We start from the raw sequence: 72,089 nt of genomic DNA, 5'->3' as shown, positions 1-72,089 counted from the left end.
TCGGGTTTTGATGGTTCCAATAGATTCGTATGATAATTTTGGGACTTGTATGTATATTCGGATTTGGTTTTGGAGGTTCCTAAAAGAATTCGACAATATTTCTCGAAAGTTGGCAATTTGAAGAACTTAGGAGTTAATAAATTTGACCATAGTAAACTTTGATATTATTGGACTCCAATTGATATTTTGAGACTTTGGATAGGTCTATATAGTTAAATTAAACTTGTGTGCAATACTTGGATATAATTCTAAGTGTGTAAGTGTGATTCAGACACTCTCATGAAGGAACAAAGATCTAACAACTTAAGAGAAATTCTATTCAATTTGAGCCTCGATTCATTGTTCTGATGTTCCCGTGTGTGTTTTGAGCCTTTGATAAGTATGGATAATATATTTGTACTTGTTGTTATGATTGGATGGGGTCCCAAGGGGCTCGGGTGTGTTTTGGATCATTGGTTGAGAGACTAGTTAAGTTAAAAATTTGGAGTTTGACCATGGTCAATAGCGGTCAAGATGATATATTTTCGGTATTTTTGAGTGCGCGAGCAGGTTCGTAATGTGTTTATGATTGAAAACATATATGGTTTGTGTATGGGAGGTTCCGCATGAGTTTTTGGTACTAAAACAAAGATTTTGCGATTGCTAATTTTCTGGTGCAATAATTACGAAAATAACAGTTATGTCCCTGAAATTTTCATACTCCCTTTAAAAACTTCAAAACATCGTATCTACCTCATTTTAAGGCCAAATTGGGTGATTCAAAAGGCTATCTTGGGTGTAATCTTACAAGTATTATGTTGGACTTATGAAATATGAGTTTCAAGATCTTCTAAGATCTGATTCAAGTTGGGATAGCTATTGTATTGTTTTTACTTATTTCGAAATTTAGTTACTTTTTCTCACAAGGTTTTAGAGCTCGGGAAGAGGCGAGTTTTGAGAGAGTTTACATCTACTTTATTGGGGTAAGTAAACCTAACTCGAATTTATGATTATAACTTGAATCTCTCATTAATTTTGGCTCTAAATCAAGGAAAGTTAAAGAGAAAAAGAGAGTTTTGGTTTGAAAGTTAAGAAAGTGCATTTTTGGTGGTTTTGGCAAAATGTTTCTAAAGTGAAAGATGGAGATTTGAACACCGATTTGGAGTTGGATTTGGATAAAACTTGTATGGTTGTTCTTGTATTTGAATGGGTATTCGGGATTTGTAAGTTTTGTCGGTTTCCCGGGTGCGGACCCGGGTTGACTTTTTGGTTGACTTTGAGTATTTGATTAAGGATTTGACCTTTATCGTTTGTATTTAATTCATATGGCATTATTTGATATTATTGGGTTGCTTTTGGCTAGATTCGAGTCGTTCAAGGTACATTTTGCACGGGAAGGTATTTTTAGAGTATCGATTTGATTTGTTTGAGGTGAGAGTCTTGCCTAGCTTTGTTGAGATAATTTTTGCTAATAAAATTGTATTATTTGCTAAATGCGGGGGTGATGTATATGTGAGGTGACGAGCGTATATGCATGTGCCAGGGTTATCCATGCTCGGGGTAGATTATATGATTCTTTGTACCTTGATGGACTATTTGTGATATTGTTGGTATGCTAAATTCGGTTGTAACAATACCTATTTCATGAACATATGTTTATGTTCGTTATTCTTGAGATACTTGGGTTCCATATTTATGTTGAAGATCACATTTGAGATACCTGAACAATGGGATACTTGATGTTTATTCATTTATTTATTAGTGCAAAAGCTGTGGCAAATGTTCACATGGTGTATTATGCTTAATCACTCTTCTTGATATTATCTATGCTTCATACCTTGCTTGTGTTGATGTATAAATGCTTAGTCAGAAAGAGTAAATTGCATGAAGGGTATTTTCGTGCTTGTGAGGAAGAGTGATTGTGCACGAAGGGTGATTTCTTGCCTTATTTATATATTGATATTATTGCTTGAGTGAACGTAAGGATATGCACAAAGGGTGTTTCCGTGCTTGTTATTATTTTATAATGTGAGGATGAGAGTAAAAGCACGAAGGGTGATGCCGTGCCAATTTTTTTACATTATAATGTGATGATAAGAGTAAAAGCACGAAGGGTGATGTTGTGCCATTATTTTTACATCATGATGTGAAGATTAGAGTAAAAGCACGAAGGGTGATGCCGTACAAGTAAGGATGTGAGTTCATGGCATGAAGGGTATTTCCGTGCAGGACAGGACAAGAGACATGCATTATATTGTGTTATCATTTTCTTATATATACATTTATGCATTTATCTTGAGTCGTTATTGTTGCACATGTGCTTTCTTTATTTCTTGTGGTTGTTTCGCCTTTGCATTCTACCTTATTTGTTATTGTTCTATCCATGCTTTCTATTTGTTTATTACTGTTACATTCATGCTTTCCATCTTGTTTGTTATATTTACATCTATGCATTTTTCTCGTTTGTGGTGGATTCATTTAAACCTTCTACCTTGCTAGTTACTGAAATATATTTTCTCATATTTTATTTGCTATCCTTACATCTATGCCTCCTACCTTGTCTGTTACCGTTATCCATATGCTTCTGCCTTATTTGTTACTGCTTTCTATGCACTTTCTACTTTGCTGTTATTATTATTGGTATTCTTTCTACCTGGTTGGTACTATTATACATATGCTTGGTGAAGATGGGATAAATTTACGAAAGGTGTTGCCGTACCATTTGATTTGATTTGCTTTACATGCATATGTTTGGTGAGTAAGAGGTAAATGAACGAACGGTGTTGCTATGCCATGGTTTAATATCTTGAACACATTCCTCTTATTATGAAGATTCATGGTTTTACTACGTTGTTTTAGAGGTTATTGCTTTAAACTCGTGACTTGAGCTATTAAAAAAGGGTTGGTTGTGATATTGAGGAACCGGATCGTTATATCCATTAGTTAATCATTTACTACTTCTGATAATTGTTCTTGTTATCCACCTTGCTATTTCTAGTGTTGTTTCTATTGCAAAGTTAAATGCACAAGTTATATTAGTGATTATCTTTTGACTTAAAAATATCGTCACTACTTCACCGAGGTTAGTCAAGATACTTACTGAGTACATGGGGTTAGTTGTACTCATACTACATTTTTGTACCTCCATGCAGATATTCGGTGATGAGCAGCTGCGGAGTTCTAGGACCTAGCATTGTAGACGTACCAACGCTGTAGATATAAGCTACCATTTGTTCGTTGTATATTAGAATTTATATTTCTATTTATGTAAATTACAAACAGATGATGTATTTCCTCAAATTGGAGTTATATTAGTAGCTCTTGACTTGTACTACCAGTCTTTGGATTGTATAGAATTCAGTCATTTTATTCCTTATTATTAATAATTTTCAGTTTCATTACTTTATTCTATGTTTGGCTTACCTAGCACTGGGTTAGGTGCCACCATGACTAGGTGAATTGTGGCTCATGACATTTCTAGTTCAAAAACATCCACAAAATGGATCCCAAAACTGTCCATATGCCTACACTTCCACCTTCACTTTCAATTCATAGTTTTTACGTGCTTTCTTCTTCATTTCACTTAATTGATACATGAATAATTTTAACAACAACAGCCACAACATACTCATGATATATTCCATAATTTCCAGCCACAAATCATATAATCACCTCAAAATAGCCCAACAAAATAGTTGTCATATCTTAGGATGTTTCAATGATATCTTGTAGTATTTTGCTTCAAACAACATCATCAACCCTTGTAAAAGCTTAAGCGCAAGCAAGGAGATATAATACTTACCTTATACAGAAACTACAACTCGAAATCCAAGCTCCTCTTAGCTCACAACAACCCTTAATGTCATCACAACATCATAGAAGCGCTTTCCGCTACCTTTACGGGGTTCTTGATGTTAGATATAGGTGGTTTACCTTAGAAATCACCCTTAAACCTTTGAGAGCTCTTAGAGATACTTTGGAGAGATATGGGGTGTGCTCTGGTCGAAAAATGAGACAGATAAGGGCTTCCCCTATTTTTATAACAAAAGGATAAGCTTCCAATGCCTAGGTTGGTCCAATAGGGGTTGCATGTGCAGCCTCGCTAAAATATGAATATCTCTCTACTCCGATGTCGTATCTACAATTATATGTAACATCAAGAACCATGTAAAGATATCGGAAAGCGCTTTTATGATGTTGTGATGACATTAAGGGTTGTTGTGAGCTACGAGTAACTTAGATTTCGAGTTGTAGTTGTCGTATAAGGCAAGTATATTATCTCCCTACATATGCTTAAGATTTTACAAGTGTTGGTGAGGTTGTTTGAAGCAAAATACTACAAGATAGCATCTAAATAGCCTAAGATATGGCTACTATTTTGTTGGGCTATTTTGAGGTGATAAAAATAATTTGTGATGGCTCGACATTAAGGTATATAACATGATTATATTTGTTTCTGCTGTTCTTAAAATTATTCATGTATCCATTAAGTGAAATGAAGAAGAAGACATGTAAAAACTATGAATTGAAAGTGAAGGTGAAAGTGTAGGCATGTGGAGTGTTTTGCTTTTTGTGGATGTTTTTGAACTATGAATCATATAGTATATATAAGTATGATGTTCTGAAGGTTGTAAACTAATTTATGGAATAAGAGTTGGATATAGTAGTCTTTTATGGCTTTTTCGGCCTTCTTAGTGGACTCGTTGTGTTTATATTGGCCTTGTTGGCCTTGTTGTATATATACGTATGTTGGGACTTTTATGCGTGTAGGTGGTTGTGTCTTTTGATCAGGTAATCACTTGTTAGAGGCCTTGTTGGCCAACGTATGGTTGAGTATATTACAAGTATCAGGATTGGTACGATCGGGCCAGGCACTGGGTGCCGGCCAAACCCCCAAGGTAGGGTTGTGACAAACTTGGTATTAGAACATGCCTGTCATAGGAATGTCTACAAGTCGTGCCTAGTAGAGTCTTGTTTATGGGTGTTTTGTGCGCCACACTTATAAACAGGAGGCTACGAGGTATTTAGGATGGTTACTTTTTCTTCATGTTCTAGATCATGCGATAAAACCGAGTCATAAGGAATAAAAACTTTTACCCTAATCCTTGTTTGCCTTATAGTTTAGAGATGACTTCTACTAGAAGGACTACAGGTGATCCAAGGGCTGCGACGGAGAAGGAGGTGGGGAGTAAGTTACTCCATTGAGACAAACCCGTCTAAGGTTATGTCCTCTATTAAGATGGACCCATCACAAAATATGCCCTCTATCGAGATAGATCCTTCTGAGATACGAGATGAGTCACCACTACGGGAGTCTCCGACCCCGATGGTATTAGAGGAGTCAGGAAGAGCTCCAGTATCACCAGTTTTCCCTGTGGCCCCAATTGAGTGAGAAATAAGGAGGGCAGCACAATTGTTGACTAGATCAGTTGATCCCTAAACCCCATACTGTGATGGCTCACCAGAGAATGTGGGGTCTCCTAAGGAATTGAGAAGTCCATGGTCTTGGAAGTCAGTTAACCAGGACTCACCAGCATCCACATAACAATACCCAAATAAGGGTATTGGTTGCACCATGAGGGTCAGAATAGTTTGTACTTTCATAGGATTCCCAAGCGGCGACAAATAACAAGTAGAAGGACAATAGGTTGGAGGACTTTCCCCGCTTAGCAATACTTTTAACCAGGAGGTTGAGGGAGAAGTCACATGTTTTAATTTAGTTTAGGAGAATAACCTGCTTTAGTCTCTTCTTTTTTTGACTTTGCTCTATATTATTTTATGAAGTTCAAAATGAAAGAAAGTTCAATTTCTGAAGTCTTAGTTTCGATGAAGGTGGAAGATGATCGGGCTGAGGGGCACATTTAAGAGATTTAGGGGGGAAGTCATTTTGTTCTATCTAGTAATATAAGGATGTACCTTATGTTTGAACCATAGTTGAGGGATGTTTTTAGTCAAAAACTCTAAGCTGTTTCATACATCTCATTATTTATCTTGTACTACACGTGTACACAAATATAAGTATATCTTATTATTCGTTTTCCATAATTGATTGTCCTTCGGTTAATTTATTTTTCATAATCTTCCCTTATAATATTAAATCAACCCTCTTTTTACCTTATTTATTACATAAAAACTATCTAAAGATAATTCTTCACCTCTTATTGTATGTGTGTTAAATTAAGACTAATCTTGTAAGTAAATTGCTTGGCTTTAATTATAAGTCGAAGTTTCCTTCTATACCTTATTTCGTACCCAATTCTTTTAATCAAACTCCAGAAATGATTTTTGTTATTAATTTGCCTTGCATATCCTGTTGTATATATTTTGCTACAAATAAAATGGTCATGCTTTGAATATTTATTCGCTACATAGCAATTGCATTGGCTACTCTTTAATAGGAATTCTTTGTGAATTAGTTAATCATTCTTTTGAACCTTCCCTCATTTATTTGATTGAGTCCACTAGAACCATATTTTTGTGGATCTTGAGGGATGCCTAACACCTTTCCCTCGAGACAACTTGAACCCTTTCCTAGAATCTCAGCGGTTTCGTAGATCATAGTTAAAGTGTATATTACGTAGTATAGTATAGGTGTCCTAGTATACCTTAAATACTAGGTGGCGACTCTAAACTCCAATTAACCTTGCAGAGTACTATAAGTTGTACATTGTTCTGACTTGTGTAAAATAGGGTGCAACAAGGTATACTTACCATTTTTATAAAATATCTTTATACCCATGAGTGTGATCTTGAAATGTCATATGTTATACTATGATGATAATTCATAAAGTTTTGCTGGTAGGGCTAAAGAGGGAAAAGAGTAATATTAAAGGAAGAGACTTAGATGGGATTTTCGGTTGAATGATAGTTAAGACAATGCTTATATTGCGATTGAAGGGTAAAGTAGGAGTGCTTGACTAGTAAGGTAAACGGTATATTTAGATAAAGGTTATGTTTTCCTTATAAAGGGCTCACATAAAGGATATGTATATGTGGTATATTGATAGTAAAAGTTCATCTACGCAAATGTAAATAACGATAGAAGTAGTAAAGGTGAACAACAAGGGCATGATTTGAGAGTATCTCAGAAAACCCTACAGTTAGAGGGTTAAGCGGCATAGATATATGAGACGACCACGAATAACATTACCTAAGGCATGAGGAATTAGAAATGGAAGAATACCACGAGAAGCTTTAGAACAAACATGACCCAAAATGTTAATGAAGGACTAGTGAAAAGCCAAATGGAACATGGCAAGTAAAGACAAGGAAAATATGAAGAGAAATGGTGACGACAAAACTCGAAGGAAAATTTGAATCGTAATTCTAAGAACTTACCTCGCTAGCCGACTGGACTAGTAAATCACTTAAAGGACAAGTTCTTGAGAGCTTGAATTAATGTGGGAATCACCTTAAATCACTGGTAAGAAAGTGAAATGACTATTTAAATGGAACTTATCAGAGGTGGATATTTCAAAGACATAATGGTACCAACGTTAGCAAGTACCTTAAGCAATGTTCTAGACTTGGAGAGTTACGACAGAACTTAGTAGTGTTATAATCTGTAATGACCCAAACTGATGGGCCGCGAGGGGCACCCAGTACCTTACTCAACCGAGTACCAACGTAACGTATCTTTCTTATTACATCATCATGGGTAAGTGGGCCAGAAGGGGCGTCATGAAATAACTAGAGTAAACATGAGGGAATGCCCGACATAGAACAACCCAACCTGATATACTGACTTATACATATGATGTACGGGCCTATAATGCCAAAATAATCACTCATACACTGAACACAGGCCGACAAGGCTATATAATCTTTCATATACATGACATATGTCTACAAGCCTCTAAGAGTACATAAACGTCATAAGGCCGGGACAGGGCCCCGACATACCAATCAATATATGCCTAATCATACTGACTAATAGCAACTCCGAAGCAAATGAAGCGCACCAACATCTTTCGCTGAGCTGATAGCCTACTTGGAGGACTCTCGACCTGTCTATTGGGACCTGCGGGCATTAAATGCAGCGTCCCCAGGAAAAAGGGATGTTAGTACAAATAATGTACCGAGTATGTAAGGAATGAAAATCTAGTAAACAATAGACATGAGAGAAACATGGAGTAAAATTCTCGACATGTATATCTGAATAACTCTGTGAATCACTTCATATTTATAATGTCATGCATATGCATATAAATGACATACCATGCATAGGTATATGCGTTCATAACATCATCAAACCTCTGAGGGCATCCCATCATATCATCTCGTCCATTGTGGGCAATTCATCATCGTATACTAGTTGATCAGGTGGTGGTGCGTATATAACGTCGTAACCTTTTTCCATATCCCATATACATATAATATACATATATACGCGTATATAACGCCATCTGGTCATGGGTCAATGTAAATGAATGCAATGCATGAGAAGTACGTCAATAAAATCTTTTGGAGTGTCATAAGACCATTATTCCTTTGAGTAATATCATGAAACAAACTTTATCAACTTACGTATTTTCTGAGACCCACGAACAGATGATAGAATGATATGACATATGGGGAATCAAGAACATAAGCATCTCTAGTATTTCTATGAATAGAGTCATTTATGGAAATTTTGTATTTGCTCGTTTCGTTTGTATCATATTGATCATGCCAAAAAGAAAGAAGGGATAGCCTTAACATACCTGGACCGATTCCCTTGACAATTCCTCTAACACACGTCTTTTGCGAAGAACACATAACGGCAGATCGAAGTAGGGGAAAATCTGTATGATATTCCTGAGAAAGACTGTACCGTGCTCTCTCCGAATTGCGTCTCACACTGTTGTAGCGTTATGAAATTCATATGAATTCATTTTTAAGAATTCCTCCGTTAGTAACACATACATCTCCACAACAATGATATATGAAATAATAATGTAGGGAGATGTCTTTAAGACTCTTGGTTGTGGGATCCACTTTAGGGGATGACTAAGCCACTAAAAATCTTCCAAAATGTGCCACCTTACCATATACTTAAGTGTCACAAATTGATTCTTTATCCAATCTCATGGGCTGCCACGTTGGAGCCTCTTTATGCTCATCCAAAGACCTTAATTAATTATCCACAATTCCTTAATCAACTTGTTAATCTCCCATTAACCAATAATCAACCAATTACCCACGTAATTAAGAATTATCTCAAATTACTTAAAATACTACTCACTTTTAACACACTCTATGTATCCTACTATCATGGTCATGTGGTACCTTATATGGTACTAGTCCATAAATACCGGGTATTATAGCTCGGACCGTATTTTATCCCAAATTGACAAACTTTGATGAAACTCACTTTCTTCGATTCGCTTACCCTCTCTCCTTCACGAATTTACTTATCACTTGTTTGAAATAGCATAATAATTATAACCTCAAAAATAATCTCATTCCCGAGCTTACGTCGATTAACTTACGACGAAACTTTAGCGTCCGAAAATGTGGGATGTAACATCTCATTGCCGAGCTTATATCAATTTACTTATGGCGTATTTCCACGTACGAAAATATGGGGTGTAACATCATTCCCCCCTTTGGAACATTCGTCCTCGAATGTTGACTGACGCACTTATCATTCTCATAACCCATAGCTCTTGTGAATACCTTAGTATTCTCCTTGCCATTTAGGCAACTGTTCTTTGAATATACTCAAAGGCTGGGGCATTCTCCCCTTTAGGCCTCTTTCTCACATTACGACTTGTGGTCAGAATTCTTCCAATCTCGTAACTATTGCTACCTTCTATCATGTAGCCTGTACGATTCTGACCTTGCAAATTTGCCTTTGCGACTCTTCTCTCCTTTTTCCTCTAGCTTTTAGCCAATCTCTAGGCCTCACTTTGTAAACATATATAGAGCTTGATAAGATGTCTCTCTGGGCATCTATAGGTATACTGAAGTTCTTTGCTCGATACTTTGTTGAACTTACGAATATTGCTATATCTTATTTCATAGACTCGGTTATCCATTCGTATGACTTTACTGTATCTAGGTAGGTCATACTATAACATAACTCTTACTTCGATTTATCGTTGCTAAGGTATGCTACTAAATTCCAGCTTACTCCTGTTGCTTATCCCATATGTATAAATCTAAGTCCTTTAATGCTTCCTCATTATTGTTCATCGTAAGAATGACGACCTAATCTCATCTTATACTTTGTGACTTTTGTCCATCCATTATTGATTCGCCTCAATATTGATCTACAATATACCACTGATAACTTGAAACTTCTTACGTAATACCTTTCCACTAGGGCATACGTTGCATCGAGGAATATTTGAAGTGACTTTCCGGATCCACCTTGGGGCGATACGATACTATACTTCCATAAACGTAATTCATAGCATCCCAATGTGATTCTCCTTACGTGGGTATTTTAATCCTGTACAATTCATCAAATCATTACTCAATCAAAGGCCCAAACATCATCCTTTATTTATCACGATTATACCCTCATTCTACTATCAGGGCAGCATTCTATCTCTCCTAAATGCTATTAGTCTTAGACTCCTTTGAGTTCGTTCAGGCTATACTGAGCTTTCTTAACTTAGAGAAACCATTAGCTCTCTTTTTTTCATGGGCTTAATCCTGAGGACTCATCCATTTCTCGTCACCTTCTCACTCGCCCTTTATTATCATTATTCCTGTCATAAAACCTTGTCACTTTACTATACTTTATCTTGTGACCTATACGTATCCATTTATGCTGCTCACAACCTTCCTTCAACTTGCTTGCACGATAGATTTCCTTATGTTATTCTGGAATATCAAGCGAGACATCACATCGTCTCTAACTCTTCTTTGCTCTCTTAATCAGGCTTCTCGATACCTAGAAACCATAGGCTCGAACACATGCCACTGACGACGCTGCTATCATTCCTGGATATTGAATCCCCACGCTTCTAGACTTTTATCCGAAGTATGAACTCTTTACAACCTTCTGCATTTGAGTATCTCGTACGTTGTTTACCTTTGCCTTAAAATCTCGCATCATATCTTCTATCTCTTTCATGACCTCCCTTCCACATAGGTACAATTCACATCCACAACTTGAACAAGAACAACAACAACAACCCAGTATAATACATAATTCGGTGGGAGCTTCATGCCGACTTCTTATGAGGTTGGTACTCTTCTAACTGGCTTTATCGTAGAGTCGTTATAGAATATGGATCTTGTACTATCTCTCTTGTACCTCTTATATTAAGAGTGATTCTGCAAGGTTCTCAATCATGATGTCTATAATTTTCTGGGTCCAATAATCAGACTCATGATTTACTTGGTTGATGTAACTCTTTAGTTTTCTCTTCCTTCTTATCAGCCTTTATGTAGGCTTAAGCTATCTTCCGATCTGTGGCTCCTGGTATTAGTTATTACTTTAGCCTCTCATGGGCGCTATGGAATATCCATGATATAATCTTTTAATAATTCAATCCTTTATCTATAACCTGGGCTCAATTCTTTCTTTTAACTTATTACGGCTATATGATTGCCAACATATATGCTGCATTGATAATACTCTGAAATCTTGAGTGCATTCATAACGTAACTAACTCTGGATCATTGATCAAATAATTCCTTCCATTCCTTCCCAACTTTCTTTAAATGTAAGCAATTATTTTCCCTGGTCGTTCTGCCACTTGTTGCATGAATACTTGGCTTATCTTAGTGCCTACACATATTGAAATTTCATACAACCCATATGATCTTGAATATCACCCTTTTGAATTTTTTTTTTCTTCTTTCCGTTCATTAACCACGATAGGTGCCACTTTCTTATGGAGTGCATACAATGTTGTTGTGAGACTATTGTTATAAGACAATTTCCTCTTTAGGTCACTGTGCTTAGGTTGAAGCCTTCTTCCTTATTTCCTTAGCTAGTCTTTCAATTTAGTACTTAGGGAAGACCTTCTGACTCTTGTAAAGCTTCGAGCTTATTACATCGTATACTTGACAGAATTTTTGTTGTTCTTCCTTGCCTATAATCATCCGTAGGTACTTATTTCCACGCCCGTGTGCTTATAGGGTTTCTCCTGAACTGAAGTTTTGACTGTCTTCCCAGTGGCATTCTCTTTTATTTACCTTTAACTACCCCAACTCCTATCTGAATATATCTCAAGGATCATGATGTCATATCTGCGAGACTGAATTCCCATGTTGGGGTTCACTATGTTTATCTTGCACGATCTATTGATTTGTATGTAACCTTTTATATAACCATAACTAGACTCTTCCTGAATCAACTACTAACTGCTCGTTGGTCCATTTTCATATTTGTATTTCCGCGTAATCCCTCTTAGGTTATTCCCTTTGTCTTAACTTACCTTTCGCACTGGCTCCTTATTTATCAATAACATCCCGAGCAGGAACCCTTACTTCCTTTCCTTGACGTCATGTTTGCATAATGTTCTGGAATCATAGCATATCTATAGGATTTGAATAAGTGCAATCTTATCCCTTTCTCATTTTTATCGCATCCTTACTTTACCATTCCATAATTAATAGAACCACTTAATTATGACTTAATGCCACATCACTCCATATTTCCCCCTTTAGGGGAGTACTAAGAGTTAGTGCTACGATGATCTACGTATAGATGTTTTTACCTCTTCATCTTTGGCGTCTTTCCACATCATCGATGATCCTTACTCGCCTCGCGGTAATCTTTCTGTACCAAGGATAACAAATTTCCCTACTCGCGAGGGTGACACTTAGTATAACTGGTGCATACAGTCCCTTAAGCTTAACTTTTCTCACCTTGCTTGCTTTAGGGAAGCGTCTTCCTGAATGGCCTTTAAAGGGTATTCTTCTGTCGCCCATTCTATCATCGCCGGGACGCAATCTCTGAAATTCTCATGATGCCGACTATTACTCAGTCCCTAGTCCATATTTAGTTTACCTTGTTCATCAGTCCATACTGATTTCTATTACTCTGGGGTCTAACTTTTCCTTCTGGTAGTCGCATTGGAGTCACAAACTTATTTCTCGAAATGAGGATATGACTTTATGGCCTATACTTTATTGTTGTCTCAAGGCCTGTCACCTCTCCTCTTTTCCTTCACTTGACTATAGACTCTGTAATACTGTTATCTTTTGATCTACCGTTGTCATCCATGTATCATATCTTACTCAAAATACATCATTAACTCTCTTCTTATTTTCCGCTAACATTTATGTCTATCACTTTATTCTGAAAACTCGAACAAGACATTCTTTTGTTCTTAGCTCCCCTTTGCTCCATCTACTGGCTCTTTGGGTTGCCTAACATTCTTTCTCCACTAGGGATAAGAGCCACACTAAGATAATATTTATCCCTTCAAGGCTTCCAGTGCCTATCTTTGTAGTACTCATATCTAGTTGTAATATTTTAGAGTAAACCATTTGGGCGTCTCACAAGGAGATCTATTAGCACATTTGCAATATCCTTCGGAAATGTTAGCTAATGCTAACAATCCATCCACCATTTTGGGTTACCCTAACCCCAGCTAGATCCTGATATCCTGGCTTCTCTTATACTACTTATGTTAGCCCCCATAGGGAAAAACTGAGATGGGCGTGGCCAATTGTACATACCCCTTTTATTGTTGAAGGTAACTCAAAAGGCTTATATTCCTCTGCGATAATCTTCATTAGCTGGGTAGCTCGTACCTTTTTCATCTTGCTTCTTTTACTTGCTGGAACTTGTGTCTACCTTCCAATTCTCTTATTCCTTTTTATCGCAAGAGTGGATAGACATTCTTGCCTTAGGGATCCTTATCAAGAAGTTTACATATCTTAGTACACACATGATCTGCTGAATACCTCATATTTATCCATCATAAGCATGACGCAAAAATTGAGTTCCTCTGACTCAACTCTTCCATAGCCACATCTCTTACCAACCGTCTTTCTAGATATAGGCATCGTCGTATTATGAATAAAATATAGTTTAGGAAATTGAGTTCTTACAACTGAGCTCTACCACACGATCTATAGTGATAAGAAAGAGTGACAGACCTAAATGCCCTGTAGCCTCCTGCTTATAAGTGTGGTGCACAACACACCCATAAATAAGACTGTACTAGACACTGCTTGTAGGATCCCTAGGACAGAACTGCTCTGATACCACTTTTGTAACGACCCAAACCGATGAGCCGCGATGGGCACCTGATACCTTACTCAACTGAGTACCAACGTAACGTATCTTTCTTATTACATCATCATGGGTAAGTGGGCCAGAAGGGGCGTCATGTAATAACTAGAGTAAACATGAGGGAATGCCCGACATAGAACAACCCAACCTGATATACTGACTTATACATATGATGTACGGACCTATAAGGCCAAGATAATCCCTCATACACTGAACACAGGCAGACAAGGCCATACAATCTTTCATATACATGACATATGTCTACAAGACTCTAAGAGTACATAAACGTCATAAGGCCGGGACAGGGCCCCGACATACCAATCAATACATGCCTGATCATACTGACCAATAGCAACTTCGGAGCAAATGGAGCGCACCAACATCTTTTGCTGAGCTGATAGCCTACTTGGAGGACTCTCGACCTGTCTATCAGGACCTGCGGGCATGAAACGCAGCATCCCTAGGCAAAAGGGACGTCAGTACAAATAATGTACCGAGTATGTAAGGAATGTAAATCAGTAAACAATAGACATGAGAGAAACATGGAGTAAAAGACTCGACATGTATTTTTGAATAACTCTGTGAATCACTTCATATTTATAATGTCATGCATATGCGTATAAATGTCATACCATGCATAGTTATATGCGTTCATAACATCATCAAGCCTCTGAGGGCATCCCATCATATCATCTCCTCCACTGTGGGCAATTCATCATCGTATACCAGTTGATCAGGTGGTGGTGCGTATATAACGCCGTAAACCTTTTTTCCATATCCCATATACATATAATATACATATATACGCGTATATAACGCCATCTGGTCATGGGTCAATGTAAATGAATGCAATGCATGAGAAGTACGTCAATAAAACCTTTTGGAGTGTCATAAGACCATTATGCCTTTGAGTAATATCATGAAACAAACTTTATCAACTTATGTATTTTCTGAGACCCATGAACAGATGATAGAATAATATGACATATGGAGAATCAAGAACATAAGCATCTCTACTATTTCTATGAATAGAGTCATTTATGGAAATTTTGTATTTACTCGTTTCGTTTGTATCATATTGATCATGCCAAAAAGAAAGAAGGGATAGCCTTAACATACCTGGACCGATTCCCTTGACAATTCCTCTAACACACGTCTTTTGCGAAGAACACATAACGGCGGATCAAAGTAGGGGAAAATCCGTATGATATTCCTGAGAAAGACTGTACCGTGCTCTCTCCGAATTGCATCTCACACTATTGTAGAGTTATGAAATTCATATGAATTCATTTTTAAGAATTCCTCCGTTAGTAACACATACATCTCCACAACAATGATATATGAAATAATAATGTAGGGAGATGTCTTTAAGACTCTTGGTTGTGGGATCCACTTTAGGGGATGACTAAGCCACTAAAAATCTTCCAAAATGTGCCACCTTACCATATACTTAAGAGTCACAAATTGATTCTTTATCCAATCTCATGGGCTGCCACGTTGGAGCCTCTTTATGCTCATCCAAAGACCTTAGTTAATTATCCACAATTCCTTAATTAACTTGTTAATCTTTCATTAACCAATAATTAACTAATTACCCACATAATTAAGAATTATCTCAAATTACTTAAAATACTACTCACTTGTAACACACTTTATGTATCCTACTATCATGGTCAAGTGGTACTTTGTATGGTACTAGTCCATAAATACCGGGTATTATAGCTCGAACCGTATTTTATCCCAAATTGACAAACTTCGACGAAACTCACTTTCTTCGATTCGCTTACCCTCTCTCCTTCACGCATTTACTTATCACTTGTTTGAAATAGCATAATACTTATAACCTCAAAAATAATCTCATTCCCGAGCTTACGTCGATTAACTTACGATGAAACTTTAAGGTCCGAAAATGTGGGATGTAACATCTCATTTCCGAGCTTAAATCAATTTACTTATGGCGTACTTCCACGTACGAAAATATGGGGTGTAACATAATCATAAAAGTTAGCTATTTCTTACGGATAGAACAAGCAACAGGGTAGGGAGCGACCGTGGTGAGTTAATCAAAGTTAGAGTTTTCACAAGGATGTCGCATACTACAAGATATATAAGTCTAGGTTATCAATAAGACGTATGTCATCCCATACATCCGGACAATACGGGAATTGCCTTAACAGAAGGTGCATATTTTGGAAAGTATTAAGTCGCTAAGAAAGAAGAACCATAATAGGATGTGAGGGTAGAAATTAGACATATAAAAGAGCAGAATCCTAAAACGCTAGTGTTAAGTTATGCTCCTAAGGGAGGAGATCGACGTAGTAGAACGTCTAAGAAGAAGCGTGACCCGCTTGATTCGCACAATAAGGAATAAGATTGCGAGCAAACAAGCAAGGCAAGGCAAGGATGCGTAAGACTGCAAGAAAGCAAGGCAAGGATGCGTGACGATCTAGGAGGGGCACGTAAATACGGATAATGAATTATTTAAAAGGAAACTGAGGACGGAAATACAACTGAAAACTCTATGGAGTAAATTCGTCAGATAAAGCTAAAAACTAAAGAGTGAAGTGGGCTCTAAGACTGTACAACTCATGATACGGAGAGGAATACAAGTGGCGTTCCCAGTAAGGACATGAGGAATAACCATGAAAGGTGGACTATATAGGTCAACGAGGATACAACAAAGAGTTGAATTGTTAGTTATCACCCATCGGGCATGTTAGTCGAAGATTGGAAACCAAGGATAATGTTGTAGATTATACATGCAAGGAAACCCTAAGAAATAAGAGCTCAAGCAGATGGAGTATACTACGAGTAGTCGAAAAAAGTGACTGCTTGACCAAATGGACGGAGGAAAACTAGAGGAATTATAACCCTTCATGAATATTACCACCATAACGTGAGCACCTCGACATAGAGAACAATCATATAGCTAATACATCAGGATATTTAAAACAGGGGAAACTTTACTATTTAAATGGAGAAAGACACCATAGTGATGAGAACAGTGACGTTAACCGCTCAAAATTTATAAGCAAGTACCCTTCAGCATAAGAATAACAATAGAATCATGAGCGATACCTACAAATTGCAACAAAACATAGAAGAGACCAAGTTAAATTAAGTTGATGAGTAAATTATGGAACACTGAGAGCGATATAAGCAATGTTAAAATGATACCAAGAATTGGACTTATGAAATTCTTGTGGGCAGCTGTTCTGGTGTAACCGCACATATGAGGTTTTGGCCGCAGGTGCGGAGCCGCAAAGGTGGCCTTGGAGGCACAGATGCGAGTATTGGAGAGGAGGCCTGGGAGCTCAGGTGCAGGAGGAAGTCTGCAGAAGTGGATGCGCTTCTGCACAAGAAGGCCCGCAGAAGCAGAAACGGGCAGGAGGCAGTGGAGTCGCAGAAGCAAAAGTACTCCGTAGGTGCGAGGGTGAGCCCGCAGAAGCGATCTCGCAGGTGCGAGGATGGGACCGCAGGTGCGATAGGTTGGGGTCTAGTGTTTATTCACAGATGCGGACTTTTAACCGCAAAAGGGGTACCGCAGAAGCAGATAAGTGGACCGCAGAAGCAGAACCACTGGCAGAATGCATAAAGTCAAGGGTTAGAGTAATTTCTTCTTTTTTGGACTTTGGGAGCTCGGATTTAGGCGATTGTTTAAGGGGTTTTCTCTATTAAAATTGAATACTCATTGAATTTCCCCCATAGATTTGGTGTTTTTGAGGTGACATTTGGGGTGTTTTGACCCATGTATTGGAGAGTAAGATTTGGAGATTTGAGTGGCGATTTGAGGTCGGAATTGGATGAATTTGGTATGGTTGGAATCATTATTAAATGGGTGTTCGGATTTTGTAAATTTGTTTGAATTCCTATACGTAAGCCCGGGGTTGACTTTTTGACTTTGATTAAAGAACTTAGCTTTATCGTATGGAATCAATTCCTATAGCTTGTATTGATTGTATTAAGTTGTTTGTGGCTAGATTGGAGTCGTTCGGAGGCTGATTCGCGAGGCAAGGGCTTGTTGGAATAGGCATTTGTGCTGTTTGAGTTAAGTAATACTTCTAAACTTAATACTGAGGGTATGAATCCCTTACCTACATGTTATGTGATTGGTGTTGAGGTGACGCACATGCTAGGTGACGGGCATGTCGGAGTGCACCGTAGTAATTGTGACTCGGTTGATTCTGTGGAACTGCGTAGTTACCCAATCTTGTTGTTATTCATGTAATCTCAATGTGTTAGAGAAATTGAGTTGTGATCCATATTAGAAATCATGTTTAGGCTATATGCTGGTACTGCTGGGACCCACCGAGGTCATTTCTGCTGTTGATTTATTTTCTTAAATTGCAGTTATGTACTCAATCGCATTCATCATTTGCATATCATATCCCAATCTCTGTTATCAATTATTATTATCATGTATCATTGTTTGGGCTTATTGGCATGATATTTGTGAGCCCGAGAGACTGGAGAGATTGATGACTGAGTGAGGCCGAGGGCCTGATTGTGAGTGATATTTATGGCATCTTGTTGTACACTGCAGTAGGCTTTATTGATTTATGATTGGATCAGGCTGCACGCCGCAGCATGCCAAGTTGGCTTATATTAGCGCTTGGGCAGGATCCACCCCTCCGGAGTGTGACATACCAGCAGTGAGCGCAGGTACCATTGAGTGTTGAGTGAGAGTGCCGAGTGCGAGTGCTGAGTGATTGATAGTGTTGAGTGATTGGGAGTGCTGAGTGATTGAGCATGCTGAGCGAGATTGAATACTTTGAGAGCATGAGTATATGAGTTTATCACTATGTTGCATTACAGGTGACATACATATTTGACATGTAGACATAGAGATGTAATATTCCTCATGTTACCTATACTTGGCATAATTTACCAGTATTGGGCCTAAACTGTTGAACTTGAAGGCATGTCTACCTTTCTGTACTATGTACGACTGATTATGAGATTTCTCTGAGTTATACTATCATTTTATCTGTCATATCTGTACTGTTATTATCTGGATTTGGACTGTACCTATCTGAGCTCGTCACTGCTTTCAACCCAAGGTTAATCCTGTTACATATTGAGTACATTGGGTTGGTTGTACTCATACTACACTCTACACTTCGTGTACATATCCAGGTACATCTAGACCCAGTGGTTGCTAGACTTGTAGCATCACCTTCTTGGAGACTTTTGAGGTAGCTGCTTTGGCATTCGCAGACCTCGACTCTACTTCTTTTCAGTTTATTTAGCATTGTTAAATCTTTCCAGACAGTTGTATTAGAAGTGTTGATTGTGTTGTCATTTAGTAACTTATGTACTCATTAACACACAAATTTCAGGGATTTTGTATTGAGTCGCGATATTTCTTATCGGTTATTTATGAGATTTTTCACTGTTAAACTTATTTCATCATGTTTTCAATTTAAGAGCCTAGGTCGTGACAAGTTGGTATCAGAGCTGGTATCAAAGCCTAAGTTACATAGGTCTCACGTGTCATGAGCAGGTTTAGGAGAGTCTTGCAGATCGGTATGGAGACATCTGTACTTATCTTCGAGAGGCTAGCGAACCATTAGGAAAGCATCACTTTCTTATATTCTTGTCATGCGAATTTGTTGATTCTAGAAACTAAATTTTTATTATTAATTCTCTCACATATGGTGAGGAAACGTGTTATCGGATCATTCGGACGGCAACCAGTACAACCATCTAGGGTCGCGAGAGGCCGGGGCTGTGGTAGAGGCTGAGGTGCAGCTCGTACAGCAGCTAGAACAACACCTGTGGAGCCACCAGTTGCTCCAGCTCAGGAGTAGATTCTAGATGTGGTTGAGCCGGTGGGACCAGCTCAAACACCAGCTGTGCCCATTGTGATTCCGGGGCTTTAGGAGGTTTTGGCCCTAATATTGACTATATGCACTAGCCTTGCTCAGGCAGTTTCGGTTCAGGCTGCACCAGCCATTTCTCAGGCTGGGGGAGGTGCTCAGACTCCCACTGCACGTACTCTAGAGCAGTTGGTTCAGGGACTTCACACACCGGGGGTACTACCAGCCCAGTCAATTATAGTTGCTTAGGCCTATGTGGGTCCACTTATGAGTGACGAGGAGCAGAAGAGGCTAGAGCGGTTTGGGAGGCTCAGGCCTCCAACATTCAGTAGGGATGAGTCAGAGGATGCTCATGACTTCTTAGACAGATGCCAGCTGATTCTTTACACGGCGGGTATTTTGGAGACTAGTGGAGTCTCATTGCTACTTTTTAGTTGTCAGGGGCAGCCTTCAGATGGTGGGAGGCCTATGAGTTGAGCAGGCCAGCCGGCGCTGCACCACTTACGTGGCATGAGTTCTCGGTTCTCTTCTTCGAGAAGTTTGTTCCACAGACCCGTGGGGAGGAGTTACATAGGAAGTTTGAGCAGCTTTGCTAGGAGGGTATGTTTGTGACCCAGTGTGAGAAGAGATTTTCAGAGTTGGCTCGTCACGCGATCTGGTTGGTTCCCACAGATAGGCAGGGGATTAGGAGATTCATTGATGGCCTCAACTATTGGCTGCGCTTTGTCATAACTCGGGAGATTGCATCAGGTGCTAGGTTCAACGAGGTGGTTGATATTGCTAGGCAGCTAGAGCAGGTCCATAGTCGGGAGAGTGAGGAGAGGGAGGCCAAGAGGCCTCGTGGTTCGGGTGATTTCAGTGGTGTTTCTTCTGGAGGACAATCCTACCACAGTAGGGGTCGTCCTTATAGGTTTGCTCAGATGGAAAGTCTGATTCATCATGGTGCATCAGCTAGCCATGGTTCATATAGTACTCGTCCAGGTCAATCATCTCTCAGTGCCCTCCCAGCTCAAAGTATATCTCATGCTCCATCAGTTCAGGGTTCATCTATACCAGGTTCTTCTAGTAGTTATTCTGGTTCTCAGGGTCCGATTAAGTCTCCACCACCATTGGCAGATCGCAGTTGCTTCGAGTGCGGGGAGTTTGGACATGTGTGAAGGCAGTGTCCCCGTCGCTTTGGAGGTCTAGTTCAGTAGAGGTGTCAGGTTATGTGTTCTACACCAGTTACTTCAACACCTCCTCAGCCAGCTCGGGGTGGGGCTTAGGAAGCTAGAGGTCGCCCTAGAGGGGTGGCCAATCCACCAACAATAAAAAATAAGCATCAATAATAGCATGTAACCAAACTTTACGATTTTAATCCAGAGATTGTGTCGCATGTTTGTTGTGGATTTTACAATCTGAGTCTAGAGCTTGTGTAATGTGTTTAGGATCCGAAAATTGTGTTGTATGTTTGATTTTGAAGAAAAATGTATATATGAGTTCGGAGACTTGTTGTAGTAAAAGAAAACGAGAGAAGGTTTTTGAATTTGATACTCGCTTCATTCTGTGCAGGGGAAACGGCTCTAGTTATACATAAACCTTTGCGAGTTTCCTTGGCATAGGTTGTGAACTTTTACAAAGTATGGTAAAACAGAAACATTCCCCGCAGCGGATCCCGTTTGGGCATTCTTTGTCTTTCATAGCAGTTCCGATATGGGCAGTCCTGATATCTACTTCCCCATCGTGTTTAAGTATGAAGGATAAATACTTAGGCACTAGAGTCTTTTTGTTGGTCCTGCATTCCGAAGTCACAGTACATTCTCGTGGTAATATTTGTTTCTTCCTTAAAAACCTTGCCGGTAAAATCCATTCTCGGATAAAAACTATAGCTAAGGAAAAGAGTACAACATGTATTTTTAGATTTCTTGTTTGCTGTGTCACCGGACATGCATCTATGCTTGTGGTCCTAATCTTGTGGATGCATTATTTCTTCGACCAAAAGTTAGTAAAAATAGCCAAGACAAAGAATGTGAAGCATACTTGTGTTCTAGCAATAATATCGCTTCAAATGGCTGATGTTCCAATTACTTGTAATTCCTCCCTGGACTTTTTTGCAAGTCGGTATGCACCTTTGCTGGAAATCCCGTTAAATCAATATGGTTCTTCCCAATTTTTGCTTAATTTTCTAGAATTAAATGTTTTTGTTCCGGCTATTACTTTATAAAGGACATAGTCCCCGACTTTGAAGTGTTGCAAGTTGGATTTCTGATTGAAGTATCTTTCAAATCTTTGTTTTTGTGTCATAGTGCGACCAGAGTGATATCTCGCTGCTCCTCTAGTAAGTTCAGCCCGATAGACATGGGCTCGGAATTGGATTCCTCTGTGGACTCGGTGAAACTTATGCTAGGTTCTCCTACCTCAACTTGTATCAATGCTTCTGCAACATAGAGGAGGGAGAAGGATGTCTCCCTGGTGCTGTCTTTAGGTGTTGTCTAGTAATCCTGCAATACTCTTGGTATCTCCTCCGACTATTTTCCATAGCCTGCTATAGATTCTTCTTGATATTGTGTATCAAAGTTTTATTCGATGATTCATCTTGGCCATTTTCACTAGGATGATAGGGAGTTGGCGTGATTCTTTAGATCTTCAAGCCTTCGGAGAATCGGGTTACCTTGGACCCAATGAATTTGGGTCCATTATCATAAGTTATCTCCTTTGGGGCCTCGAATCTACATATGATATGGTCCCAAATGACCTCTTATTCTTGAATTTGCTAGTAAGCTCTTGCTTCGACCCATTTTTGAGAAACAGTCAGTCAACACTAACAGAAATTTTATCTGACGAGGTGCTAGAGGAAATGGGCCTACTATGTCCATTCCCCATTTCATGAATGGCCATGGTGAGATAACTGAGTGAAGGTGTTTTGTCGGCTGATGGAACATCTAGGCATGCCGCTGGTACTTGCCACACCTTTTGCGCAAAAGCCTTAGTGTCTTGTTCCATACGAAGCCAATAGTGCCCAAGCCCTCATCAATTTTTGAACCAACAAATCATATTCGGAGTGGTTTCCAAAACTGCCTTTGTGTACTTCCCTCATCACGGCCTCATACTCGGCCTCATTGTTAGTCAAAGGAATATATTTTATTGCTTGCCTGATGGTTTCCCTGGACGGTGTGGTCAGGACTATGTGAAGACCGGTTCCCTTCATACTGGAAGCACTATCTGTGTAGGTTCCATATCCCATGGACAATCCGTGAAGTCAAACATTGCCTCCTTTGCCGCGTCAGGCATCATGAGTCAGCTACAAAGTCTGCAAAGAACTGTGACTTAATATCACTTCGGGGTCGATGTGTTATGTCATACTCGCTTATTTCGACCGACCATGTTTCTCGTTGACCTGGGAGCTCTAGCTTATGCAGGATACTCTGTAGCGGGAAAGTTGATACTACACAAATCGGGTGATACTAAAAATAAAGGCCTAAGCTTATGAGCAGTTGTCAAAAGTGCCAAGGCTAGTTACTCCAAATATGGATACCTAGTCTCAATGTCCAGTAATGTTTTACTGATATAATAGATGGTAGATTGCATACCTTTCTCTTTCCAGACCAAGACTGCATTTTCCGCTACATCGGACACGATCAGCAATTCTCTAACCTTAGCTTCGCCATCAAGGGTGCACTTGATAGTGTCTTTTAAGATCCCTCGGGGCCTATTGGCAATATGAATTCCATTAACACTCTTTCTTTTTATTCAACAGTTTGAAGAACTTGTGACACTGCTCCGGTGACCTCGAGATAAATCTTCCCAGTGCGACCAGCCTCCTAGGAAACATTTGCACATCCTTTGCATTTGCGATTATGTCCTGTATCTCCTCAATGGCCTTGATTTTTTCTGGATTTACTTCAATCCCTCGGTTGGACACGAGGAATCTGAGAAATTTTCCGAAGCTAATCCCAAAAGCGCATTTCTTTGGATTCAGCTCATGTTATACTTTCGGAGGATGTCGATGGTTTCCTTAATGGTCCTTTATTTTGAGAGACTTAACAAGAATATCATCAATATAAACTTCCATTGTCTTACCTACATTTTCTAAAAACATTTTATTTACCTTTGGTTAGTGGCCCCGCATTTTTGAGGCCGAAAGGCATGACAATATAACAATAAGTTATATACTTCATGATGAACGAAGTTTTTTCCTGATCCTCGGGGTGACACCTGATTTGGTTGTACCCTGAGTAGGCATCTAAAAATCTAAGTAACTCATGCACGGCTATCGCGCCATTGGATTGATTGATTTGGGGCAAGGGGAACGATTCTATGGGACATGCAGTATTTAGATCTTTCAAATCTACGCACATCCTAAACTTGGTGAGATTTTTAGGAACTAAGACTACATTAGTTAACCAATCTAGGAACCTCACTTTACAGATTTAACCTATTTTAGGAAATTTAGATACCTCCTCCTTAACGAATTGGTTGCGAATGAATGGAAGTGGTCATTTTTCTATTTCATTGGAGGGTGATCCGGATCAGCGTTGAGGTTGTGAGTAAACACATCCAGCAAAAAGCCAATAATGTCTAAGTGGGACCAGACAAAGCAATTTATGTTAGCTTTTAAAAATTATATTAATTTAATTCTGATTTCGAGACTAAGTTCGGAACCATGGAGTACCTTTCTTTCCTGTTGATTAGCAAAAAGGGAGACTACCTCAAGCTCTTCTGTTGTTGATATCACAAAATTGATGTCCTTCATATCTTTGAAGGCTCTCGGGACATTGGGTTATTCCAATTCTTCGCTCTCAGAATCGCAATAGTCTCACTGATACGTCTCTGACCTAGTGTTGGTCGACAGCTCTGTTGTAGTAATTGCTATTTGGTATCCGCCCATGCTCTTCTTTGCCCGATTGCTACGACCAGTGAATTTATTTCTTGGGTTTTCGGTTGCTCTCCTCATATTTTCTTTATCCCTTATAGGGTAGGAAATTTCACGACTTGGTGGAAGGTTGAGGGGACCGCCTACATGAAGTGGAGTCAGGGCCTTCCCAGGATGATGTTGTAAGACATGTCACTTGTCATTTCGCTAGCCATGTTGAACCCGACAAGCAACTTTGTGGTCGGAATTATCTTATCGACCAGTCGCATCGCTTATAGAACCAAGAGTTGGATAATATTAGTAGAACTACTTAGATCAATCAGCACCCGCTTATCGGAAATAGTCTCTCTACCTCCACAAGGTAAGGGTAAGGTCTGCATACACACTACCTTTCCCTTGTGTAGACACAAGAGCCTGTTGCAGTCATCATTGATAAAAGTGATTGAATCATGCTCTCAGTAATATTGATCTCTCTTTCTAGAGGAGATGGAGACCTTAGTCTTTTTGGAGGCCGAATAGGTGACACCACTGACCGCCTCCCCACCGAAAATTGTCACGCCCCGGCCTTGGGGAGCGCAACCGACGCTCAACCAAGATATCACGGCCAAGAAAGCCTACTTGATTCCTTCTACACAACCTTACCCAAGAATTATTTGAGAGGTGTGAAGAGGATAAAGTGTGCAACATCATCTTTCATTACTTAAAAGGGGCTTCATTTACAATTTCCAAAAGATTACACGTTCATATTAAAAAGTGGAACATCCAACAACTACAACATTTATAGTCTATCTCCCAAATCAAAACACAACTCACACTATGTTTACAGAGCCTCTAAATGGAACAGGAGAATAGTATGAAAGTGTGGGTGGCTATACCTCAAAATATAATGTACAAGGATCAAAAGACACAAGGCCCTGAGAGGAAGTGGGCTCACCAAGTTAGCTGAGAAGAGGGTGTACTGCTACCAGTGATCGATGTCGCCTGCTATAGAACCACTTGCATCCATTAAAGATGCAGCGTCCCTGAAAAATGGTATGTTAGTACATATGGAATAGTACTAGTATGTAAAGCTAAATACCCTCTCATGGAATAGAATTCCAATATGAGGAGAGAAACATGGAAACAATGAGCATAACAATCATATTTAAATGTCAAGTTAAAACAAAGTAAAACTTCAAGTAAACATTTTCACTTTTGGTTGGGAGATCCTTAGTACTGACACACCACCATTCCCATGGCATAGAGTCTGATCACTTCCCGACCGGCTAAGCTATCTCACCCCAAAGTATGAGGATCGGCATAGAAACACAACACCACTATGTGCGCGGCATTGAGTCCAATCTCTGCCCGATCGGCTAAGCCGTCTCACCAAAATGTCGTGTGGATGGACATGGTCCTTTCTAGCCATCAACTCATCACAATCAAGGGTAATAATCTCAATATAATATAATGGGAACTTGTCCCTCAAACAATCCCTACACCAGCATGTGTAGTTTCAGTCTTGGGCATTTATAACACAGCCTTCCTCGGTGACCTAATGATATTCCCAAAAGCATTTATCTTAAAAGGGATCATTTACTTTTAATAGCCTTTCATACTTTCTTTCATTTTCACTACACTATTGGCCTCACATGTAAATCATCATTCTTGGCACGATGGCCGCATTTCACATTTCATACTTTCATTCTTTCATTTGTCATGGATCATGAAGCATTTAAAAACACATATATAGCATCCGGAAACTGAAGCTTCAACTCAATGAATACATAGGGGCTTAGAACACATTGGAAACATTTACAAAAGGAGCATAGTAATTTCAATGGAGCCATGGATTGAGTTCATACCCATTTTGATAAATTGATCGTCTTTGGACTATTTCCCCAAGGGAGGGCATAACACATATATAAGAGCAATTAAGACATGATTTGAGAAATTAGACATGTGATGTATCCAAACATTTGTGACGATTTAGCACAATAAGGGTGGAAGCTTGATCAAATCGTACTAGAATTCCTAAAGAGCTATTGGAACCCGATTTTATAAGAATAGTTTAGCCAACATACCTCATTTGATCTTTTCTTAGAACTACTATAATGTTTAAAGACTCATATACATTTCAATCTATAGGAAGATGATAAAATTGAATCATAATTATAAGGATTCTCATGATATAAGTCTCTTGGGAATTTCGTTAATACCTACTATGCAAGATCAATTACAAGGCTCTACAATGGTAATCCCTTCTTTCCTCACCCAACCTCCACAAGAATCTACCCGTAATAGTTCAAAACCATACATACCACCTCTCATTAGCACATGCATGGCCTCACTCCTTCTCCATAGCTTACTTATATCCATAACAACTTGCATGAAAGCATAGGACAAGAACTTACCAGGATAGTTGATGGCCTAGTAAGTGGCTTCATTGATTCTTCAAGATTGAGCAAGAATGGATGAGTAGGGTGGTTGGAGCTTCTTATTCTCTCTCTAAAACTGCTATAGTCGGAGGCTGACTCCTCTGCTGAGATAGACCTCCATGACGACGAGGACACTGCCTCCACATATGCCCAATCTCCCCACACTAAAAACAACTCCCTGGTGCTAGTGGCGGAAACTGAAGGGAACCCCTAGCACCGGGATGACTGGTAGAAGAACCTGGCATGGAAGAGCCCTGAACAGGTGGAGCACAAGACGAACTCTGAACTGGAAGGGCACTAAGTGATGAGTGGCCCTGATGAGAACTGTGAGAACCATGGCCAGATGATGCACCCCGATGAAATGGCCGAGCTGACTGAGCCTGTCTGAAATGACGACCTCTACCGTGCTGGAACTGACCCTTAAAAGGAGCACCGCTGGATCCACCCTGACCACGAGGCCTCTTGGCCTCCCGCTCAACCCTCTCTTGATCGCGAACCATCTCAATCTGCCGAGCAATGTCGACAACCTCATCAAAGGTAGCACCCAAAACCGGCTCCCTGGTCATGAGCAACTGTAGCTGATAAGTGAGGCCATCAATAAACCTCATGATCCTCTCTCTATCCGTGGGAACCAACCATATAGCATGACGGTCCAACTCAGAGAATCGCATCTCATACTGTATCATAGACATATCTCCCTGGCGAAGCCACTCAAACTGTCTGCGCAGCTCCTCTCTGCGAGATCGAGGCACGAACTTCTCCAAAAAGACCATAGAGAACTGCTTCCAAGTAAGGGGTGCTGCGCCATAGGCCTACGCCTCTCGTAAGTCTCCCACCATCTGAGTGCAGCCCCAGAAAACTGAAAGGTAGTGAATGAGACCCCACAAGTCTCCAAAATACCAGCAGTATGGAGTATCCTCTGACACCTGTCCAAAAGGTCCTGAGCATCCTCTCTCTCTGTGCCACTGAAAGGTGGTGGCTGAAGTTTCCCAAACCTCTCCAACCTACGCTGATCATCCTCAGGCATAGCAGGAACCACATAATCCTGAGCAACAGCAACCGACTAGGCTGGTGGTAGCTCCAATGTCTGAAGTCCCTGAATAACCTGCTCGGGTGTGCGAGCGATGGGAATCTGAGTGCCTCCCTTGGCCTGAGAAGTGGCTGCGGCCATCGAAATAGAGACCGCCTGAGCAAGGCCAGTACACGCTGTCAAAATCTGAGCTAGGACCTCCTGAAGGGCTAGAATCACAATAGGCACAAGTAGTGCCTGAGCTGGTGCATCAACAACTGGAACTTGGTCATGATCTAGGACAACCGGTGTATCTGCAGGTACTACCCCAGCTGCTGTACGGGCTGCACCTCTGCCCCTACTACGACCTCTACCACGGCCTCGGCCTCTCGCGGCCCTGAGTGGTGGTACTGGTAGCTGGCCCTCCTGACCGGTAGCATGAGTCCTCACCATCTGTGAGAGAATGAAACAACAGATGTTTAGTTACTAGAATCAACAGATTTGCACGACAAGAATTCAAGAATGTGGAGTTTCCTAAAGGTTCTGCATCCTCCTGAAGATAAGTGGAGACGTCTCCGCACCGATCCGCAAGACTCTACTAAACCCGCTCATGACTCGTGAGACCTATGTAACCTAGGCTCTGATACCAATCTGTCACGACCCAAACTAACCTCTGTCGTGATGGCGCCTTTCGTGGAACTAGGCAAGCTGACTCATTTTCAAAACATACCGATATTTTCATTTCAAAGAAAATTTCAAGGTTATTTAACATAAAACCTCCATTTAAAGAGTTCAAATCAAAGAAAAACAGAAGTGCGGAAAAGAAAAGCCCGACATCGGGGTGTCACTAGTCATGAGCATCTACTACAATCTGTCTAACAATATCAAGGCTAACTCAGCCTGGAAAATAGCTAAATACAACTAGAGGAAGATAAGAGAGAGAAGAGCACGGGCTGCGATCGCCAAACAGCTACCTTACTATCTCCAAGAAAACCTGCAACCAGAACACTCAATAACCACTACCGTGTCCAGCTACACCTGAATCTGCACACAAGGTGCAGGGAGTAATGTGAGTACGCCAACTCAGTAAGTAACAACAATAAATAAAGACTGAGCAGTAGTGACGAGCAATAAAGCATATAACGTTCATATCATGAAATCTCAGTAAAGTACAACATGCTTTAAAAATCAGTGTTTGAATCGAATCACCTCGTTTAAACCAGGTTCCAGTAAGAATCATTTAAAGATAATTTTTCCAATAGTTTTTCAAACAAAGGCTCAATGCAAAGGTGAGCAAAAATGATGAAATTATAAACAGCCCCTCGGGCAAAACATCATTCATATACAGCCCCTCGGGCAAACCTCACAGTCACTCGTGCCACTCGGGCATACCTCACAATCACTCGTGCCCCTCGGGCATACCTCACAATCACTCATGCCTCCAAGCCACTCAGCACTCGGCACTCGCACTCAGTAGGTACCTGCGCTCACTGGGGGTTTGTACAGACTCCGGAGGGGCTCCTTCAGCCCAAGCACTATAATCTGCACGGACAACTCACGTGCCAAAATAATAAAGTATGCTGCAGGCGGGCAGCCCCGATCCACACTCATCCTCACAAATCAGGCCCTTGGCCTCACTCAGTCATAAATATGTTGCAGGCGAGCAGCCCCGATCCACACTCATCCTCACAAATCAGGCCCTCGGCCTCTCTCAGTCATAAACCTCTCAAGCCACTCGGGCATTTCAGTAAAATAGGGCATTCGGCCCAAAACAACATTTATATGCATCAAAATAGAGTCATAAAACTGAGTTATGCAGTAAACAAGTATAAACATGACTGAGTATAGATTTTCAATCGAAAACAGCGAGAGGATGGTAAGAAACGACCCCTAAGGGTCCAAACAGCATTGGCGCAAGGCCCAAACATGGCATTCAGCCCAATTTACAGAAATTCTTTCCAAAACATATAAGTATCAAATGGTTTCAACAAAGTATGCAACTTTACAGTTGCTACGGGACAGACCAAGTCACAAATACCCAATAGTGCATGCCCACACACCTGTCACCTATCATGGGCGTCACTTCAAAATAGTAGAATGATACAAAATCTGGGGTTTCATACCCTCAGGACTAGATTTACAATCGTTACTTACCTCAAACCGCGAAATTCTTATTCTGCAATGTCCTTTCCTCATGAAATGGTCTCTAAATGCCTCGAATCTAGTCATAAATAATTCGTTTCAGTCAATAAAATTCATTGGAATTAATTCCACAAGATAAAAATGATTTTCCATAAAAATCTGAAAATTAGCTCAAAACTCGCCCTTGGGGCCCATGTCTTGGAACTCGACAAAAGTTACAAAATCCGGAAGCCCATTCAACCACGAGTCTAACCATACCAAATTTACCAAAATCCGACCCCAACTCGACCCTCAAATCTTCAATTTAAACTAAGAGGATTTTCAAATTTTCCCAACTCAATTCACCAATTAAATGATAAAAACAACCATGGATTCGGGTAATTTAACCAATATTGAGTTAAGAACTCTTACCCCGTTGTTTCCTATGAAAATCACCCAAAATAGCCTCACTTCCGAGCTCCAAATCGCCAAAAACTGATTTTCAGAACTTAAACTCACTGCCCAGACCTTTCTTCTTCGCGAACGCGGTCAGTGCCTCGCGTTCGCGAAGCACAAAATTCCTGTGCCTCAATGCCTTCTACACGAACGCGTTCAACCCATCGCGAATTTGATGCTTCGTTCCCTCTCACTACGCGAACGCGACACCCCCTTACGCGAACGCGTAGACCAATTGCCTGGGGTCTTCGGTTGCTTCCTCTCTTCTTCGCAAACGCGTAACACCTCTCGCGTTTGCGATGCACACCCAGTCCACCCTTCGCAAACGTGAAGAGCAAATATGCTAGCCTCTCAATTCCTCTTTGCGAACGCGAGGCTCTACTCGCGAACGTGATGAAGGAAACCAGATGGTGCATCAGAAAAATTCCAGCAGAGTTCCAAGTCCAAAATCCAACCCGTTAACCATCCGAAACTCACCCGATCCCCTCGGGACCTCAACCAAATATACCAACAAGTCCTAAAACATCATACAAACTTAGTCGAACCCTCAAATCACCTCAAACAACACTAAAACCATGAATTACACCCCAATTCAAGCCTAATGAACTTTGAAATTTCTAATTTCTACAAATAACTCCGGAACCTATCAAATCACATCCGATTGGCCTCAAATTTTGCACACAATTCATAAATGACATAATAGAGGTATTTCAATTTTCAGAATTGGATTCCGACCCCGATATCAAAAAGTCAACCCCCGATCAAACTTCTCAAAAATTAAACTTTCGGCATTTTAAGCCTAATTCCTCTACGGACTTCCAAATAATATTCTGGACACGCTCCTAAGCCCAAAATAACTATACGGAGCTATTGGAATTATCAGAATTCAAATCCGAGATCGTCTACACATAGGTCCATATCCGGTCCACTTTTCTAACTCAATTTTTCAATTATGAGACTAAGTGTCTCATTTCACTCCGAGTTCCTCCCGGACCCGAACCAACTAACCCGATATAACATAATATAGCTGAATAACATAAAAGAAGTAGAAATGGGAAAACGGGACTATAACTCCCAAAATGACCGGCCGAATCATTACACCCGACCTTTATGGTATTTATCTACTCTTATAGGCTTGTAGATAGATGTCATCTATATGGATACTTGTATGGCCTTGTCGGCCTATGTTTTGAGTATATAAAGGATCCTGCCGACCTTATAGGACCGTATGTCATATGTATAAGTCGGTACATCATGTTGGGTCATCCTATGTCGAGTATTTTCTCATGTTGTATTCTGGTTATCTCACGGCAGCCTTTCCGGCTCATTTACCTTTGATAGTATGATACGAAATATACGTTACGTGGTACTTGGTTGAGTAAGGTACCGGGTGCCCGTTGCGGCCCATCGGTTTGGGTCGTGATAGTTTGACTCCTAATTTATGGTCTACGAAAACAGAAGACTGAGGGTGTAAGGCATCTCTCGAGTCCCGTGGTTCTAACACGATCACTTCTACTGACTAATGTCCGGCTTAAACCAACTCTTGACTATTCTTGTATTTTATTGATTATGATTTGCCTATTACCACTTAATTAATTATTGTATTTTATTAATTGTGTTCACCAAGATGCGGTATGCACACAAGGTATTCTTCTTTGAAGTTGGATGTTAAACCAAGGTACGAAAATGTAGACATGGTTAAAACATAATTATTTTAAATTTTAAAGGAATCAAGATGCAAGAATGCGCACATGATCCTCCAATTTTAATCTTAAAAGGCCTAAACTCCAGTTACTATCATAACAACTTAATTACTCAAATGTTATTCTTGACTATATCCAAAGATCCACACAGAAACCCAATTATTTAGCAAATTTGGGTCTTGACCCGAACCACTGTAACATTTGTCCCGACCCAAACTCCCTTCGTATAACGTCGTGACGGCACCTAGTCTCTACGACTAGGTAAGCCTAACAAATTGCGAAAATATAACAAAAACAAAAGTAAAACTTGGTAACTAACAACAGTGGATAACTAAATAACTAGTAACAATGCCGCTCGACATGTACAATAACCAATACTCTATAATACACAGTCTTCCCAAAACCTGAAACATCGTAAGTCACAAGCTACAGAAGGAAACTAGTATCTCTATACACCAGAGTCTAACAAAAGAAATACGAAAAGTAAATGTCATGGGAGAGAATAGAGGGGGACTCCGAGGTCTACGGACGCGACATATGTACCTTGAAGTCTCCGTACAGCAACAATCACTCTTAGCTAGTAGCGGGGCTGATAAGAAGTACCTAGATCTACACACAAAACATGTGCAGAAGAGTAGCATGAGTACACCACAACGGTACCCAGCAAGTGCCAAGCCTAACCTCGGTCGAGTAGTGACGAGGTCAGGTCAGGCCCACTGGTATATAATAAATAAATAGGAGAATGTACTATATAGTAAGAGACTAGAATTTAAACAAAGAGAACATAGCAAAGAAGCAACGCAGAACACACAGGGGTAAACGGCAGGGGATCTCCCGAGATACCGTCTCATAGTTCCAAAATAAATATACAGGGAGAACTACCGAGGAACCGCCTCGTAGTCTCAAAAGTAAATGTGCAGGGAGAACTCCTGAGGAATCGCCTTGTAGTATCAAAAGTAAATATACAGGGAGAAATCCCGAGGAACCGCCTCGTAGTCTCAAAAGTAAATGTGCAGGGAGAACCCCTGAGGAATCGCCTCGTAGTCTCAAAAGGGAGAACTCCCGAGGAACCGCCTCATAGTCTCAAAGGTAAATGTGCAGGGTGAACTCCCGAGGAACCGCCTCATAGTCTCAAAAGTAAACACACAGCTCAACCGATAAATACCATAGTTAACAGCAAGAATTTTACAGTTAAGGCTGATAAAGAACAAGGAAAAATAGGAAATCAACTAGCCATGCTTCACAGAGTTCAAATAAGCAGTTAAAGTATGTAGACATGCGATATTAGACTAAATAGGATAACTACGCATATTGGGATAACTCAATTAAGAATGAAAAACAGACTAATACTTATTTAAACGGTATAACTCCAATTAAAGGAAACAAATCGCTACTCAGTAAAAAAAATCAGATTTGTCAACAAATAGCCTGTGTACGTACTCGTCACCTCACGTACACGGAGCTCACATATCACAACAGTACCAAAATCCTAAGGGGATCTCCCCCACACAAGGTTAAGCAAGCCACTTACCTCGAACCAAGCTCAATCAATCGGTAACAATGCCTTTTCCACGAATCTCCGACTCCGAATGGCCCAAATCTAGCCAAAATCAAATTCATACCATAAATACAACTATAAGAAATTAATCTAATTAATGAAATCAAAGCTAAAGCAAAAAAATTAGAAAATCACCCCAAAAAGCCTCCCCGGGCCAATGTCTCGGAATCGGGTAAAAGTCACAAAATACGAACATCCATTCGCTCACGAGTCTAACCATACAAGAATTACTCGAATCCGACCTCAAATCTCCTTCCAAAACTCGAAATTTTAGTCTATGAAGTTTCTACCATTTTTTTCCCAAATTTCCAACTCAAATCCCTAATTAGATGATGAAAATAGCAATAAATTCATGAAATATAGTCCAATCCGAGTTAGAACCACTTACCCCAACAATCTCCTTGAAGAAATCTCGAAACATCGCCTAACACCGAGCTCTCAAACTCCCAAAATAGAAATGGGTAATCAACCCTCGAATTCCTCTTTTCTGCCCAGTAAACTCGCTTCTGTGAGCCTTCAACCGCAGCTGCGGGAAATCCATCGCAGGTGCGAAAATCAGTAAAGGGGCTGGGACCGCATCTGCGGAAAGGGGGCCACACGTGCGTGTGCGCGCTGCGGAACACTGCCCGCTTCTGCGGTCATTCACCGCGCCTGCGGTTCCTATAACGCATCTGCAGGCATCGCAGATGCGGAAATTCCCTTGCACTTGCGATCCCTGGACACGCCTCCAATCTCCGCTTCTGCGCTTTGTGCACCGCACGTGCGATCTCGCACCTGCGGTCGAACATAGTCGAGCCCTCAAACCATATCAAACAACGTTAAAATTACGAATCATCCTCCGATTCAAACTAAAAGAACTTGAAACTTCCAAATCCGACAGCCGATGCCGAAACCAACCAAACCACGTCCGATTGACCCCAAATTTTGAGCACAGGTCATAATCAACCCTACGGACCTACTCCAACTTTCGGAATAGGAATCCGACCCTGATATCAAAAAGTCCACTACCGGTCAAAATCTCCAAAAATTTGACTTTCGCCATTTCAAGACTATATCAGCTACAGACCTCCAAAACACAATCCGGACATGCCCCTAAGTCCAAAATCACCCAACGGAGCTAACGGAACTGACTTAACTTCATTCCGGAGTCGTCTTCACACAGTTCTAACTACGGTCCATATCTTAAGGCTTAAACCTCCATTTAGGGACTAAGTGTCCCAAAACACTCAAAAACCAAAACGAGGCCTCCCGGCCAGTCACAATAGCAGAAATAGATACGGGAGAAGCAGTTAATAGGAGATCGGGGCTATAACTTTCAAAACGACCGGCCGGGTCATTACATCCTTCCCCTCTTAAAATAATCATTCGTCCTCGAACGAGCATAAAGACATACCTGAAGTGGTGAAAAGATGAGGATAACGGTTGCGCATACCATGCTCGGTCTCCCAAGTCGTCTCCTCGATCGGCTGACCCCTCCATTGAACCTTTACTGAAGCAATGTTCTTTGACCTTAGCTTTTTGACCTGCCTGTCCAAAATAGCCACTGGCTCCTCAACATAAGATAGATCCTTGTCCAACTGGACTGAGCTGAAATCCAAAACATGAGCTGGATCACCGTGATACTTTCGGAGCATAGAAACGTGGAATACCGTATGAACTCCTACTAGGCTGGGAGGTAAGGCAACCTCATAGGAACCTCCCCAACATGATGCAACACCTCAAAAGGACCAATGTACCTCGAGCTCAGCTTGCCCTTCTTTCTGAATATCTGAATAGTGTGCTCGGACTGTCCGTCCGTCTGAGGGTGAAATTATGTGCTCAGCTCCACTCTAATACCCCACTCATGTTGTACGGCTCTCCAGAACCGTGATGTAAACTGCATACCCCAATCAAAGATAATAGATACCAGTACGCCATGAAGCCTGACGATCTCACGGATGTAGATTCAAGCTAGCTGCTCGGAAGAATATGTAGTCATCACAGGAATGAAATGAGCTGACTTGGTCAGCCTATCCATAATCACCCAAACCGCATCAAAACTCTGCTGAGTCCATGGGAGTCCAATAACGAAATCCATAGTGATCCGCTCCTATTTCCACTCCGGAATCTCTAACTTCTGAAGCAACCCACCCGGTCGTTGATGCTCATACTTAACCTGCTGGAAATTTAGGCACCGAGCCACATACTCCACTATGTCCTTCTTCATCCTCCTCCACAAGTAATGCTACCTCAAGTCCTGATACATCTTCGCGGCACCCAGATGAATAGAGTACCGCGAGCTATGAGCCTCCTGGAGAATCAACTCACGTAAACCATCTACATTAGGCACACATAGCCTACCCTATATCCCCAATACGCCATCATCCCCAATAGTGACCTCCTTAGCATAATCGTGTTGAACTGTGTCCTTAAGGGAAAGCAGGTGGGGGTCATCATACTGATGCTCCCTGATACGATCATAAAGAGAAGACTGAGAGACCACACAAGCCAACACTCGACTCGACTCAAAAATATCCAATCTCACAAACTTGCTAGCTAAGGCCTGAACATCCAATGCTAAGGGTCTCTCTACTGCTGGAAGATATGCTAAACACCCCAAACTCTCCACCCGACAACTCAAAGCATCGGCCACCACATTGGCCTTTCCCGGGTGGTACAAAATTATGATATCATAGTCCTTAAGTAGCTCCAACCACCTCCGCTAAAGCAAGTTAAGATCCTTTTGCTTGAACAGATGCTGCAAACTCCGATGATTGGTGTAAATATCACAAGGAACACCGTACAAATAGTACCGCCAAATATTCAGGGCATGAACAATAGCTTCTAACTCACGATCGTGGACAGGATAGTTCTTCTCATGCACCTTCAGCTGTCTGGAAGCGTAGGCAATCACCCTACTACCCTGCATAAACACCGTACGAGACCAATCCGCGATGCATCACAATATACAGTATAAGACCCCAAACTTGTAGGTAATACCAATACTGGGGCTGTAGTCAAAGTTGTCTTGAGCTTCTGAAAGCTCTCCTCACACTCCTTTGTCCACCTGAACGGAGCACCCTTCTGGGTCATCCTAGTCATAGGTGCTGCAATAGATGAGAATCCCTCTACAAAACGATGGTAATACCCTGCCAAACCAAAATAATTCCGGATCTCCGTAACTGATGATGGTTTAGGCCAACTCTGCACTGCTTCCGCCTTCTTCGAATCCACCTGGATCCCATCACTCGATACTACATGACCCAAGAATGCCACTGAGTCTAGCTAGAACTCACACTTTGAGAATTTTGCATATAACCTCTTTTCTCTCAGGGTCTGAAGCACAGTTATCAGGTGCTGCTCATGATCCTCCCGAGTCAGGGAGTACACCAGAATGTCGTCAATAAACACAACGACGAATGAGTCAAGATAGGGTCATAGCACACTGTGCATCAAGTGCATAAAAGCTGATGGGGCATTGGTCAGCCCAAATGACATCACAAGGAACTCGTAGTGACCATACCGAGTCCTAAAAGCAGTCTTCGAGATATCTGGCTCCGAAATCTTCAGCTGATGATAGCCGGAACGTAAATCAATCTTGGAAAATACCCTGGCACCCTATAGCTGATCAAATAAATCATCAATACGAGGCAATGGATACTTGTTCTTCACTGTAACTTTGTTCAACTGGCAATAATCAATACACATCCGCATAGAACCATCCTTCTTCTTCACAAATAAGACATGAGCACCTCAAGGTGACACACTGGAGCGAATGAAGCCCTTTTATCAAGCAATTCTTGTAACTATTCCTTCAACTCCTTCAACTCAGGAGGAGCCATACAATACTAAAGGAATAGAGATAGGCTGAGTGCCCGGCAACAAATCAATATCTCTATCGGGCGGCATGCCCGGAAGATCAGCTGGAAAGTCCCTCACTACTGGGACAGACTCAACTGTAGGGGTATCAATACTGACATCTCTCACATAAGCTAGATACATCTCACACCCCTTCTCAACCATTCGTTGAGCTTTAAGAAATGAAATAACTCTGCTGGGAGTATACTCTAAGGTACCTCTCCACTCAAATCGCGGTAAACCTGGCATAGCCAGCGTCACAGTACTAGTGTAACAATCAAGAATAGCATAATGGGGCAACAACCAGTCCATGCCCAAGATAACATCAAAGTCTACCATGCTGAGTAATAATAAATCGGCTCTGGTCTCAAAACCACTAAGAGCAATCAAACACGACCGATACACGCTATCCATAATAAAAGAATCTCCCACAGGAGTAGACACATAAACAGGGGAACTCAAAGAATCCCGAGATATGCCCAAATATAGGGAAAAATAAGAGGACACATAGGAATATGTAGAGCCTGGGTCAAATAATACCGACGCATCTCTATGACAGATCAGAACAATATCTGTAATGGCAGAGTCAGAAGCAACTGCCTCTGTACAAGCCGGAAGAGCATAATATCTGGCCTGACCTCCAACTCTAGGGCGACCTCGAACTCCCCGACCTCCACCTCGAGCTGGCTGAGGAGGTGGGGCGGTAGCTAGTGCTGGAATCATAGCCTGAGGACCCGATGGAGCACGTGGTGGCTGAGAAGTCTGTGGAGTGCACCCCTGCTAAATCTGGGGCAATCCCTCACCATATGGCGAGTGTCGCCATACTCAAAATAAGCTCTTGGAGAGCATGACTGTTGTGACTGGCTCGGGCCAGGTCTGCTTGACTGGCTGCTAAAAGCACCTCGAGCAAGAGGCATATTAGATGCTGGCGGTACATAATAAGGCTCCTGGGGCCTAGAAGGGACCGGAATACAACTTACGGCTGGAAGAGCTGAATGAATGGGGCGACTCCCATAACCCCTACCATGGCGAGCTGCTGGGGCACGAACACCAGAATTAAAACCAGTCTCTCGAGACCTCTTGGCCTCTCTCTCCTCTCTATCCCGAGGGAGCATGCCCTCCAATCTCCTATCAATACTCATAACCTGTTAGTAAGAAATATCCATCTCCAGCTCCCTGACCATACTAATCCTGATACTGGGGTGGAGTCCCTCAATAAACCGACGAACCCTCTCTCGAACTGTGGAAACCAAGACCGGTTCATGTCGGGCCAAATCACTGAAGTGGACTGCAAACTCTGACACAGTCATAGTACCCTGGTGCAGCTACTCAAACTCCGCGTGCCATGAGTCCCTGAGGCTCTGAGGGACATACTCTATCAAAAACATGTCCGAAAACTGAGTCCATGTAAATGAAGCTGCCTCATCCGGACTACTCAACTCATAAGCACGCCACCACTGATAGGCTGCTCCTCTAAGCTGAAAGGTGGTAAAAGAAACCCCACTCGTCTCCGTTACGCCCATAGTACGTAGAATACGATGACACTCCTAAGAAAACCTAAGCATCATCAGTAGCCAATCCGCTGAAGGTAGGTGGGTGGTACTTTTTGTACCTCTCAAGTCTGAGCTGCTCCGCCTCAGAAGCGATTGTCCTAGTCTCATGCTGAACCGGAGCTACCGGCTGCATAGGGATGAACTCTGGGGCCTAGTCAACCTGGACCCTCTGCTCAGGAGTGCGGGATGCGGGAGTCTGTACCTCTCCCCCGGCCTGAGATGTGGCAGGAGCAAGTGGAATCAATCTATCCTGAGCTAAGGTGCTGAACATGCTCAGAAACTGGGCTAGAGTCTCCTAGAGGGATGGTGCAGCAACAGATATCTCATGTGTCTGCCATCCAGCTGGAGCTACTAGGGGCTCCTCTGTAGCAGCTCGTGCAGGTGCTCTAGCTACACCGCGTGGAAGTCCCCGACCTCTACCCCGACCCCGGCCTCTCGCGGCTGGTCATCAGATCCGCATGTACGTGTGAGAGAACAGAAAACAGAAGTTTAGAATTTTGATATCAACAAATTTCGCACGACAAGGAATTAAAGAAGTATAATTTTTCCTAACAGTTCCATAGCCTGCCGAAGATAAGTCTAGACGTCTTCGTACCGATCCGCGAGACTCTAATAAACCGGCTTGTGACTCACGACACCTATGAATCTAGAGCTATGATACCAACTTGTCACAACCCAAACTCCCTCTGTATAATGTCGTAACGGCACCTAGTCTCTACGACTAGGTAAGCCTAACAAATTGTGGAAATATAACAAAAATGAAAGTAAACCTTGGCAATTAACAACAGTGGATAACTAAATAACTAATAACAATGCCGCTCGCCATGTACATAACCAATACTCTATAATACACAGTCTTCCCAAAACCCGAAACATCGTAAGTTACAAGCTACAAAAGGAAACTAGTATCTCTATACACCAGAGTCTAACAAAATAAGTACGGAAGGTAAATGTCATAGGAGACAATAGAGGGGGACTCCGAGGTCTGCGGATACGGCAGATGTACCTTGATGTCTCCGTACACCAGCAAACACTCTCAGCTAATAGCGAGGCTGATAAGTAGTACCTAGATCTGCACACAAAAATATGTGCAGAAGACTAACATGAGTATACCACAACGGTACCCAGTAAGTGCCAAGCCTAACCTTGGTCGAGTAGTGACGAGGTCAAGTCAGGCCCACTGGTATATAATAAATAAATAGGAGAATGTACTATATAGTAAGAGACTAGAATTTAAACAAAGAGAACATAGCAAAGTAGCAACGCAGAACACACAAGGGTAAACGGCAGGGGATCTCCCGAGATACCGTCTCATAGTCCGAAAATAAATATACAGGGAGAACTCCCGAGAAACCGCCTCGTAGTCTCAAAAGTAAATATACAGGGAGAACTCCTGATGAACCACCTCGTAGTCTCAAAAGTAAATGTGCAGGGAGAACTCCTGAGGAACCGCCTCGTAGTCTCAAAAGTAAATATACAGGGAGAACTCCCGAGAAACCGCCTCGTAGTCTCAAAAGTAAATGTGCAGGGAAAACTCCCGAGGAACCGCCTCATAGTCTCAAAAGTAAACACACAGCTCAACCAATAAATACCATAGTTAACAACAAGAATTTTACAGTTAAGGCTGATAAAAAATAAGGAAAAATAGGAAATCAACTAGGCATGCTTCACAGAGTTCAAATAAGCAGTTAAAGCACGTAGACAGGCAATATTAGACTAAACAGGATGACTACACATATTGGGATAACTCAATTAAGAATGAAAACTAGACTACTACTACTACTTATTCAAACAGTATAACTCAAATTAAAGGAAACAAATTGCTACTCAGTAAAATAAATCAGATTTTTCAACAAATAGCACGTGTACATACTCGTCACCTCACGTAAACGGTGCTCACATATCACAACAGTACCAAAATCCTAAGGGGATCTCCACCACACAAGTTTAGGCAAGCCACTTACCTCGAACCAAGCTCAATCAATCGGTAACAATAACTTTTCCACGAATACCCGACTCTGAATGGCCCAAATCTAGCCAAAATCAAATGCATACCATAAATACAACTATAAGAAATTAATCTAATTCATGAAATTAAAGCTAAAGCAAGAAATTAGAAAATCGCCCCAAAACGTCTCCCCGGGCCCACATCTCGGAATCGGGTGAAAGTCACAAAATACGAACACCCATTCACTCATGAGTCTAACCATATAAGAATTACTACCTCAAATCACCTTCCAAAACACAAAATTTTAGTCTATCAAGTTTCTACCATTTTCCCACAAATTTCCAACTCAAATCCCTAATTAGATGATGAAAATAACAATAGATTCATGAAATATAGTCCAATCCGAGTTAGAACCACTTACCCCAACAATATCCATGAAGAAATCTCGAAAACTCGCCTCACATCGAGCTCTCAAACTCCCAAAATCGAAATGGGTCATCAACCCTCGAATTTCTCTTTTCTACCCAGTAAACTCGCTTCTGCGAGCCTTCAACCGCACCTGCGGTACCGCATCTGCATCTGCAGGTGCGAAAATCACTAAAGGGGGTTGGGACTGCATCTGCGGCAAGGGTGCCGCACCTACATGTGCGGAGCTCTGTCAGCTTCTGCGGTCATTCATCGTGCATGCGGTTCCTATAATGCATCTACGGGCATCATAGATGCGGAAATTCCCTCGCACCTGCGATCCCTGGCCACACCTCCAATCTCCGCTTCTGTGCTATGTGCGTCGCACGTGCGATCCCTCGGCTGCGGTCTCCCCATCGCAGGTGCGAAAACACCAGATGCCTGAAGACTTCAGCAATAACACCAACCCAACCTTTGATCCGTTAAGCACCCGAAACTTACCCGAGACTCCCGGGACCTCAACCAAACATACCAACCAATCCTAAAATACCATACGAACATAGTCGAGCCTTCAAACCACATTAAACAACGTTAAAATCATGAATCATCTTCCGATTCAAACTAAAAGAAATTAAAACTTCCAAATCCGACAACCGATGTCGAAACCAACCAAACCACGTCCGATTGACCCTAAATGTTGCACACAGGTCATAATCAACCCTGCGAAGTCGATCCTGAATCACCTTCACCATATCCAGGGCATCCTTAACCAATTCTATACCCAATAATCTAGCCTCGCCCAGCTCGAACCAACCCACTGTGGACCGACACCGCTTACCATACAGAGCCTCATACGGTGTCATCTGGATGCTCGACTGATAAATGTTGTTGTAGGAAAATTCTGCAAGTGGCAAGAACTGATCCCATGACCCTCCAAACTCTATCACACACGCACGAAGCATATCCTCTAATATCTGAATAGTGCGCTCGGAATGCCCATCCATCTGAGGGTGAAATGTTGTGTTCAGCTCCACTCTAGTACCCGAATCATGTTGTATGGCTCTCCAAAACCGTGATGTAAACTGCGTACCCCGGTCAGAGATAATAGATACCGGTACGCCATGAAGCCTGACGATCTCATGGATGTAGATTCGAGCCAGTTGCTCGGAAAAATACGTAGTCATCACGGGAATGAAATAAGCTGGCTTGGTCAGCCTATCCACAATCACCCAAACCGCATCAAACCTCTGCTGAGTCCGTGGGAGTACAATAACGAAATCCATAGTGACCTGCTCCCATTTCCACTCCGAAATCTCTAACTTCTGAAGCAATCCACTCGGTCGTTGATGCTCATACTTCACCTGCTAGCAATTTAGGCACTAAGCCACATACTCCACTATGTCTTTCTTCATCCTCCTATACCAGTAATGCTACCTCAAGTCCTGATATATCTTCTCGGCAGACGGATGAATAGAGTACCACGAGCTATGAACCTCCTAAAGAATCAACTCATGCAAACTATCTACATTAGGCACACATAGCCTGCCCTGCATCCTCAATATGCCATCATCCCTAATAGTGACCTTCTTAGCATCACCGTGTTGAACCGTGTCCTTAAGGATAAGCAGGTGGGGGTTATCATACTGACGCTCCCTGATACGATCATAAAGAGAAGACCGAGAGACCACACAAGCTAACACTTGACTCGGCTCAGAAATATCCTATCTCACAAACTGGTTGGCTAAGGCCTGAACATCCAATGCTAAGGGTCTCTCTACTGCAAGAAGATATGCTAAACTCCCCAAACTCTCCGCCCGGCGACTCAAAGCATCGGCCACCACATTGGCGCCTTTCCTGGGTGGTACAAAATGGTAATATCATAATCCTTAAGTAGCTCCAACCACCTCCGCTGACGCAAGTTAAGATCATATGTGCAGCCGACCACTCACGGCTCTAGCAGGGGGCACGGGTGCCTGTTCATCATATCTGCATGTACATGTCCTCTATGAGAGAATAGAATACAGAAGTTTAGAATTTTGATGTCAAAATATTTCACATGACAAGGAATCAAAAAATTATAAATTTTCCTAATAGTTCCATAGCCTCCCGAAGATAAGTACAAACATCTCTGTACCGATCCAAGAGACTCTAATAAACCGGCTTGTGACTCACGACACCTATGAACCTAAAGCTCTGATACCAACTTGTCACGACCCAAACTCCTTTCGTATAACGTCGTGACAGCACCTAGTCTCTATGACTAGCTAAGCCTAACAAATTGCGAAAATATAAAGAAAAACGAAAGTAAAACTTGGCAACTAACAACAGTGGATAATTGAATAACTAGTAACAATGCCGCTCGGCATGTACAATAACCAATACTCTATAATACACAGTCTTCCCAAAACCCGGAACATCGTAAGTCACAAGCTACAGAAGGAAACTAGTATCTCTATACACCAGAGTCTAACAAAATAAGTACGGAAGGTAAATGTCAAAGGGGAAAATAGAGGGGGACTTCGAGGTCTGCGGACGCGGCAGATGTACCTTGAAGTCTCCGTACAGCAGCAAGCACTCTCAGCTAATAGCGGGGTTGTTAAGTATTACTTGGATCTGCACACAAAATCATGTACAGAAGAGTAGCATGAGTATACCACAACGGTACCCAGTAAGTGCCAAGCCTAACATCGGTCGAGTAGTGACGAGGTCAGATCAGTCCCACTGGTATATAATAAATAAAGCAGGAGAATGTTCAATATAATAAGAGACTAGAATTTAGGCAAAAAGAACATAGCAAAGTAGCAACGAAGAACAGACAGGGGTAAATAGCAGGGGATCTCCCGATATACCGTCTCGTAGTCCCAACATAAATATACAGGGAGAACTCTCGAGGAACCGCCTCGTAGGCTCAAAAGTAAATGTGCAGGGAGAACTCCCGAGGAACCACCTCGTAGTCTCAAAAGTAAATATACAGGGAGAACTCCCGAGGAACCGCCTCGTAGTCTTAAAAGTAAATGTGCAAGGAGAACTTCCGAGAAACCGCCTCGTAATCTCAAAAGTAAATGTACAAAGAGAACTCCCGAGGAACCGCCTCGTAGTCTCAAAAGTAAACACACAGCTCAACCGATAAATACCATAGTTAACAGCAAGAATTTTACAGTTAAGGCTGATAAAGAACAAGGAAAAATAGGAAATTAACTAGGCATGCTTCACAGAGTTCAAATAAGCAGTTAAAGCACGAAGACATGTGATATTAGACTAAACGGGATAACTACGCATATTGGGATAACTCAATTAAGAATGAAAAATAGACTAATACATATTTAAATGGTATAACTCAAATTAAAGGAAACAAATTGCTACTCGGTAAAATAAATTGATTTTTCAACAAATAGCTCATATACGTACTCGTCACCTCACGTACACGGTGCTCACATATCACAACAGTACCAAAATCCTAGGGGGATCTCCCCCACACAAGGTTAGGAAAGCCACTTACCTCGAACTAAGCTTAATCAATCGGTAACAATGCCTTTTTCACGAATATCCGACTCCGAATGGCCCAAATCTAGCCAAAATCAAATTCATACCATAAAGGCATAAATAAAACTATAAGAAATTAATCTAATATTGTAAATCAAAGCTAAAGCAAGAAATTAGAAAATAGCCCCGAAAAGTCTCCCAGGGCCCACGTCTTGGAATCGGGTAAAAGTCACAAAATACGAACACCCATTCACTCACGAGTCTAACCATACAAGACTTACTCGTATACGACCTCAAATCACATTCCAAAACTCGAAATTTTAGTCTATAAAGTTTCTACCATTTTCCCCAAATTTCCAACTCAAATCCCTAATTAGATGATGAAAATAGCAATAGATTCATGAAATATAGTCCAATCCGAGTTAGAACCACCTACCCTAACAATCTCCTTGAAGAAATCTCAAAAAATCGCCTCACACGGAGCTCTCAAACTCCCAAAATCGAAATGGGTAATCAACCCTCGAATTTCTCTTTTCTGCCTAGTAAACTCGCTTCTGCGAGCCTTCAACCGCACCTGCGGGAAATCCATTGCAGGTGCGAAAATCACTAAAGGGGGTTGGGACCGCATCTGCAGCAAGGGGGCCGCACCTACGTGTACGCGCCTGCGGAGCACTGTCCGCTTCTGCGGTCATTCGCAGCGCCAGCTGTTCCTATAACTCATCTGCGGGCATCGGAGATGCGAAAATTCCCTCGCACCTGCGATCCCTGGCCACACCTCTAATCTCCGCTTCTGCACTTTGTGCGCCGCATGTGCAATCCCGCACCTGCGGTATCCCCGCCGCACATGCAAAAACACCAGATGCCTGAAGACTTCAGCAACAACACCAACCCAACTTTTGATCCGTTAAGCATCCAAAACTCACCCGAGGCCCCCGGGACCTTAATCAAACATACCAACCAATCCTAAAATACCATACGAACATAGTCGAGCCCTCAAACCATATCAAACAATGCTAAAATCACGAATCATCCTCCGATTCAAACCTAAAGAACTTGAAACTTCCAAATCCGACAACCGATGCCGAAACCAACCAAACCATGTCCGATTGACCCCAAATTTTGCACACATGTCATAATCAACCCTATGGACCTTCTCCAACTTTCGGAATTGGTATCCGACCCCGATATCAAAAAGTCCACTACCGGTCAAAATCTCCAAAATTTTGACTTTCGCCATTTCAAGCCTAAATCAGCTACAGACCTCCAAAACATAATTCGGATACGTCCCTAAGTCTAAAATTACCCAATGGAGCTAACGGAACTGATGGAACTCCATTCCGAAGTTTTCTTCACACAGTTCCGACTATGGACCATATCATAAGGCTTAAACCTCTATTTAGGGACTAAGTGTCCCAAAATACTCCAAAAACTAAAATGAAACCTCTCGGGAAGTCACAATAGCAGAAATAGATATGGGAGAAGCAGTTAACAGGGGATCGGGGCTATAACTCTCAAAACGACCGGCTGGGTCGTTACAACATTAATGTGAAAGAATTCATGCGCCTAATGACATCCTTTGTAACCAAACTGATATTCATTATCCCATCTAAACTTATTTCTTTCTATTCCAATTACTAAATAAGCTATAGAGCAATATTCTATCCCAAACATATTAAATTAAATAGTTCCAATTTATTTTTAAGCAAATATCACAACCTAAAATACATGAAACAAAAAACTTCATAAAAATAGATAAATTGGTCACAATGGCTACAAAAGGCATGATTAACACAAAGACATGAAAATGTTAAAAAAATTTAAAGAAAATGTTTTTTTCATAATGTATATCCAACTAACAAAGTAGTGTAAATACAAATGGTAACATTGAAAAATGGACAAAACTTAGCAGTGGCAGAAATCACTCGGCACATAATTCTTTTTTTTATATATATATATTATTATTTCAGTTTTCCTAAAATGGCTTATGTATGTTTCATAGTAAATTCAACTTGTGCTTATTTCATTGAGCATCATAAACAGAAACTTAACCAACTATCTAAATCAGTAAATTTTCCTAAGATTTTTATTTAGATACTACAATAAAATAATACTTTATCCCCTAACAAGAGAAATATGTAATCCAGAACAATGAATTAATCACTTATTAAAGCAAAATTAAGGCATCTTCATGCTTAAAAATAAACAATAAATATGAAATTAACACTCATTTAAACACTGACAAAAGTGTACTATTGGCATAGAATAAAGTAAAGAACAAGGAAAAGAACCTTTATGGACAAAGTGAAAGGAAATAGAATCTTCCGAGCAAACACAGTTTCAACCGAAAAATTACTAAACCACGACCAAAGAACTCCGAAGGACGACCTCGACTCGCCGATGACTGATGAGGAGTAAGGATGATGAAGTGTCTATCGAATTTTCTTCTTTTTTCGTGTTGTGGCTGTGTTTTTTTTAGCTTTTACTAGCTGCCAGTTTTTTTTTTTTCAAAATAATTCCTCTCCAATCTCCTCTTTTTAATATGAGAAAAATCATCTTATATAACAAAGTTGGTTGGATGGTTGGCATGATCATGCACGTGAGAATAGGAGAGGAAAAGTTGGTTAGAGTTAGTGGTTTTAGGGATAAGGAGCAGTGGAGGGGATCACGGGGTAATAGAGGAAAGAGGACGTGAGGAGTGCTGGGAAAAGTGGGGAAGTTAGCTAAATTAAAAATCTGATTTTTATCTCTTTTGACGTTAACTTCACTTTGTTTTTTTTTTTAATTTAAAAGATAAATTAATATAAGAAGATTAACCAACCTGTCTTACAATATAGGAAAATTAAATATTTACATGTACTTTAAATGATACTAGAAAGATTCTATAGCTTACTTATTAAAATTCTAATTAAAAGAAATCATATATATATATATATATATATATATATATATATATATATATATATAAAGAATGTGACTATTTTTGTAGTTTTTTTTAATAAAACCTATTAAGAGTAAGATAAAAGTTTAACATATTAAGATTAGACCTAAAATAAATATTTATACTAAAATAGTATAGAATTTGGGTGTGGTTAAAAATTAGGTGTTCACAGCGTGAGTTAGGCACACGGGTGGAGTTGAGTACAATATTTCACCCTCAGACGGACGGACAGTCTGAGCGCACTATTCAGATATTGGAGGATATGCTTTGTGCATGTGTGATGGAGTTTGAGGGTTCTTGGGATCAGTTCTTGCCGCTTGCGGAGTTTGCCTACAACAACAGCTACAAGTCGAGAATTCAGATGGCTCCGTATGAGGCTTTGTATCAGAGGCAGTGTCGGTCTTCGGTGGGTTGGTTTGAGCCGGGAGAGGCTAGGCTATTGGGTACAGACTTGGTTCATGATACTTTGGAAAAGGTTAAATTGATTCAAGATCGGCTTCGCACAGCCCAATCGATACAGAAGAGTTATGCGGATTGGAAGGTTTGCGACATTGCACTCATGGTTGAAAAGCGGGTCTTGCTCCGGGTTTCATCCATGAAGGGTGTTATGAGGTTCGAGAAGAAGGGCAAGTTGAGCCCAAGGTATATCGAACCTTTTGAGATTCTTGAGAGGATTGGAGAGGTGGCCTACAAGCTTGCACTACCACCTAGTCTAGCTGCATTTCATCCGGTATTCCATGTTTCTATGCTTTGGAAGTATCACGGTGATTTGTCTCATGTGTTAGACTTCAGCTCAGTCCAATTGAACAAGGATTTGTCTTATGTTGAGGAGCCAGTGGCCATTTTGGACAGGTATGTCCGAAAGTTTAGGTCGAAGAACATTGCTTCAGTGAAGGTTCAGTGGAGGGGCCAACCAGTTGAGGAGGTGACTTGGGGGACCGAGCATGATATGCGTAGCCGTTATCCTCATCCTTTCACCACTTCAGGTATGTCTCTATACTCGTTCGAGGACGAACGTTTATTTTAAGAGGGGGAGGATGTAACGTCTCGGCCGGTCGTCTTGAGTATTTTAGCCCTAATCCCCTATTTATTGCCTCTTCTATGTTATATTGTGGTTGCGTGACTTGCCGGGGTGTTTGGTTTTGGTTTCAGAGGAGTTTCGGAGTGAAATGGGACATATAGTCCTTAAGTCGGAGCTTTAAGTTGAAAGGGTTGACCGTAGTTTAACTTTTGTGTAGATGACTCCGGAATGGAGTTTTGACGGTTCCAATAGTTCTGTATGGTGATTCTGGACTTTGAAGCGTGTCTGAATGTTGATTTGCAGGTCCGTAGGTCATTTCGGCGTGAATTGGCGAAAGATAGAAAAATTAAGGTTTGGAAGATTGGAAAGTTTGACCGGGAGTTGACTTTATTGATATCGGGGTCGGATTCTGATTTCGGAAGTTGGAAAAGGCCAGTCATGTTATTTATGACTTGTGTGCAAAGTTTGAAGTCAATCAGAGTTGTTTTGGTATGAATCAGCATTAGTTTTGGAATTCGGAAGTTTATAGTTTCATTGGCTTAAATTGGGTTGCGATTCGTAGAATCGATATTGTTTGATGTGATATTTGGCCTCGAGTAGGTCCGTTATGTATTCTGGAATTTGTTTCTATATTCGAACGGAGTCCCGGGGGCCTCGGGTGTGATTCGGACTGAATCCAGAGCAAATTTGGACTTGTGTGATTGCTGGAGCTGAGTTGTGTCTGATGCAATCACACTTGCACACTTTGGACCATAGCAGCGGCCCATGTGCCGCAGAAGCAAATATTGGCCTTGCCCAGCTGGGACCGCATATGCGGTCCGAGTCTCGCAGAAGCGAGTGAGGAAGCGCAGAAGCGGAAATGGATGGTCAAGCCTAGGGTCGCAGAAGCAGAACCCTTCCGCAGGCGCAAGAGCGCAAATGCACATTTTCTCCGCAGGCGCAATTTGGCCGCAGAAGCGGAATCTCCTGAGCATAAGTTGGAACCGCACCTGATTTAAAATAAAATGTTTTACCGAAGGTTTGAAATTGCATGTGCGACAAGTCCTTTACTTGATATAGTACTGAACAGTTTACTTGAGATGTTTACAGTTATTTAAGATGTTCTCACTATTACTAGACATGTTTTACTGTTACTTGAGATATGATTACCGTTATCGAAATTGGATTACATGATTTGATAAGAATTGAAATGCCTTGAACTATTTTGAAAATGCTTTCATGTGAATATTTACTTTTTACAAAGAAAAGTATAAATGAGAGGAGACTTTGAAGGATCCCGAAGCTAACGACGGGTTCATTAGACTTGGTGCACCTTGTATTTACAGATTACCGATTACAGTTATAGCCCTTGCTAGTGGGTGTAACGACTCGGCCGGTCGTTTTGAGCGTATTGGCCCCGACCCCCTATTTACTGCATTCCCCATATTTGTTTATGCTTATGTGACTTGTCGGGAGGTTTTGTTTTGTTTTTAGAGTGTTTTGGAATACTTAGTCCCTAAAACGGAAGCTTAAGTCTTAGGATTTTGACCGTGGTTAGAATAGTGTGAAGACGACTCCGGAATGGAGTTCTATCAGTTCTATTAGCTCCGTTGGGTGATTTTGGAATTAGGAGCGTGTCCGGACTATGCATTTGAGGTCTGTAGCTAATTTAGTCTTGAAACGGCAAAAGTCGAATTTTTGGGAAGTTTGACCGGGAGGGGGGTTGACTTTTTGATATCGGGGCCGAATTCCGATTCTGAAAGTTGGAGTAGGTCCAAAATACTGAATATGACTTATGTGCAAAATGTGAGGTCAATCGGGCGTGGTTTGGTATGATTCAGCATCTTTTGTAGAATTCAGAAGTTTAGAAGTTCTTTAGGCTTGAATCCGGGTGTAATCGGTGTTTTGATGTTGTTTTGAGGTATTCGAAGGTTTGACTAAGTTCGTATCGGGTTATAGGACTTGGTGGTATAATTGGTTGAGGTCCCGGAGGCCTCAGGGTGATTTTGGGTGTTTAACGGCTTGATGGGAGTTGAAGAATTGTAGATGAAGTTGCTGCTACTAGTGTAACCGCACCTGCGGAGTGGGAACCGCAGGTGCGAGCCCGCAAAAGTGAAGGAGGAGCCGCAGATGCAGCTAAGGAGGATCTGGGCAGAGGACGCATGTGCGATGGCATTCCCGCACCTACGATGGTCGCAGAAGCGGATTTAGGGGTGCATGTGCGAGTTTAGACCGCAAGTGCATGTAGTTCCCGCACCCGCGAAGAGCGCAGATGCGGTCACTTGATCGCAGGAGCGGAGGCAGTGTTTTAGTGATTTTTCTGCAGAAGTAGGGCTTTGCCTGCATATGCGAAAATGGAGCCGCAGGTGCGAGAAGTCTGGGCAGAACCTATAAATAGAAGACTTCGAGATTTTTCACCATTTTCGTCATTTTTGAGCTCAGATTTTGGGGATTTTGAGAGAAATTTCGGAGTAATCACTGAGATAAGTTCCTTGTGGCTATTTATCTTCAATAATGGTATTTCCCCACTGATATTTACACCTAGTTGGTGAGTGTTTGAGGTGAGATTTAGGAGATTAGGGCTTGGGAATTGGAGAGTGAATTTTGGGGCTTTGGAGGGGCAATTCAGGTCAGATTTTGATAAATTTGGTATGGTTAGACTTGTGAGTGAATGGGCTTGCGGGTTTTGTGACTTTTGTCAGGTTTCGAGACGTGGGCCCGGGGGGGCGGGTTGAGCCGATTTCGTATTTTGGGCTATATGTTAGTAGTTTTCTTGTGGAATTGATCCTTTTAGCCGAAATTGTTGTTTCGTACTGTTTGTGGCTAGATTCGGGGCCTCTGGAGGCCGATTCGAGAGGAAAAGGCATTTCGGAGTAGGATTTCTGCGCGGTTGAGGTAAGTAACAGTTTTAAATCTGGTCATGACGGTATGAAACCCCGAATTTTGGTATGATGTGACTATTTTGGAGATGACGCATATGCTAGGTGACGGGCGTGTGGGTGTGAACCGTGGAGGATTGTGACTTGGTCCGTCCCGTGAGACTGTAAAGTCGAATAGACTATTGTTAATTACATATTCTCTCTGTATTATAGAACTTTGACTGCAAATCATGTTAGAAATCATGCTTAGGCTATGTGATGGTACTGTTGGGACCCGCAGAGGCCGCGTACTTGTTGAATTACTTGCTGATTGTTGTCTTGTACTCAGACATGGTTTTACTTGCATATCATATCTCAGCCTCTTCTTGATTCTTGTTGATACACTATGTTATCTTTGTTTGGGCCGATCTTTGTGATTTACGAGAGCCTGAGAGAGTAGAGAGGTTGATGACTGAGTGAGGCCGAGGGCCTGTCTGTGAGGTATTGATACTATGGCACGTGAGTTGTCCGTGCAGTTCCATATATTGATATTATGGCACGTGAGTTGTTCGTGCGGTTCCACATATTGATACTATAGCACGTGAGTTATTCGTGCATCACGTGAGTTATCTGTGAGGATATAGAGCTTGGGCTGAAGGAGCCCCTCCATAGTCTGTACACCCCTAGTGAGCGCATGTACCTATTGAGAGTGTGTATTGAGGACTAAGAGCCGAGAGTATGAGCTGTTGAGATGGGTTGAGTGACTACTCCCTTGAGAGGCAGTACTTGCTTTTATTTATTAGTGCACTTAGTTGTTATCTGTTGTTGTTGAGAAATTTCTGGAAGATTCATATCTATTTTACATGAGCTCAAACTGATTTGACTTATACCACCGAATTTGAAAGCATGTTCACTCTTTACTGAAAACGTTTGAAATGAACTGTATTTTTTTTAGCTCGTCACTGCTTCTCAGTTCCTTATTTAATTTTGTTTCTTGCTGAGTTGGTTGTACTCATGCTACACCCTGCTCTTCATGTGCAGATCTAGGTGTGTACGGTTCTGGCGGTCGCTGAGTTCGTGTGCGAGCTGATTATCGGAGACTTACGAGGTAGCTGTCGGTGTCCGCAGTCCTTGTTTCTCCTTTCTTATTATCTTTTCTCTCTTGTATTGGCATTTGGCACAGACTGTAGTAGACTCTATTTCTAGATTGGTTGTTTGATGCTTATGACTTAGTGACACCCTGATATCGGGCTATTTTTCTGCACTTATGTTTTATTTGGGTTTTACCCCAGTTTTTATGAAAAACATCGATTATTTTAAATGTCTTAATTCATTTCTATTAAATTTTGAAAGTGTTTTGGAAAGGTCGGCTTGCCTAGTATCACAATAGGCACCATCACGACGGGTTAAGTTTTGGGTCGTGACAAGTTGGTATCAGAGCCAGGTTACATAGGTCTCACGAGTCATGAGAAGGCTTAGTATAGTCTTGCGGATCGTTACAGAGACGTCTGTACTTATCTTCGAGAGGCTGTTGAACCATTAGGATACTTCACATTCTCGAATTCTTGTCGTGCGAATCTTTTGATTCTGGTAACAAAATTTCTGTTGTTCTAATTCTCTCACAGATGGTGAGGACGCGTACTATGGGGCAGGATGGACAGCCACCAGTACCACCAGTCAGGGCCGCGAGAGGTAGAGGTTGCGGTAGAGGACGTGGTAGGGGTAGAGGTATAGCTCGCACTGTAGCTAGGGCAACACCTGTAGACCCATCAGTTTCCCCATTTCGGGAGCAGGTTCCAGTTGTGGACGAGCCTGTGGGACCAGCTCAGGCACCACCCGTGACCATTGTGATTCCAGGCCTTTAGGAGGCCTTAGCTCAGATTCTGATCGCGTGTACCAGTCTTGCTCAGGTGGTCTCTGTTCCGGCCGCAGCAGCCACATCTCAGGCTGGGGAAGGCGCTCAGACTCCCGTCGCCCACACACCAGAGCAGGTGGTACAGGGATTCCAGACACTGCGGGCACCACCAGCCCAGCTGGTTTCCGCTAGGATTATGTGGTTCCTGCTATGCCTGAGGATGAGAAGCGTAGATTGGAGAGGCTTGGGAGACTCCAGCCTCCATCTTTAAGTGGTGCAGAGGGAGAGGATGCACAGGGTTTCTTGGACAGGTGTCAGAGGATACTTTGTACGGTAGGTATTCTGGAGACCAGTGGGGTCTCGTTCACTATTTTTCAGTTCTCTAGGGATGCCTTCAGTTGGTGGGAGGCTTACGAGAGGCATAGGCCGGTCGGCGCAGCACCCCTTACCTGGCAGCAGTTCTCCGTTCTCTTTCTGGAGAAGTTCCTGCCTCAATCCCGCAGAGAGGAGTTGCGCAGACAATTTGAGCAACTTCGTCAGGGTGATATGTCTATGACGCAGTATGAGATGAGATTTTCAGAGTTGGCCCGTCATGCTATCTGGTTGGTTCCCACAGATAGGGAGAGGATCAAGAGGTTCATAAATGGCCTCACTTTTCAGCTGTGATTGCTTATGACTAGAAAGAGAGTGTTTGGTGCTACTTTTGATTAGGTTATCGATATTTCCAGTCAGATTGAGATGGTTCGCAGCCAGGAGCGGGTCGAGAGGGAGGCTAAGAGGCCTCGTGGCCAGGGTGGCTTCGGCGGTGTTCCTTCTAGGGGCAGTTCCACCACGGTACAAGTCATCCTTTCAGACATGCTCAGATGGCTCGCCCAGTTCACTGTGGTGCATCATCTGGCCAAGGTTCACACAGCCATCAGCATGGTCAGTCTTCAATTAGTGCACTACCAGCGCAGAGTTCTCACCCTGCCTCGTCAGCTCGGGTGTCTACGGGTAGTTCTTTGAGGCATCAGGAGCAGCAGTTCCGTCAGAGGAGGGGTTGTTTCGAGTGCGTAGATTTTGGACACATTAAGAGAGATTGCCCTAGGTTGTTGAGTGGGGCTCCACAGCAGAGTACTCGGCCGATGGCACCGGCACCAGCAACTCTACCACCCATCCAGCTAGCTCGAGGTGGGGCTCAATCAGCTAGGGGTCACCCGAGAGGGGGAGGCCGATTAGGGGGTGGCCAAACCCGTTTCTATGCTCTTCCTGCCAGACCAGATGCCATTGCTTCAGATGCTATGATTACAGGTATTGTCTCAGTTTTCCACAGAGATGCCTCACTATTATTTGACCTTGGTTCCACTTATTCATATGTGTCTTCATATTTCGCTCATTATCTGGATATGCCCCGTGGGTCTCTAGTTGCTTCTGTTCGTGTATCCACTCCAGTGGGCGATACTATCATTGTGGACCGTGTATATCGGTCATGTATGGTGACTATTGGGAGTCTGGAGACTATAGTAGATCTCGTATTGCTTAGTATGGTCAATTTAGATGTTATCTTGGGTATGGTGAGTTATCAGATGTTTTGTTATATGGCTTTGAGCCAGGGGGGGAGTCTGCTATCTATGATTTGATTGCACGATTTTGTACGGTATTAGTTTTTGGGCTGAGGCATACTTATTGATTGGTTATGACTTGCAGAGGTTGATATCGGGGATGACTTGAGTAGGAAAATTCCTTGAATGTGGGTTCTATTGCACTTTATGAAAAAAAAATCATGAAATGATTAAATTGTTATTTTAAAGGATGTAGTGTGCACGGAGTGTGAATTTGATCGATGGTGTTAAGGTAGGGTTACCCCTTCGAGTGTTGCTGTACTAATGAGGCATGTGTCTTTCAGCCCGTTTGGGCGGTGTAATTTAGAATCTGAGATTACATTTAATGGTGCCGGGATTTGCGGTAATCCTGTATGGTTATGGATTCTAAATTTTAGTATAAGAAAGGTAAGAAGGATAATTTTAAAATTCACATAAGGTATTTTTAGAGTGAGCGTTACAGTTGCGGTATTTATGGAGGTACTTAAGAAGAGTACAATGGCTTACGGGCCTTATGGTGGTGTGGTGTTATGTTAGGGTATCTTGTAGTGAGCTTTGGGTAAGGATCGTGGAGTTCTGACAAGGAGAAGTATCAAATTGAGGTAAATTCAGAAGAAACTCGAAGTAAATAGGACAACTGGGTAGTAGGCTAGACCAGTAAGGTAATGCCATGCTCGGATCTTTTGGGTAATAACGACATGGAGACGTTACAGATGTTTTGGTGGCAATATTCTTGGGCTTTAGTGACCTGCGTGGCTTGGGCGAGTTGGAGGAATTTAGTTCTAATAGTTTTATTAGGTGCAAATGGATTTCAAAGTGTTCTTGATGGTTTCTACCATGGTTTGAACCGGATATTTCTATCAGTGTGAGGAACGTGTTATGTATTATGATTTCCTCCCGCAAGGAAGCAAGATGAAGGTTTCTAACTAACCGGGTATGTAAATTACTGGTGACTCAAAGTTTATAATGAGATTCTTGTGCTTGCCACATGATGGTATGATGGATGTGGTGTGTTGTGCAGGATTAAGATTTAAATGTACAAGGTGACAGTTCATTCTTGAAGGCAAGTTCACGAATTCTGGACGGAATGGTCAGTGTTGTATATTTAGATGAATGTAATAGTTGCTCGGTAATCCCTGAGAGGGGTGCGCGGTTGAAAGGGGCATTGTGTTTTGATTTACGGATGTTCATTGGTATTGTGGTACTCTCCTGGGTGACCGACTACTAATATTCAATTTTGCTATGTGGCACGGAAAACTTTTAGGAGTATTCCTCGTGGGATGATCGTGTATGAGAGATATGTTAGACATTCTGGCGGTGGAGTTGGGATCAGATATGGGATTTGTGTGTTATATGGATTTGGAGACTAGGAGTTCTTAAGAGCAGGTTGGTTTCCATTGTTGTGGACTGTGAAGTCATGGCCGAAGCTAGCTAGATGATAGTATGTATTATGATTCAGTCATTGTGGGCTTTCGGAGGGTTATTTATCCATGTGCGGGTGCCCGGAGTTGATTTGGGGGTCCATTGGTAGGCCCAATTAGGATGTGTATTCTACACTGAGTCGGATTGGTTGGCTCCATACTGCTATTGTTGAGGGATGTGCCATTCGGTTGTTGTTGAGCTTATTCGTATTTTGATATGTTTGGTGAGTTACTCTTCTATGCTACAAGGGGTTGTGATTCGTTGGTTGTATGCACCCATGGTGTAGTTCTATTAGGGCCTTATAGCGGAAATTACGCGAGATGGGTATTTGGGTGATGCATGAGTGGTTGCGCATTGGTTATGTTCTATCGGGTTTGTGTGGCATTGTGTAATTTTTTTCTCCATGGTTATGGTAATGCACTTCGAGTACTTGATGCCGGATTGCGCGTGGTTATTGATATTGAGCATGGTGGCTGAGGTATTTCATATGGATCAATGTTTAGATGGGGTCGCGTATTGCGGCAGAGTTATGTTGAGATATGATCCTTGTGTTAGATTCGTATGTTATGGTTCTACGGTGTGTGATGGGTTCTTAGCATTGCGTTGGGGTGGTACCCGTCGAGCTTACGGGATGATTCTCTTGTTTGAGTCATTTTCGTCATTGAGTACATTTGGAATGTTGCTTATTGGTGCACAGATTGCACGAGTTATGGCTTTAGATAGTATTGGTGCAGCATGTCAGTAGAGTAGCTAGTATTTGATAAGATGAAGACGTCGGATCTAAGATGGGTGCTATCAGATTTGATTGTGGCATATTTGGAAGGATAATATCGAAAGTCGGCTTAGGAATTTGCTATGGTTCTTGTCGAAGGAGAGGGAGCTCCACGACTGTAGATCTGATGAATGGTTACGAGTCTCTGCTTGTTTCTTTCATCATCGGTGGTGTACAAAGGTTTTAGAATGGAGTCTTGTTTGACATTAAGTTTATTACCGGCATGGGGTTGTTTCGAGCAGCTACGGTGATTAGAAATCATTGCTTCGAGCATTTAAGCTATGTGGTATTTGAGTTTTGAGTATTTGAGTTATGGTTGCGGCTTTTGGTACATCTTGTTCAGACTTATATAGTGTGTAGGTTGTGGGATTCTCACCTTATAAGAAATTTCGGATGTTGGAAATTAGATTCTAAGGCTTGTGGGCTAGGTAGAATTAAGACATTTCAGTTATGTGGTGTTATCAGACCTATATGGGATAGGGTGACGTGGGATCACACCCGGACACGTGCGTGGTAATATGGAATAGTGATTTGGTGGCTTGGAAACAACTCTTGACACGTTCAGGGACGAATGTTTGTTTAAGTGGGGGAGGATGTAATGACCAGGCCGGTCGTTTTGAGCGTATTGACCCCGACCCCCTATTTACTACATTCCCCATATCTATTTCTGCTTATGTGACTTACCAAGAGGTTTTATTCTGGTTTTGGAATGTTTTGGGACACTTAGTCCCTAAAACGGAAACTTAAGTCTTAGGATTTTGACCGTAGTCAGAATGATATGCAGACGACTCTAGAGTGGAATTCCGTCGGTTCTGTTAGCTCTATTGAGTGATTTTAAACTTAGGAACGTCTCCGGACTGTGAATTTGAGGTCTGTAGCTAATTTAGGCTTGAAACGGCTAAAATCGAATTTTTGAGAAGTTTGACCGGGGGGTTGACTTTTTGATATCGGGGTCGGATTCCGATTCCGGAAGTCGGAGTAAGTCTGTAATGTTGAATATGATTTGTGTGAAAAATTTGAGGTCAATCGGGCATGGTTTGGTATGATTCGGCATCGTTTGTAGAATTCGGAAGTTTAGAAGTTTTTTAGGTTTGAATCCGGGTGTAATCAGTGTTTTGATGTTGTTTTAAGGGATTCGAAGGTTCGACTAAGTCGGTATCGGGTTATAGGACTTGTTAGTATAATTAGTTGAAGTCATGGAAGCCTCGGGGTGATTTCGGGTGGTTAACGGCTTGATGGGAGTTGAGGAATTATAGCTGAAGCTGTTGCTACTAGTGTAACCGCACCTGCAGAGTGGGAACCGCAAGTGCGAGCCCGTAAAAGTGAAGGAGGAGCCGCAGATGCGGCTAAGGAGGATCTGGGTAGAGGACGCAGGTGCGATGGCATTCCCGCACCTGCGATGGTCGTAGAAGCAGATTTAGGGGCGCATGTGCGAGTTTGGACCGCAGGTGCGATGTAGTTTCCGCACCCGCGAAGAGCGCAGATGCGGTCACTTGGTCGCAGGAGCGGAGGTAGTGTTTTAGTGATTTTTCCGCAGAAGCGGGGCATTGCCCGCAGATGCGGAAATGGAGCCGCAGGTGCGAGAAGTCTGGGCAGAACCTATAAATAGAAGACTTCGAGATTTTTCACCATTTTCATCATTTTTGAGCTCAGAATTTGGGGATTTTGAGAGAGATTTCGGAGTAATCACTGAGATAAGTTCCTTGTGCCTATTTATCTTCAATAATGGTGTTTCCCCACTGATATTTACACCTAGTTAGTGAGTGTTTGAGGTGAGATTTGGGAGATTAGGGCTTGGGAATTGGAGAGTGAATTTTGGGGCTTTGGAGGGCAATTCAGGTCAGATTTTGATAAATTTGGTATGGTTAGACTCGTGAGTGAATGGGCTTTCGGGTTTTGTGATTTTCGTCGGGTTTCGAGACGTGAGCCCGGGGGGCGGGTTGAGCCGATTTTGTATTTTGGGCTATATGTTAGTAGTTTTCTTGTGGAATTGATCCTTTTAGCCAATATTGATTATCCCGTACTGTTTGTGGCTAGATTCGGGGCATCTGGAGGCCGATTCGAGAGGAAAAGGCATTTCGGAATAGGATTTCTGCGCGGTTGAGGTAAGTAACAATTTTAATTCTGGTCATGACGATATGAAACCCTGAATTTTGGTATGATGTGACTATTTTGGAGGTGACGCATATGCTAGGTGACGGGCGTGTGGGCGTGCACCGTGAAGGATTGTGACTTGGTCCGTCTCGTGAGACTGTAAAGTCGAATAGACTATTGTTAATTACATGTTCTCTCTGTATTATAGAACTTTGACTGCAAATCATGTTAGAAATTATGCTTAGGCTATGTGATGGTACTGTTGGGACCCGCAGAGGCCGCGTACTTGTTGAATTACTTGTTGATTGTTGTCTTGTACTCAGTCATGGTTTTACTTGCATATCATATCTCAGCCTCTTCTTGATTCTTGTTGATACACTATGTTATCTTTGTTTGGGCCGATCTTTGTGATTTATGAGAGCCTGAGAGAGTAGAGAAGTTGATGACTGAGTAAGGCCGAGGGCCTGTCTGTGAGGTATTGATACTATGGCATGTGAGTTATCCGTGCAACACGTGAGTTGTCCGTGCAACACGTGAGTTGTTTGTGCAACACGTGAGTTGTCCATGCAGTTCCATATATTATTACTATGGCACGTGAGTTGTCTGTGCGGTTTCACATATTGATACTATAGCATGTGAGTTGTCCGTGCAGTACGTAAGTTGTCTATGTGGATATAGCGCTTGGGCTGAAGGAGCCCCTCCGGAGTCTGTACACCCCAGTGAGCGCAGCTACCTATTGAGAGTGTGTATTGAGGGCTGAGAGCTGAGAGTATCAGCTGTTGAGATGGGTTGAGTGACTGCTGCCTTGAGAGGTTGTACTTGCTTTTATTTATTGTTGCACTTAGTTGTTATCTGTTGTTGTTGTAAAATTTCTGGAAGATTCATATCTGTTTTACATGAGCTCGAACTGATTTGACTTATACCACCGAATTTGAAAGCATGTTCACTCTTTACTGAAAACTTTTGAAATAAACTGTATTTTGTTTAGCTCGTCACTTCTTCTCAGTTCCTTATTTAATTCTATTACTTGCTGAGTTGGTTGTACTCATGCTACACCCTGAACTTCATGCATGGATCCAGGTGTGTATGGTTCTGGCGGTCGCTGAGTTCGTGCGCGAGCTGATTATCGGAGACTTACGAGGTAGCTGCTGGCATCCACAGTCCTTGTTTCTCCTTTATTATTATCTTTTCTCTCTTGTATTGGCATTTGGTATAGACTGTAGTAGACTCTAGTTCTAGATTGGTTGTTAGATGCTCATGACTCAGTGACACCCCGATATCGGGCTATTTTTCCGCACTTATGTTTTATTTAGGTTTTACCCCCATTTTTATGAAAAACTCCGGTTATGTTAAATGTCTTAATTCATTTCTGTTAAATTTTGAAAGTGTTTTGGAAAGGTCAGTTTGCCTAGTATCACAATAGGCGCCATCACAACGGGTTAGGTTTTGGGTTGTGACAGTGGGAAGGTAGAACTAGCATACAGTTACAGTTTTCCCTCTAGAAGGGACCTACAGCTATATTTGACTCCTTTTTCGAAGGGGTCCACACAGTGATACAAATTACATGATCCTTTCTTGGAAACCTCCCAAACATAAAGAATTGATATGACACAGTGCTTACCGAGTTTATTACTGAATTGTTAAATTGATTTATGTTACGGAAAACACATGATGAGAGTGATTATTGTTTATTACTTATGAAAAAGGGCATTTATTCATGATATTTTCTGATTACTACACAATCATGTTTTCTAACTTGTCCTCGATAAAAATAATTGTGGTTAAGTGTTATTACTCACTGAGCTAGCGACTCACTCACCACTATTTATTTACAGAGACATCAGTTGGTACGAGTGAGGATTTCATTAATTAGAATACACGAGTTGATAGTTCCTGGTGAGCCCCGCACTTGTTCACGTGGGCAAAGAGTTTATTTATTGTTGTCGTCTTTTCTTTTGAACTCTTAGAGTCGCTCCATAGTCATTTTTATTAGTTTTATAAGGATTCATTTGTTATAATGGAGTAGTTACTAGTATTACACATCCTTTCTGTATTGTTTAGATGCGTTTAGTATTATTATGTTAGTAAGGTTGATAATGCTGGTGAAAACTTATTTTTGGTTAGTTGATGAAGGTCGTGACTGATTTAGATGAATATTGGTTGGTTGTTATTTGTTTATAAGACAGGAAAAACTTTTGGGTATTCCTAAAATTGGGAAAACTCTGTCCGATTTTTTGTAAAATACCGAGGAGGCTTACTTGGAGGCACTTGCTTCTAAGCGTCGGTCATGATCCTAAATTGGATCGTGAAAAAATTGGTATCAGAGCCTAGGTTATTCTTATGACTAATGTAGCACACGTCGGTAATAGAATCTCAATTATGGTTGTGTAGCCAGCCATTCCCTTAATCGTGATTCTGCGAGGGCGTGATAGGATTTGTTTGGCCTTTCTTTCTTGTTCCTCCATACATGTGTGACGAGTAAGGTCAAATAGATGAACTAACACTATTTATCTTGTTACCATATGGCTTGAGTTTGATTGTCTGATATCAATGAAGGCTCGAAGTTCATGGACATGAAAATGCTGCCACTGGACAACAACTGTCTCCCTGGAAAGAAAAGTAACAAAAATAGTAAACAAGGCCAATAAAAAGGTCGTTGTGCCATAATGAGGGATTTTCATACCGCTAAGACATGTAATAAAGTCCACCCTTGAATTAAGTACTAGACCACCGCCATAACTAGGAGATTATTATCATGAGGTAATTACCTCTATGTAGAGGAAAAATTGTGAGTGTGATGGATATAATAAATAGACATGAGAAGAATGAGCAACAAAATAGGGTTCTAGAGGCCTTATTTACCTAGAAGATATTGAGAACATATGAGTATTCTTAATAGAGTTCCTAAAAATTGAAACCACAAAGTTTACTGTTTCTGACGATTTAATCATTCTTAGAGGTTTTGGGCGAAATACTAAAGCATTGTGAGCTCTATAATATTCCAGCGATAGGCCTGTAGAGCTAATAACTTGTCGTTTGGAGTACATGATGAATATATGGAATGTAACCATACTGTTAGGGATGCGGATAGGAGCGATACAACTGACTTAGAAATAAGTGCACTAAACTTTTTGTGAATCGCTTCCTTCTTGATAGTCGAAAGTGCAAACTAGATAAATACTTAAAAAATTAATTCAGACGATGAATATACCGATATGTGACACCATGCTTTATCATCTGGCTAGGTACATGACGTCTTAAGTTTAGAGGCTTGTCGAATGATTGGTTAATCATTTAAACAAGGCAATAATCCCACATCCGAAGAATCTGACCTATTATGAGGAAGTTGAACTTGTTAAAAAGAATTTTGTTTTTGAAGAACTGGATGTGATTGGCATCAACTAAGAATTTATTTAAAAAGGTAGAGACTAGAAAGTCTTGTAGTATGAATTTTTCCTATATGGGACTAAGAGTTAGATAAATGAAATCTTGAGGTATGATGAGATCCTTTAATATTTGCTACTTTTATGGAAGAGTCTCGTGTGGTTGAAATTTTATATTAAGCTTTTCAGATTCAAGTTGAGAGAGAGTATACTCTAGCTTGCCAAATTGTACTTGACCTTGTCGATTTTGATGTGCTTATAGGTATGATTAGTTATCACATTACCTTTTATTACCATGCGAAGGTAATTAGGTTGACACATCTAGCAAACCTAATTGTAAGAAAAAAAAGGAATCATATTCCAGTGATAGCCGAGCTTATACCATTTAACAAGGCTCTACAATTATTGAATAAGAGTGGTTATGGTCTCGTACTTTTGTAAAGGGATCCAAGAGATGTGAAATTTAGTTTGAAAATAAAAGTAACAATAATGAGAGAATCTTTGATGTATTTCTAAGTGTTTACTAGGACTAACCCGAGTACGAGAAATAAACAATTTTAATGACTTGGCACTAGATACAACTTATATCAATACCCCAATATTATATCGAATTAGTGAAGCAAAGAGAACTAAATAAAAAGTTGCATGACCTACTGACAAGGATTTTATCACACCGAGCATATCACCTTAGGGTGCACTGATATTTCTATGAAAAAGAAAGGCAGATCTCTAACGATGTGAATCGACTACATGCATTATTGAATAAGGTGGAAGTACGTAAAAAACAATCTCATATAGATGGCTTATTTCATCAGAGGGAATTGCCACTTCCCAAAAGATTTATCCTCGGTCATGTTATCACCAGTTAGAATTAGAGACGAAGATATTCCTTAGACGGCTTTCTAAATTTAGCACGAGCACTATGACTTTCTTGTGCTACTTATTGGACTGGTCAATGATTCAGCTGCATTCATGGATTTAATGAATAGGTTGTTAAAGTCGTTTTCGCCGTATTTGTTATTATGTTTATTGATGATGTTCTGGTATATTCTTATAGTCAGAAAGTGTACGAGGTTCACCTACGGATTATGTTGCAAACACTGCATGAACATCGACTTAATGATAAGTTCTTCAATTGTGAATTGTGGCTAGACTCGGTGGTATTCTTAGGGCATATTATATTTAAGAATGAAAATATGGTAGATTCTGAGGAGATAGAGCAGTTCATAAATGGGTGAGGTACATTTCTCCTACAGAGACTGAGTTTTGTTTTTTGGCTTGACATGCCACTACAGGCATTTGTGTAGGATTCTTCTAGAATAGCAGCACCACTCACCAAGTTAACGTCGAAAATTGCTAAATTTCAGTGGATGGAAGAATGTAAGCCGAGATTCTAGAAGCTTAAGGCATGTTTGATAACCACACCAATGTTAGCCTTATTCCAATAGCCTCTAGAGGCTTGATATTTTCTCGAGGGTAGGATTGATATTTTCTCATGCAGAATGGTCGTAGATTATGCTTCCAGAAAATTGAAGAAGCTCAAGTTGGCTTATGCCACTCATGATCTGGAGATGGTCACATTGGTATTTCCTTTTAGGATTCAGAGACATTATTTATACGAAGAAACCTATAAGATTTATACATACACAAGAGCTGATGTACATTTAAAACAAATAGAGATATAAATATTTAGCAATGCCGATAAAGAGAACTACTGAAAATATAACTATACCATTTTATATTGTTAGGGAAATTATGGCTTATGCATTGAAAAAAAGACTATGGGTAATTTGGCGCATATAGATCCTATAAAGATACTTGTGAACAAAGATATGCATAGACTAGAGGCTACACATATTAGATTCAATATGAAAAATTAAAAAATATATATTATTTGATACTGGTGAAGCCTGATGTAGAGTGCATAAAGGCTAATGAATATGAGGATGAGCGATTGTGCAAATACTAAGATGACATCCTAGCTGGTAAACTCAAAGATATGACTCCTGGCAGTGAGTGTATTTTTTTTTCCTTTTTTCTTTTTTTCTTTTCAACTAGGTAATGGATTATGTGCAGAAAATGTAGATGGGTTGAGACGTGTTATAGATTCTTGATAAAGCCCAAGACTTCAAATATACGAATATGCACCATGACCTGAAGCAATTGTATTGGTGGAAAAATAAAATTTTCTAACTTTATTTCTAGTTATTTAACTTGTCGGCAGGATAAGGTTGAACGTCAATGACCTTCGAGCCTATTACAATAACTAGAGATTCCAGAGTAGAACCAGGAAAGAGGTACCCTGTATTTTGTGACTGGGCTACCTTGAATGCTTATAGGTTACGACACTATATGGGTAATTGTAGACCGACTTACAAATTGAACCACTTCTTGTCGATCAAAACTATATACAGTGGGGCAAGATATGCGTAAATATGCATGAAAGAAATTTCTGACTTCACGAGATTCCTGTGTCTATCATCACTAGCGAGGATCACAATTCACCTTACACTTTTGAAATTCTTTCAAGAAGTATTGGGTACACGAGTGAATCTTAGTATTACATTTTATCCGTAGACAAACAGACATTCTAAGTGTACTACATAAATCTTGGAGGACATGTTGAGAGCTTGAATGTAGTTTCAAGATACCTTTCAGTTAGAGCATTAAGATGGCATCGCATGGAACGTTGTGATGATGTCGCTCCCTTATTAGATGACTAAAAACAATGGGGCTAAGGTCTTGGATTCAGACTTAGTAGTATAAGAAGCTATTGATAAGGCTCAGTTAATCAGAAATATATTACTTACATAACAAAGCAAACAAAAGACTTGTGCAAATTAAAGAAAAAAAATAGACTTAGAATTTACAGTTAGAGACCGAGTGATCATACGAGTCTCCCTTGTGAAAGACTTGATGCAATTTAGAAAAAGAGGGAAGATAAATCCAAGGTTTATAAGATTATGATGGATACTTGAAGGGATGAAAGTTATTTTTTTTCTATCTAGTGTTCCATATTTCGATTCAAAAATAAAATGTATATTGGACTCCTCTCATGTTCTTGAAGCGCCAATTACACAACTTGATGAGAAATTAACTTATGACGAAGAGCCGATGGCTATTGTTGATAGACAAGTAAGAAAGCTACGATAAAAAGAAATTGTATTCGTGAAAACCTTATGGAGAAACCATGCAGTTGAAAAAGCTACATGGGAAGTAGAAGATACTATGCGAGTCAAGTATCCTCATTTATTTCAGTTTACAGTTATGTACCTGAGTTAAATTCGGGGACCGAATTTCATAAGATGAGGAGAATATAATACTCCACATTAAATAAGGGTATTTAAGTAACTAGCTTTAAAAAAAATACAAAATGGGACTTAGCCCACAAAAAACGTGAATAGCATCAGACAAGGGAAAATAAACAAAATAAAATGGATTAGGGTCCTTAATCTTTTAGGAGTGAAATTATTGAATCAAAAATTGGAAAAATTTCAGCAGAGCTTTAGAGCTCCTACGAAACAGAGAAAGCAACCAAGAGTTTTGTGCAATAAGAATTTTTTTTATTATCAAACAAGCATTCTAAACATACTCAAACAATTGAAACAGAGAAGTAAGAAGCTCTTATTGTTTCAGATCTCTTTTGGCTAAGGAGGATAAGTTCTCGATAATGTTCGTGCTCTTGTTTTCTGATTTATGAACATCGAATTGGGTACTGAAAGATTAAGTAGCTATGAGAATTATTATGGAAAATTAATATCTTTTTTTGGTTTTGGCTCATTGCTTAGAGTATAAAAGAATCATATGTAAAGAAAAAATAAATAGTTTAGTAGTATTGTTTTTACTTAAATGGGTATATATATTAATCTTTATCAGATTTGAGATAAATTACTAAATTAAGATTTAGTTTGGTATATCACTCTGATGGAAAGAAACAAGAAACTTAAGGTATTCTTTTTATTTAGCAAAATCATGGATTCCCTATGAAGATTGAAAAAGAATATATTCTATTAGTTTATACCAAGAACTCTAATGTACAAGTTAGCAATACTTGTAAAGTACTACATGAGAAAAAAATTCAAATAAAAAATATAAGAACAAATAGAGAACTATAGTTTCTATTCATTTAAGTACTAATAAATTGCTAGCAGAGAATCAATGGTCATATTTAAGAGGAATGAAAATAGAAAAATTAATTAAAAGTGACAAGGCTGAACCAATTATTTTGGTACTTCACGAAGTTAATACATAGATTGATTTTGTTACAAGTAGGTAGTTAAAGAAGTGGGATTAAGTGCTCGAGGTGATGTGTTTGGTATTCCTGCACGAGTACTGTGAGTAGTAATCTTACCGCAATTTGTGCTTTCATAACTTGCATGGTTTATACATGATTTTTAAAATAAAATATTTTACCGAACGTTTGAAATTGCATGTGGGACAAGTCATTTACTTAATATGGTACTGAACAGTTTACTTGAGATGTATACAGTTATTTAAGATGTTCTCACTATTACTAGACATGTTTTTACTGTTACTTGAGATATGATTACCGTTACCGAAATTGGATTACATGATTTGATAAGAATTGAAATGCCTTGTACTATTTTGAAAATGCTTTCATGTGAATATTTACTGTTTACAAAGAAAAGTATAAATGGGGGGAGACTTTGAAGGATCCCGTAGCTGACGGCGGGTTCGTTAGACCTGGTGCACCTTATATTTATAGATTACTGATTACAGTTATAGCCCTCGCTAGTGGGAAGGTAGAACTAGCATACAGTTACAGTTTTCCCTCGAATAGGGACCTACAGTTATATTTGACTCCTTTCAAGAAGGCGTCCACACAGTGATACATATTACATGATCCTTTCTTGAAAACCTCCCAAACATAAAGAATTGATATGACACAATGCTTACCGAGTTTATTACCGAATTGTTAAATTGATTTATGTTACGTGAAAGACATGATGAGAGTGATTATTGTTTATTATTTATGAAAAAGGGCATTTATTCATGATATTTTCTAATTACTGCACAATCATATTTTCTAACTTGTCCCCGATAAAAACGATTGTGGTTAAGTATTATTACTCACTGAGCTAGCAACTCACTCACCACTACCTTTTTACAGAGACATTAGTTGCCACGAGTGAGGATTTAATTAATTAGAGTACACGAGTTGATAGTTCCTGGTGAGCCCCGCACTTGTTCACGGGGGCAAAGAGTTTATTTATTGTTGTCGTCTTTTCTTTTGAACTCTTAGAGTCGCTCCATAGTTATTTTTATTAGTTTTATAAGGATTCATTTGTTATAATGGAGTAGTTACTAATATTGCACATTTTGTCTGTATTTTTTAGATGAGTTTAGTATTATTATATTGGTAAGGTTGATAATGTTGGTGAAAACTTATTTTTGGTTAGTTGACGAAGGTCGTGACTGATTTAGATGAATATTGGTTGGTTTTTATTTGTTTATAAGACAGGAATAACTTTTGGGTAGTCCTAAAATAGGGGAATCTTTCTCCGATTTTCTGTAAAATATTGAGGACGCTTACTTGGGGGCACTTGCTCCTAAGCGCCGGTCATGATCCTAAATTGGGTCGTTTAAAGTAGTTATTCTTGGAATATCAATTTGTTGAAATTAGTATTAATTTATAAGGGTCGTGATTCAGATTGAGGCAAAGTGTTAAGTTGAGAAATACTATTCTCGTTGAGTTATTTATTTTCGGTTGTTATTGTTGATACTCTTATGCACATTGTGGTTGAGTCGTGGGCTACTTGTTGTAAAAATACTGGTTTCTTGGCAAGTTGTGATATTGGGCACTTAAGGTGCGATTTGTGATATGTTGTGATATTGATACGCATACGGTGGTATAAGGTTTTGGGGTTGAAATGCATGCAGTGAGATAAGGTGGTTGATACGCGTGGCTAGTAGGGGAACTACTAGAAGCCACGCGGTGTGATAAGGTGGGCTAAAACACAGGATGCTATTTCAGGGAAAATAATTTTCAAAACTAAATGCAAGGCTCTCGCGATGATATAAGGAAAATTGTGAATTATTCTTGTGATTTGAGACGAGGTAGTGACTTTTGTTGGTATTTCTTTATTACTTCCCTTGTGTTTAGTTGCTTTGTTTCCTTGGCATCATACTCCTTGTTTTCTTCCATAATGCATTAATTGCTTTAGTTCTGTGTAATAAATTTTGGTATATTCCTTACTTGTTTCACTTCCATTATTATTATCGTTGCACTGTTAAATTACTCGTTCTGCCTCTTACTTATTCCAGTAGGGTCTTGACCTTACCACGTCACTACTCTACCGAGGTTAGGCTTGGCACTTACTGGGTACCGTTGTGGTGTACTCGTGCTACGCTTCTGCACATTTTTTGTGCATATCCAGGTACCTCCTATCAGTCCAGGCATTAGTGAGCTGAGTTCGTACTTTGAGACTTCAAGGTACACATGCCGGCGTCCGCGGGCCTCGAAGTCACCCTCTATCTCTTTCTATATCTTCCTTCTTTTATTAGATACAGTTGTATAGGGATGATTATGACAGCGTTGTAGAGCTTGTGACTCGATATCACCAGGTTTTGGGGAAATTGTATATGCTGAGTTGTGAAGTTTCTTTATTTAAATTGTTGAGTATTTGAGAGTTTACTTGTTATTTCAGTTATTTCCGCATATTTGTTAGGCTTACCTAGTCTTAGAGACTAGCTGCTATCACGACATCATACGGAGAGAAATTGGGGTTGTGACACTAGGCCAAGCAGAAGTACAAATTGCCCATTGTTATACGGAAGCTAACCAAATCGCAAATCGCAGATGGCTTGGCGAAACATGCTGCTCCACCGGATGAAAGGAGATATTTCTACAGCTTTCAGCTCGCAACTGCCAGGAAAAGCGAGAGGCCCCTCTTAGCTTGATAAATGGCAGTTAACAAGTTTTACAAGTACATATGAGAAGGCCAAGCCAGACGTTACTTGTTTTTTGTCAATATTCTGGCCCTTAGGGACTTGACGAGGTCCCTTTTTTGAAACCTATCTTTTGCAATATAAGCCCAGCATGCGTGATGGTCAATAAAAAATATATATATATTGAGATAACGATATTCGAAGCATCTCGATGAGCGGAGTTGATAGAGAAAAGCAAGAACGCAAGAATGTGTTGAGAAATACAAAACGTAGTTAAAATGGTTCACAAAAATTTTCATTCTAATACCACATAAAAGAATCTAAGAATCGATCCAATCCAAATAAGATACTTAAGGCTTAAGGGAGTCATTCAGGACCATTATAAATCCCTTTGAGCACTCGTATACTACTGATAGGAACTAATAAGTCTGTCCTCCAACTATAAATAATGAGCTATAAAATGTAAAATAACAGAATTAATTATATTGTTGAATACATCTACTTTCACTAGGCATTGCATTTATTTTTATCATGAGTATTAATGTTATTGCCAAAATGAAATAACAAAGATAAAGTTATTCCAAATAATAACATATGCAAGTTACCTTACAATGGGGGAGAACAAGATCAATATCTAAGGGATTCGACACCTCATCACTATGATATTCAGCATAAAACATCTTGAAATCACGTTTAAATCCTGCTACTCCATCTCCACATTTGCGCTCTATATCATCATGAGACGTGTTTACCGAAAAAATCGGATATAGTTGAATTTATAAGTAGTTCTAATGATATGTGATATAACTTGACATAAATCGTACGTAGAAGCGGAAATGTTTAGATTCTTGGCTATAGAAATGGGATATAAATTATTGAACAAGAAAAGTGAGTATGCTGAGTAAAACAAGCTCAAGAGATTTATTCTTCAATAAATAGAAGTAGTCTTTTCTTACAATGTGTCCCCCTTATGCTTACAAGGATTCCCCCTTTATAGTAGAGGGATCTTACTTTATTTATAATAAAAAATATGCAGTGGAGAACCCATAATTAATTGTCTCTTCCTCGATTCATGCCAAGATTCTCTCCCCTAGCGCGGTTGCAACGGCTCCTGTCTGCGAGCTCGATACTGGCTCGAGCTTGTTATTGGGTCGAGCCCTCGGCCTTGGTTCGAGTTCGACATTCGGGGTGAGTGTCAATCGGTCTGTGCATCTCCGACAACCTTCACATTGCCTTGCGGTTGGATTTGGTCATGGGCTTGATAATGATACCGAGCCGATTCCTCGATCGGTCTTGGAGCTCGAGGCTTATTTGTACTATCCTCAGAACTCGTCTCGAGCTCTCACTTCAATCGCTTACCATTTGAACTCGATCAAACGTACGGAGGCCGAAATCTATTTCGACCTATATAGATAGTCCCCTCGTTTCTCAGGAAGAATGTGGTGAGAAGCGATATAATTTTTGACTACCCGATCGGATTATAATCTGACATTTTCACTGGGCTCGATCATGACGTATGTGATAGTTGTCCCGTCGATTTAGTCTTTCAAGGTATTTAATGCACGTCAGACGGTGGTCGGCCACTGCTGATACTGAACCACCACGGTATAAACCTATAAATAACCCTTCCATTTATCATTTACCACTTTTACATCTTCAATCTCCTAAACATCTTCAATCTCCCAAAATTTCTTACTCCTTCTGCCTCTATTTTGCCGCTTGTAGAGCCACCTTCATCAGCGTTTGACACCATCAACCTTTCATCTTCCTTTGCTTTTCTTTCTCTTACATCAATGGCAAACACTTCAAAAACCATACCTCAGAAGGAGAAAGCCTCCTCTTCACGGCCGTCCGGTGAGAAGGCGCCGGTGGAGCCGCCTCCCCACGAGTACGTTCCTGGCCCGTGTACTCTGAAGATCGATTTTAAGGGTGAAAATCCTTTGCCGATTCCGG

The sequence above is a fragment of the Nicotiana tabacum genome, chromosome 23 (assembly GCF_000715075.1).
Source record: "Nicotiana tabacum cultivar K326 chromosome 23, ASM71507v2, whole genome shotgun sequence".
Lineage (NCBI taxonomy): Eukaryota > Viridiplantae > Streptophyta > Magnoliopsida > Solanales > Solanaceae > Nicotiana > Nicotiana tabacum.
Note: the sequence above shows the minus strand (reverse complement) of the source record.